General features: G+C 40.4%; 2 protein-coding genes across 3 annotated transcripts in view; one reads left to right on the forward strand and one right to left on the reverse strand.

The window, feature by feature from the left end:
• The first annotated feature begins 4,181 nt into the window (after positions 1-4,181).
• Positions 4,182-49,545, forward strand: LOC137950544 (protein transport protein SEC23 C-like). Of its 2 annotated transcripts, none has more exons than XM_068797076.1 (13): positions 4,182-5,009; positions 5,689-5,862; positions 22,127-22,288; positions 23,053-23,195; positions 34,295-34,370; positions 34,459-34,634; positions 35,007-35,088; positions 47,142-47,219; positions 47,398-47,559; positions 47,676-47,939; positions 48,384-48,488; positions 48,635-48,810; positions 49,029-49,545. In XM_068797076.1, exons 1-12 carry the CDS (start codon positions 4,287-4,289, stop codon positions 48,776-48,778), a joined length of 2,289 nt encoding a protein of 762 aa, XP_068653177.1. In that variant the 5' UTR covers positions 4,182-4,286; the 3' UTR covers positions 48,779-48,810; positions 49,029-49,545. The 2 variants fall into 2 exon arrangements, with proteins under 2 accessions (XP_068653177.1, XP_068653178.1); XM_068797077.1 differs by having other exon boundaries at positions 48,635-48,781.
• Positions 49,546-72,065: 22,520 nt separating this feature from the next.
• LOC137949602 (probable inositol oxygenase) overlaps positions 72,066-72,089 on the reverse strand; it is a 2,990-nt gene continuing 2,966 nt past the window's right edge. Inside the window, exon 11 of the mRNA XM_068795695.1 lies at positions 72,066-72,089. This exon is cut by the window's right edge and continues 234 nt beyond it. The gene's annotated coding sequence lies outside the window, so the exon portion shown is untranslated.

Genomic DNA, 72,089 nt, shown 5'->3' on the forward strand with positions numbered 1-72,089 from the left:
ATTAATAACTTAATTTATTATATTCATTTCAATTATTTTTAATTTATAATTAATCGTGTGCACTATTAATTGGCTTACTTAATTATTGTATTAATGTACAATAAATCACAATCGTTAAATAATAAAATATCTAATTTAATTAATTAGTATATTAATATATTTTAATTATACATTAAATTACTTTTTCATGTAGTAATCATGTTTTTTTTACCTAATTTGGGGTTTAGGTATTATGTTTTATTTAAGTATATTATTAAAAGTTACTCATTCTCTTATTTTTTATATTTTCTCGTTTTGGGGCACTAACACTGAAAATTGTTTTCCAGTGTACATGAACTCATCCATACTAAGTTTAAAGTTGAAGTTCATATAGATTAATGAAATGAATTTGAAGCAGGAGATGAAGATGCAGTTCAAATTTTAAGTTTGTTGACTAATCTGGATCGTTCAAGGTGAATTAGAGAAAGCCCACATGACCAAGAGGGGTGGCATGATTGTAAATAAGGTGTCATCTTATAAGGATGACACAAGGGTATAATTAGTCAAGGTGAACATGTATGTCTTTTCTCGTGTAAAACTTGTAGTTCTAAGGGCATTGTAGGTATTATAAATTCTAAAAAACTATAAATAGAAACCCTAAGCTAGAGGTAGAGCATCATGCTTTCTCTTCTTCTCACAATTTGTGGAAGACTCTCTCCCTTAGCCTAAAGGTTTTCTGTCTTTTTTCCCTTCTCTGAGGGTGGGACTCGTACTCGTGCCAAATCCAGGTGGGGTTTCACTCACCTCATTTTTGCCCCATGGAGTGTAGGGTCAACCAATCCTTTCTTAAATCAGCTCAAAGCTTGCCCTCCCGTATTTTTCTAGGCTTGGAATGAAGCAATGTTTAATTTAATATTTTTCTATTCAAGGAGGATAAAAATAAATTTTTTATTAGTCAAAGGCAATAAGATATTATGAGACAAATAAACTAGAAAAATGCTAAGAGCACAAAGACGACACAGGTAAAATATTTTACCTTGATGTGTATGTTTATGTGGTAGATAGATAAAATTTTCAATTTTTTCGTGCCGAGGGAGATGTGAAAGGGTTGAGGCACCTTGTTCCTTCCTGGAATCCACTCCCACCAACAAAGAAGGCAAAGGGAGAATAGACCGAACAAAAGCCTTTATAGAATGCATCAGGATGAGCTTTTTCTTCTACAACCCTTAAAGCTAGAACACAAACAAAGCAAGAATTGTTGCTCAACTACTCGATTCTAGGGGAATGAAAAGAAGGTTGAGTTTTTCACTGAATTGAAACCTCAATATCTAAGTTGGGAAAGCTTTATAGTTAAGTTCAAAAGAGTACCACTTAGACGACGGGCTAAAAAGAAAGATTTTTCTTATATTTGAAAGCCCTAAGAATTGCATGTTATGGTTACTAGCTCAAGTGCTAGTAAAACTCAAGAGATTGTGCTTTTTGCTTTATTAGCCAAAGATATAAGCCAAGGTCCATATCTAAGAGAAGAAAATCTCCATCATCTAAAGGACTTTCTAAGTTGTTTACTTTGAATTAGTGATTTTATTAATTATGTTAAAGATCTTGCTTTTTTTCAAGGCTTTTATAAGGCCTTAAAAAAGGTGTTAAGATCTTCTAACATCAATTATCGATTCTATCTTGAGGAAGTCTCCCTCATTGTTATATTCTAGGGGGTTCACTTCATTCCAGAAAACAAGACTTGTATTTTCCAAGAAGAGACTAAAACTTAGCAATTATGTGAAATATCTAATCAGAAGATTACTAATCTTTGTTTTAATAGATTAAGAGCTGAAAGGAAAGTAATCATATAGTTTCATTATCATAACCGTTGCACTTGGTAGAGACTATGTGGTGCTTCTATAGTTTGCAAGTTACATGGGGTCTTAATTTGTCTTTGACTATGAAGGGTATTCATATAATTCTTGATATTGATTTGAGATTAATAAATTGTGATCGTGAGGAATAGAATCCTCATGCCACCTAGATTAGGGTTTTGCTCCTACACTCTCAACTTCTAACTTCTTCTTCTTTCTTCTATTTCTCATCACCTATTAAGATGTGTAAAATTTCATGGTAGAGGTGGCCTAATCAGATCGCTATCAGTTTCAACAAGCTAATATATGTTCCTATGAAGACTCGTTGTACTTGGAATAATAGTAAAGCTCTAACCTTCATGCATTTTTTCTGATCTCTTGTTTTGCTATAAAAGCACACCTACTTTAGGGTGAATGGTCTGAATTGAGGAAAAGTTTTATGATGTAATTTCTATAATTGAGGTAAAAAAGTCTTGAGGAAGAGATAATGTTAAATGGAATTGATCTCTGACAATTGCTTTAATAGTATTTTAATTAGAAGATAGTGTTCAAAGTTGGAGGTATTTGTTTGTGTTCACAATTGAACAAAGGCTATAAAGTTATAGTTTTTGCATAAGTTGTAGAGAGTAAAGTCTTGGAGGTTTGTTTAAAGTGTGCATGGAAGGTTTTTGAATGAATCTCTCCATTTTATGATTGTTTGAAATATGCATGAAATTAGGGTTCGTATTCTTTCTTGCACGGGTCGTTGAAGTCGAATTCCTTATAGGTGTGTTCGTTACTTCTACCACTTGCAGTGTTTGTGTGTTGAGGGATTATTATTATTATTATTTTTTAGGTAAAGATTCCCTCCCAAGTGTTATGGTTTTACTTGGACGCATTGGTACTTGTTAGGTACGATGAGGAATAAACCTAGAGCACAATGAATAGGTTTGCTAAACTTTATTGTTCAATTCAACTCTTTTTCCCTTAAATCCTTTGCTTGCATTTATGCTTTCAATTAATCTAATGTGCCCAAATGATTTCATAATTAATTCACAAGTACATGTAGTCAAAGTTAGCATGTGAGCAAATAATTACACTACATATACAGGATTTGTAATGGTTCCCAATCCTAACTCGGATTACTAGTCTACTCCAAAGGTGTTTTGCACCTTTGAGTTCTTCCATGTTAAGGTAGCCAAGCGGTACTTATGGCAAATTGGCTCTATAACCAATTAGATTGCTATCCACATAGGGACTTATTGACCACAACAACCAACTAACACAAGCTTACCTTCACATAGATTTACAATATCAAACTAAGTTTTCTAACATAGACCCGCAATGAGATTTTTAGTGATTAACATGGATTTAGAACAATAGCTCACTATGCATATCATGCATAGACACAAAAATGAGATTTTTAACATCACCTACCTGCGCAAGGACTTACAGCTAAACAATAACAACAACAACAACAACAAAGCTTCATTGCCTTTTTTCTTCTAGAATACAATAACCAGCAAAGTAGCAACTTAAATCCACAAAAGATTTTATAGTAGGTAATCCTTGGCCACACAAGCTTCTCTCAAACAAATTGAGATGAGAGTAACCTAGCCTCGACAAGGCTTGACTCAACTTGCAAAGTTTACTTGCTCACACTTTAACCCAATATAAATGTCTTCCAATAGGCAAATTTCACAGTTCAAGCACAATGAATAGATACAACAATCATAAGTACCGATTCTATGTAATAGCAACTCAATGACCCTTGTATGTTATAAATATGTATAATGTATAATATATTATTTATGTAAAAATTAAATAAAATCATTTAAAAATATCATTTAATTTTAATTATAGACTAATTCTTAACCTAAACTACCTTTGACGAAATTTTTTATATTATCGTTCTTGTGGAGAAGTTACTCACCCTAGGCTTTGAAAAATTGACTAATTAACAAATGGATCAACTTGCAATGATCCCAATTATGGATAGATCGAGATAGAACAAACTCGAACCACGACTAGCCTAAAATCGGACCCATGGATATGAGTCATGTGTCCATGGAGTAGAATACTATATTATACATTTATAGATTGGAAATAGGGGTATTTTTATCCTAAAGAATATGAATTTTAAATATAAAATTTTAATATATGAATTATAATTTACCATCATTATAAATTTTCATTATTTATTTAATTTGACTAGTGATTGAAGGAACATTGACATCCGAAATATATTAACGTATCGTATACGACTTTAGGGTCCCGATACGATGCGCGACACCTATAGCAAAGTAGCAGGAGAGTGTGATTGTAATAGGTATATGTAAATGGAGTCAACACTGACCCGAAGAAGGAGAAGCAGACCGTTCCATCTCCTCCTCTTCGAGAGAGAGCTAAGAGAAAAAGAACTTTGAACACGCAGTTTTCATCAATTCGATTTAGCAAAAACGAATAGTAAGAGGAATGGCGGAATTCTTGGACCTGGAAAGCCAGGATGGCGTTCGGATGCCATGGAACGTCTTCCCGGGCACGAAGAAGGAATCCTCGGATTGCGTCATCCCGCCAGCCGCTCTCTACACTCCCCTCAAGCCCTTCCCCAATATGCCCGTCCTCCCTTACTCTCCTCTCCGCTGCCGCACCTGCCGATCAGTGCTCAATCCATTCTCAATTGTTGATTTCACTAACAAGATCTGGATCTGCCCCTTCTGTTTCCAACGCAACCATTTCCCTCCACACTACGCCTCTATGACCGAGGAAAATCTCCCCGGAGAGCTTTTCCCACAGTACACTACCGTCGAGTACGAATCCTCTGCAGAGAAGAGCTCGGTGCCCCCGGTTTTTCTTTTTGTCATTGACACATGCATAATTGAGGAGGAATTGGGTTACTTGAAGTCGGCCTTGTCACAGGCGATCGATTTGCTACCTGCCAGGTCGCTCGTGGGGCTGATCACCTTTGGTACATATGTTCAAGTGCACGAGTTGGGCTTTGGCCAGATCCCCAAGTCTTACGTGTTTAAGGGGTCCAAAGAGGTTTCCAAAGACCAGATTTTGGAGCAAATGAATTTCTTTGTTAAGAAGCCGAGGCCGCCAGTTGGTGTGATTGCTGGTGCCCGAGATGGGCTTTCGGCTGAGAGTATCTCCAGGTTTCTTCTACCTGCTTCCGAGTGTGGATTCGTATTGAACTCTGTAAGTTTTTAACTCAAATAAAATATTTCTTTCCACGCGCCATAGGGAAATTCACAAAATATGCTCATGAGAAGATTTAAAGTGCTGTGGGAACGAACGCATTTGTTACTCAGACAATTGTTCACTCAATTAGAATTTTATCACTAACAGTGAAGATCACTGAACATCTCCTTGAGGGAAGCTTTACATCATCTTGTTTGTAACTCAAGTGTAAGAATGGTTTTTCCTTCCCGGGTTCTCCTGTGAAGATGTTTAACCTTTTCTCAAAGCAACTTATCTATAATGGACATTCAAATATTGTAACGTAGTTCTTGATTCTTGAAAATGTTACCGATACCGAGTGAGAAACCCGAGAAGCTGTTGGTTCTGTACTGATGATGGCGATTTACCTGTTGCCGTAGTATTTTATACCGTTTTTCCTTTTATATACCTGGTAACCTTGAAATATTTAGCTGTAATGTATGGCACTGTTTTCTTTCTTGTACCACTAACTTTTTAGTAATATCATGTATCAGTTACTACGAGCTTTGGTAACTTAAAGCATTATTATTTTTTCTTGCACTAGATCACTTATCCAGCTAATTTGAGAAGAATAACTTCCTATAGTACGGCTATTTGTGCAATCTAACCTTATTTGAACTTCCTCTAGAATTTACTTTGACTTATGCACCTAACTTAGGTCCTTGAGGAGCTTCAGAAAGATCCATGGGCTGTCCCAGCTGACCAGAGAGCTACAAGATGCACCAGTACTGCACTTAGTATTGCTGCTTGTTTATTAGGTGCTTGTGTTCCTGGTTCTGGAGCAAGAATCATGGCCTTCCTTGGTGGGCCATCAACTGAAGGGCCTGGCACGGTAAGTTTCTTTATGTGTTATTAAGGTGTAACTCTTACTCTCTTATGTTTGAAACTGAAATAAAGTTTGGTTGTTCAGTTGGCTTCTTATGGCATAAAATGTGACGATTTTATCAACTCTACTGTATTTTTTTGCCAGTTCTTATGTTTAGCTGCCAATTCTATCTGCCATGCTCAGCTTCTTAGCTTCGATCATTCATGAAATATTTTTAATTGTACTTTTAAAAAAAAAATTCATTATGTTGTCTCTAATCATATTTGGAAGAATGCAACTTGAGATATTTTATACCATAAGAGTGACTAAATGATCTGTCTTAGCTTGTAATGCAATGGAACTAATTTAGATATGCGGAAGTGGGACAAAAAGACCTATGTTTTTGCTTTAGCTGGTTGCTTTGCTGAAGTAGGCAAAAGAAAAAAATAATATGATATGGTGGATAGGTCTTTGGCTCATCACCCACAAGGGGGTTTTCTTACACGAGGTCTCGGTTTGAGTCCATTAGGGTAAGGGCTTCAGCATTAAAAGAAAAAGGAAAATAAAACAATATGAATTCCAGAATAATTAACTTACTGTATATATTTTTTGAGAATATGGAGAATTCCATTAGAAGCAAAAGTGGTAAGAGTTACCAGGGAGAAAGAAAGCCGTGATGCAAATCACATGCACAAGTACAAAAATCCATGTGCAAGAACCAAAGAATAAAAGAATATACAATTAATGTACTTCAACAAGAAATGAATCCCATTCCTGAATAGCATCCAAAGAAACCCCATGACGAGCAATAGAATCAGCAATGGAGTTGGTGTTGCAAGTTGTTTGAATCCAGCTCTCTTTAGAGGAAAAGGAGAGCTCTTCAATGTCTTAAAAAATGTGCAAGAAATGCCATAAGGGGTCTCTTTCTAGAAGAAAACCAAGATATGACGTATGAAGAATCTCCCTCTATAACCAAGGGGGACGGGTGTCGCTGTTTATAAAGGCGAATACCACAATGAAGGACACAAAGTTTTGACTTAGTGAAATCACATTGGCCAAAGGGAGCAGAATACACTAGTAACAGTACCTAAATAATCTTGGATTATACTTTCTCCTCTTGCAAGCTCGGATTGACCATGGAACTACCATCGAAGTTTATTTTAAACCAACCTTCAGGAAGAGGTTCCAACTGCACTAAATGAGGAATCTCTCGCTCTGTATAAGTGGTCACATCTCACCAATGCATCTTCAAGATAGAACCCGACAAAATCTGAGGATCAGAAAACTTACTAATTTTTTTTGAAAGTGGTGCGTTTCTATTAAGAAGCAAAAGAAAAAACAAAAATTAAGGGAGCAACCCAGTTACAATAAGATATTGTGAGGAATCTCCATTTTTAGCAAGATTATTAGCTGCGAAATTGGCTGACTTAGGAACAGGGGTCCAAAGACAAGAAATCCTGGAAGAGATGTCTTTAATGTCGCGAAAAGTAGCCCAATGACGCCAAGTAGGCTTAAGGAAAGGTGAATAGCACCAACGGATGACTACACTAGAATCGCCTTCAATGATGAGTAGGCCAGCAAGGTGGTCATGGTAGATAACCAAGCCCCTTAGGAGGGCCATAAGCTCAGAAGAAGTGGAGTCTGAAATACCCATGGGCTCAGAATATGATATGAGTGTGTCACCGTCAATTTTTTTGAAAAGCCCACCGAAGCCCGCAAGACTAGGGTTATCCAAAGCACTGCCGTCAAAGTTGAGCTTCAAAAAACTAGATGGTGGGGGGACCCACTCTTGCATAGAAGTGCAACGACGGGGGCCAGACATCTGGGAAATTACTCACCAGTTGAGGCAAAGAACAGGGGGACCCAGATTGGTGAACTCCTTGCGGGAGTGAAGCCAAGTAAAAATCTGGTTGGTTATGCTGCTGGAAATGACATCCAGACCAGAGAAACTGTAGTTAAAGCGCTGGTTGTTCCTCTCTGTCCAAATGCCCCTAGGAATAAAGGCTACGCAAGCAGATGAGATGATCTTCCCATCTTAGTGAGCGACGACCCCAACAAGAGGCAGCAATTAGAGTGCAAATCACAAGGCAGACACAATTGCAAGCCAATCATGAAGAGGTGGTGAGTCCAGATTTCCCAAGCTAAGGGACAAAGGAGGAGGATGTGGGACACATTCTCATTATCAACGGTCAGAATACTGTTGCAGAGTGTGCTCCAGATGAAGAATTGGATATTTGGGGGTGCACAGAGGCGCCAAGCAAGCGGGATGAGGCTCAAGGTTCGCCGTCCAACTAGAAATATGCCGGTAAGCAGAGGAGACGGAGAAAAACCCACTAACATCCGGCCGCTAGACCAGCCTGTCGTTCATGTCGCATTTAATGGTGACATGACTGAGATCATCAAGAAGACCGTTGATAATATTGGCTTCTAGATCGTTGAGACCACGACGAGGAAAGGGATTCCAGCAACTGCTACCTTTCCAGGAGTTGGCCACCGTGATGAGGGGATGCCGACAGAGGCCAAAGATAGAGGGGTAGGACTCTGCAAGAGGCATCTGACCCATCCAACGATCATTCCAAAAACAAGTGTGCTGCCCATTCCCCACAAAGAGGCTTACTGTAGTCTTGAATGCCAGGTGAAGAGAATAAAGGCTGCGCCAGATGGGAGATAAGCGATGACAGGGCCCACTAGAGGTTCACCAGGAGGAGATGAAGCGAATCTTGGCCGCTATCATGCCTTGCCAAATGGAATTTGGAGAGGTGTTGAACTTCCAAAGCCATTTGTGGAGAAGAGCAGAATTCATATCTTTAATAGGTCTAATGCCAAGACCTCCCATGTTCTTTGGTTTGTAGATGTCCGCCCAACGCACAAGGATGAGTATAAGGAAAAGCTTTGTTAAAAACCTCACTGATAGACCAAATTAAAAGTCCTATTGTTTCCCTCTTTCCAATGACAGCCGCAAAAGAAGATTGCTATAAAATCTGACCTTGCTTTGTTTTAAAATTTGAAACATGTTAGCATCATTTAAAAAAAAAAAAAATTGAAGCAAGAAGTTCAAAAAATTCTAGGAATTTTTTTTTTTTTTTTAAATAGTGCTGAATTATATTAACGAGCTACAAAAAGCTGAATTACATAGTAGGGGGACCGTCCCAAACAATGAGAGATTGCAAGGAGGTCCCAAGCTTGGCTAATCTATTGATTGAGGAGTTGGCCAATCTAAGAACATGATGCCATGTACAAGAAATGGTAAATACAATGTTTGAGATAGAGGAGAGGGTGGGCCAATGACGCCAAGAAGATGAAGCAGAGCTCGAGCACCAACTGATAACAACTTTGGATTACCCTTCAATGAGCAGCGTTCCATGCAACCGATCCTTGAAAATTTTAACACCATGATGCAAAGTAGTCACCTCAGTGGTGTTGGAATCCGTGATACCAACCGGTCCAGCATAGGATAGGATGAATTCGCCTCTGTGGTTTCTGAAAACACCCCCCGTCGTCGAAGTTTAGCTTAATGCAATCACTGGGAGGAGCCATGCCGCCATGGTAGGTGGTTTTTGGGGTCCTTACATATGGGCCAGAAGAAGCCAGTTCCATCGAAGGGAAATACCCGCTTGGGGGGTAAATTCCTTCCCGGTGTGCAGCCAACTAGAGATAAGACCCACAGTAGAAGAGATGGTGCTCAGATTGCTAAGCTTGAAGTTGAAACGACGATTGTTGCGCTCCAGCCAAAGACACCAAGGAACTTGAGCTAGGCAAGCGGAGAGAAGCAATTTGCCAATTGTAGGCAAACGAGTCCCAGATACTATCTGAATGGTGCCAAAGAGGTCCCTGTGGAGGCCCAATTGGGTAAATTTTCTGAACAGTCTGAATTGACTCCTCGCAAGTGTCGCCTAGAGGGCAGGTACTATCGGAAGTGGTGAATCTGCGCTTGTGAAGGTTATCAACAATGAGGATTTATTCTCGAATGGTAGTCCATAAGAAGAACTTAATTTTTTTGGGGGCATAGAGTTTCCATGCCGCATAGGTTTTGTGCTCCAGAGAGTTGGGATCCTCTCCACTAATGTGTCAATAAGCGGAGGCAACCGAGAAGATACTATTAACATTAGGCTCCCAAATCAACTTATCATGAATCTGATCATGCAGGATAATGCTGTTGAGGTTGGATAAGAGCGAGCAAAAGGGCTTCGACTTCCTCGTCATTCGAACCCCGACGGAAGGGAAGATTCCAAGACTAATTGCTCCATGCATCAGCCACCGAGCAGGACAACCTTGAGGAAATCCTAGAGAACCCAGAAAACTCCTTAATGAGAGGACATGGATTGCACTACTCATTATTCCAGAAAAAGGAGAGTTCTCCCATTCCCGGCATAGAAGGACGTCGCGGCCTTGAAGGTGGGGAGTAGCTTGTATATAGATTTTCATATCAGGGATAAACAACGGGTATGATCAACCGACTTAGCAAATGAACTAGATCTTTTGTCAAAACTTAAAAGATGAAAAGAAGAAAAAGGGACATATTTTTGAGATTTGGGAGGAGTTGTTGATGGGAGATGGAGAGGAAGGATCGCATGCGGGCATTTCGGCAGGAGCGCGAGGGGGCGCACTCGGTGCCTGCGACTGGGTCCCCCCAAGCAGCCCCACTCGGGTAAAAGAGCTCTGGTCGAAAACACCTCCCGAACCCCCCAACCTCTAGACGGCGACGTGGAGGAGGCTGCTGACCTACGAACTCACCAACGGTGCATGGACAGTGGAAAAACGGCGGTGATGGAGGAAGACCGGACCTGAAGCACGGCAAAAGGAAGATCATCGGCGAGAAAGGAGACCCTGAAAGCCTGGAAATCTCAGTGGACGAGCGGAGAATCGGAGAATCGGAGATCTCGTTGAAGCTTAAGAAAGGGAGAAAGAAACGGTAATAAGATTAACTATTCGAAATGGAAGGAAAAACTCGTTCATATCGATTCATCTACATTCTATTTCGGATTTTGCACGAAGCCTCGAAGATGGAGATACGGGGAGTGAGCCGAGACTTCGTGAAATCAGAATCGATGAGGTCTCTTTCTCCCTCTCTGTGTTTCGCAAGAGGGGGATTAGAGAGCTTAAGATCATCCAGCGGAGGGAGGTTACTATCATGGCATGAGTATACCTTCCGGAAATTTTCGGATCCTCTCATTGCTGGAAAGAAATGAGAAGCTCGATTCTGGCCATAGGGGAGAAATTCGCAGTGCTGCCTCCGGTGAGAAACAAAACAAGTAAGATCCCTCCTAGGAAAGACCTCCGTAATTTCCCTCTCCTTTCAGCTCTCAATCAGGAAAACCCAGGCCCGAATACACTTAAACCACCCATCACTTTCCTCCCACCTCCCCAGGAAACTCCTTATCTCACGGCCCAAAACCCCTCCATAAAATTACCCCTAGAAAACTTTGACATCGGCAAAATGGAGCTTCGAAACGACGTAATTGTTGAGGCAAAATCTGATTACTGAAGCAACACTAACCTCGCGCAATGGTTCCATGACTCCCTCCAGCTTGAAACCAAAATTGCTTGGATGGAGCCCCGGAAATGGTTAGCTACTCTCGAATTGATGGAGGCGGTAGCTGCTGTTCTAGATAAGGGGAAATGGCTGAAGGAGGATGGCATTTCGGTGTCGGCGTGGGAGGAATCTCCGATATGCCAACCTCTCGGCCAGTGGGTTTCGATCCGAGGTCTACCCATCGAACTATGGACGGAAGACGTGCTAAGTCGAATTTTTAGCTCATTCGGAAAGCTGATACATTGGTTTGAGACCACATCGGCGAAACTGAAGCTCGATGTTGTAAAGGCTTTCATTGAAACAAATTCGCGCTGGATCGATACAATGTTTACAAAACTTATTTTCGGCGAGAAGTTTGTTTGGATTGAGATTTCTTTCGGGGAAATTTGTGTTTTGAGGTCGCCGGAAAGTCACCGGACGGGAAGAAGAAGCTTGACCCCTGAGTCCCCCCCAGGCTCATCGTCTTGACGAGTCAACACAGTAGAGACTCAACATGATCCATCCTCTTCAGGTGAGTCCATGTCTCAACTGATTCCAGATTCAAATCCAAACTCGGGGATGATTTCTTCGGCTAGCTCCTCGAGCTCCTTTGTCAGAAGGGAGCAAATCAATCCCAGACTCCCAAAAGAAAAAAAAAGGAAGATATGCGTCAGAATCCCCTGATTTTCTTTTTGTCCCACCACCCAACATTTCTCGGTTATTGATCCCAACCATTCAAAATTCAAATTTAAATCTCCAAGTGCGTTCCCTGAGAAATGTTCCCCTGACCGTCCCAGATTCCCAAAAGGAAAAAGGAAGATATGCGTCAGAATCCCCTGATTTTCTTTCTGTCCCGCCACCCAACATTTCTCTGTTATTGATCCCAACCATTCAAAATTCAAATTTAAATCCCCAGTTGCATTCCCCGAGAGATGTTCCCTTGACCGCCTTGTTTAATGAGCCCACTTTATCTGAACCAACTTTTAATGTTGGGCTCCAAAAACGAGAGTGCGTTAGAGTACTTACCTCCTTTCCCGAACTCCAACAAAGAGTCTTTTCGTACTACATCCCCAAATGGTCAAATTTCGTCAGCCCTTTCAACTCCTCTGTCAATACTGTCCACCTCATCTCTCTCCCCCATATCCACCTCGTTTTTCTCTTCTTTTCCGAGCCTAGTCAGCTTCCTTTCCAATCCTCTCTTCCAAAAAAGGCCTTCCATGAGACAAGTTAAACACATGAAAGCTGTATTGAACATCTTTGGATTGATCACTGGTCAAAAGATTAGTTGGGAGAAAACTTCAATTTTTGGATTTAACATTGAACCCTCCATTCTCAATTCAATGGCGAATTATCTGGGTTGTAAGTTTGCATCTTTTCCAAGCACATATTTGGGTTTGCCTTTGACTCCACTATTGCCTACAAAGAACTCCTGGTTCCCGGTTGTTGAGCGGCTCGAGAAGCATCTCGCTTCATGGAAAGGGAATATTTTATCCAAAGCTGGTAAGTTGGTTCTCATCAAATCTTGCCTACACGATATTCCTTCCTATTTTTTTATCCTTGTATCATTGTCCTGCATCTATTCGGGATAGAATAGAGTTTTTAAAAAGAAGATTCTTATGGGATGGGCCAAATGGGGAAAAAAAGTTTAATCTTGTGAAATGGGAAGATGTTTGTAAGCCAATTATAATGGGGGGCTCGGGATTCGGGACATTGCTACCACAAACAAGGCATTGCTCATGAAGTGGATCTGGAAATACAACATGCAACCCAATCTACTGTGGCGTAGAATGGTTAAAATGAAGTCCGGAACAATTCATGGCTGGTGAATGGACGGGGGGGAGGTTTTATAAGTTATCTCCTGTTTGGAAGAAAATTGCCAAATTTTTACCATCTTTCAAGTCTGTCGTCAAATGCTACATCGGGTGCGGAAAAGAAACTCTATTCTGGACGGATTGGTGGATAGGCCCAAGCTGTTTGAAGGATAGTCATCAACGTCTTTATCAATTATCAAAATCTTAGTTGAAGGAGATTCTCAAGTCATTATCAACTGGTGCACAAAGCCATCCAAACCTCCTTGGTGCCATTGGGAGTTATTTGAGGAAATCTGTAAGTTAATTTCTGTTTTACATTGTACTTGGAAACATGTTCCAAGATCAGCTAATCACTTAGCCGATGCTCAAGCTAAAAAAGGCGTTTCCCTCCAACACCTTGTTGTGGAGGAAATGTCTCTTTAGCTTTTAGGGTTGTAATCCTTTTTCTTCAGTAATACATTCACACTTCTAAAAAAAAGGCCTTCCATACTTGACACCTCGAAACACAAAACTTCCATGCTGACTTTATTTGACGGCCAAACACTGGACAACCTCGAGCAGCCAAATAGTCAGAAAGAGACTTTCAACTTTAACCTCGAACCAAGTCCCTCACCTACTCCCCCACCTCAAAGGTCACATCTCGGGACATGTCTCTTCGGTCTCTGTAGCTACAGAGGCCTCTCTCGTGGAAAGCACTCTACCCATCACAAACTCTATCCCTCTCAAGCAGAAAAATCAACCCCCTCCCACAGAAACCAACCTCCTCCTCACTAATGTTGAGCAAGATTCCTCTCTTTTGAGAGCCGAAATTTCGCCGACCCTTGCCTCACCCTCCCAGACTCATATGGCGCTCGGACAAGCTGAAGAAATTCACATCCCCCAAACCCAGCGTCTCCCCCAGTTTTGGTGACATATCAAAGAAGAAGTAGATGCATAAAAGTTGATGTTCCCAAGGATAATTCTCTTTGTATCCCTGAGAAAAAACATCTTGCCCAATCTTCTTCAGTTCCTAATGATAGATCAGATCGGATCAGGGAGGAACTCCAAGTACAACGTCAAAGATATGGCGATGAGACATGGAATCAGATGATGCAGTTGGCTCGACTTATGGGCGCCGTCTACAAAGGTTAGTTGCTTGGTGATAACTTAGCGTTGGAGTCAAAAACCGAGGTATCGAATGAATTTGATATCCTGAAATGTCAGAGGGATTGGTGTTTTCCGGAAGCGTAGCATGATATCCAGTTTTATCTCCCAGTTCAAACCTTCAATGATCATCTTCCAAGAAACAAAATGTCAAGAGATGACAAATGTCATTGCCAAGGAGCTCTGGCTGTGCTCCTCTATTAAGTGGGTGGCGGTAAACGCGATTTGTCACTCTAGAGGGATTTTTGTAGCTTGGGACTCGACGAAATTCGACTCTCTCAATGTCATTGAGGGTTGTTTCTCCTTGGGTATTCAATTTAAAGATCTCATCTCCGGTAGAATCTGGTGTGTAGGGGGTGTGTATGGTCTGACCGGATACAGGGATCGGAGCCTTTTTTGGGATGAGCTTAGTGCACTTCAGCAGACTTGAACCCTCCCATGGATATTTGTGGGAGATTTCAATGCAATCAGATACTGTCATGAGAAAAAGCCTCCAACTACCAGAATCTCTGCCTCAATGCGTGGCTTCTCGGATTTCATAGGCAGAGGTGGTTTGGAAGAGATTCCGCTCTGTGGTAAGAACTACACTTGGACAAATGGCCAGTAGCAACCTATCTTATCTTAACTAGACCATATCTTGATGTGTCACGATTGGATGCAGCTATTTGAGAATGTTTCTAGGCGAGTTCTCAATAAGGCAGGATCCGACCATTGGCCTATCATATTGACCACAATTTTTGAAAAATGGGGACCCTCTCCTTTTCGCTTTGAAAACTATTGGTTGCTGGAGGATAACTTTGAAAATCTTGTTGAGGGTTGGTGGGCTGAAGGATCTAGTCCTGGTAGAAGGGAGTGGGCCTTTCCCCTAAGGCTGAAATTCATAAAAAGGAAAATAAAAGAGTGGGCTTCCAGCTGTCAAGCTTCCTTGGGTAACGAGAAGGCCTCCCTTCTCTCTCAGATCGCGGCTTTGGACCTGGTGGAGGAGCAAAGGTACCTAACTTATGTTGAGTTTTCTACTAGAGTTTCTCTCAATGCTAAGCTCAATACCATTTTACATCAAGAAAGGATCCGTTGGAAACAAAGAGCCAGATTCAAATGGCTGAAGGAGGGAGATGCAAACACAAAATTTTTCCATGCTGTTGCTTTGGCAAAGAGGAGATCCAACCGAATTACCGCATTATGCATCAATAATGTGGTAACGTCGTGTAGGGTCTCGATTACTAATGAGCTGGTTAAGTTTTTTACTGATCTATATTTAGAGGAGTGCCCCAATCAGCCAAAGTTTCAACACCTACACTTCTCTAGACTCACACCAGCAGCCGCCTCACTGATTGAGTCCCCCTTCTCCTATGAAGAAATTGAATGAGCTGTTCTGGGCATGGAAAGTGATAGGGCCCCTGGCCCTGATGGTTTCAATGGAGACTTTCTAAAGAGATTCTGGCCTCGGCTCAAGGAAGATATCATTGCAATGGTCCATGGTTTTTTCAGAAATGGCATCACCTTCCACAACATCGGTGCCTCTTTTATCACTTTGGTCCCAAAGAAAGCTAATGTTGAAAAGCCAGAGGATTTTCGCCTAATCAGCCTTGTGACTAGTGCATATAAAATTATTGCAAGAATCTTGGCTCGGCATTTAAAAGTGCTGCTTCCTATCGTCATCCACATAGAACAAGGTGCTTTCCTTAAGGGGAGGGAAATCTTAGACTCTACAATGGCAGCCCATGAGCTCATGGATCACTTTCGTCATAACCAGGACCCGAGGATCGCCCTTAAGCTTGATTTGGAAAAAGCTTTTGACAGAGTCAATTGGATCTTGCTTGATGAGATAATGGAGAAAATGGGTTTCGGGGAAAAATGGAGGTTTTGGATCAGAAGCTATGTGGTATCGGCTTCATACTCCCTCATCCTCAATGGTTCAATCTGTGGCTACTTCAAAGGTACCAGGGGGATCAGACAAGGTGACTCTCTCTCTCCTCTCTTATTCAATATAGTAGCAGAATTCCTCTCGGCTATGATTTACTCGGCTATTAATCTTGGATGACTTCCCCCTACTAGTCCCCAGCAAGCTTTCAACATTCCTATTCTACAGTATGCGGATGACACCATATTATTTGGAATCGGAACTATAGAGGAAGCCAAAAAGATCAAAGCAGTTTTGGGCCTTTTTGAAATAGCATCTGGGTAGAAAATCAACTGGAGGAAAACCTCCCTCATCGGCTTCAACGTTGGCCCAGAGCTTCTAGCAGATATTGCAAATTTATTTGGATGCTCAATTCTCCTAGCTACATACCTTGGCCTTCCCCTCTTCAATGGGCGTATATCCCAGAGTCTATGGAACCCGGTGGTTGAAAAAATGGAATCCCGTTTAGCAACTTGGAAAGGGCGTCTTCTCAGTAAAGCTGGTAGGCTCATTCTTTTTAAATCAGTTATTGTAGGAATCCCAAACTTTGCTTTGTCCTTTATGCCTTGCCCCTCATCGGTGTGTAAAGCCATGGATAAGATGAAAAGAAGGTTTTTGTGGAGGGGATCAAGTAACACCTTTAAATATCACTTGGTCAGATGGGATGAAGTTTGTCTTCCAAAGTGATTGGGCGGTTTGGGGATTTGGAAAACAAAAGAAATGAAACAAGCCTTGCTCTTGAAATGGTTATGGAAACTCAACACTAATTCTTCTAATCTCTAGAAGGACATGGTCCGAGCCAAGTTGGGTTGGAGCTCCCAATGGTGGATGTCTGGTGGAAATCGGAGAGGACTGTACTCAATATGGAGATCATTATTCACATTACTCCCGAAATTCTTCTCAGCAATAAGATTCCATGTCGGAAACGGTCGGTCGCTTAAATTTTGGGATGATTTATGGACGGGGCAAGAGCCATTGCGGAGCTCCTTCAGGAATCTTTTCCTCCTTTCTGCACAAAGGGAGATGTCAGTTGCTGATGCGTTTGAGGGGGGAAGGGGGAGTCTGAACCTACACCCGCGAAGGGGTCTGTTGGACTCAGAAGCTTTGGAAGCAATTTGTTTACTGGACTCTCTGTCAGAATGAGACCTTCTGACGAGGACAAGCTTATCTGGTGGCCTCACAAAAGTGGAAAATTTTTAGTCTCATCTGCATATAGTTTTATTAATGACCGGGATTCGATGCTAAGGGAGCATGAAATTCACTTTATATGGTGTCTCTGTGCACCCCCAAAGATAAAATTCTTCATGTGGAGTGCTTGCCAAAGTAAGATCCTCATGAGTGATACGCTTAGTAGAAGGGGCCACCTAGCTATTGACCCTCTCTGTCTTCTATGCAACATAGAAGCGGAAACTGTCAGTCATGTTCTCCTACACTACCCCTTTGCATGGTATGTGTGGACCTCTGTTCTAGGCAAAATGGGGCTGCAATTCTGCATATTAACTGATTTGATCTCTTTCAGTAAGTCGATAGTTGGATTACCCCTCCCAGGTCTTGGAAAAATGATGTTATTTGCCTGTGCCAGTTTCGTACCATGGGGGCTATGGAATGAACGCAACCGAAGGAGGTTCGAGGCTAAAAGTGAATTGGATGTAAGAGTAGCGGAAAGGGTGTCATGGCAAATATCTTCTTGGCTCATAACTAAGAAGGTTTTTTCCTCCGTCAAAGGAACCTCTATTCGAGATAATTGGAATATAGTGGCTAGGATACACTTTGAGATCAAGGCTCCAGTAATGCAGGAATGGCCCCCCCTAGAATCTGGCTACCTCAAGCTGAACTTTGATGGCTCGTCTTTTGGCAACCCGGGGATTACTGGTTTTGGGGGAATTATTTCGGATTCATCTGGTAATCAATGTTTTTCTTATGCTGGCCCGTTAGGCATTTCTGACTCTACAACGGCTGAGCTTCATGGCCTTCTCAATGGGTTCCGCATTTTTAGAGACAATTGCAGTGGTCTAATTCACATTGAAGGAGACTCAAAGGTGATCATTGGATGGTGTGAACGTGCTTCCCCCCCTCTGTGGCGCCATTGGGATATCTTTCGGGAAATTTTAGATATTACCTCACTTTACACTTGTATTTGGTCTCACATTCTGAGATCCGAAAATTCGGCTGTAGATGTGCTAGCTAGCCAAGGAGGGAGCGTCCTTGCAATCTTTGGAAGTGAGGGAGCTGCTCCCTCTTCCTTTGTAATTTTGTTTATATATAAATACATCTTTATCAAAAAAAAAAAAAGACTTAGCAAATGAACCATTACACAACTTACAACTTAAAAGTAGAAATCATGTTATCCCTCCTCACTAACTGATCTATCATCGAAGTGCTACCCTTAGAGCCACACCATAGAAAACAAAGAACCATGGGGGGGGGGGGGGGGGGGTGGTGCTGAATCCTAGTAAGAAGAGACTGAAGAGCTACCCGAGGAACTGCTCTTCCAATTTAACTCATCAGCCCCAACCCCACTAATATAATGATTTTCTAGAATGGACTAAGGAATATGCTTCATAGCCTTGAGAAGAGTGGTGGGAGGGGCTGAATCCTAGTAAGAAGAGACTGAAGAGCTACCCGAGGAACTGCTCTTCCAATTTAACTCATCAGCCCCAACCCCACTAATATAATGATTTTCTAGAATGGACTAAAGGTGACCAACCTCTTCCACTTCATCGTCCCTTAGCCTTTTGCAAAATCCTAAAACTAAAATGTGAAATGATGAAGTAAAGAGGATTGAGAGAAGAAAGAAGAAGAGAAAAAGGAAAAGTGGCTGCTGAAAAGAGAGCAAAGGGAGATCTCTTGTTAGAGATCGAACTCAATTTCTAACCCTTCTTATTAACTTAAGTGAAATTGAGTACAATGATGTAAATACTCTCCAAACACTTATCCACTTATAACTTCTAATTAACACCTCCAAATTACATGAAAATTAAACCATAGAGACATCTAAACATGGCTGAGTAAGATTGTACCCTCAATAGAAAATACAGACCATGTAAAATGACTAAACTGCGCATTGTATTGTTTTCTAACATAAAATTTATTGGAGCAGACCTGTGACACAAGAGCATCATAAAATATTGAAAAGAAGAGAGTTGAGAGTGAGAGGAGATAGAGGAGAAGAGTGTAAGATTTGGATTAGGGGAAAAGCTTGAGCCCCTAATCCCTCTTATTCACTTAAGCGAGTTGAGAGTGAAAAGACGTCTCTACTCCTCATACAAGTATGCCTTATATCTCCATATATACAAGTTCAAAAATCATGAAATTTTTACCATAGACACTTATACACTTCCTGAAAGTATTAATACTCTCCTTAATACAACCAGGCTGTGACATGACTAAACTACCCTTCTTCAGTATATTTGACGAGTATCACAATTCTAGTAAGACTAAAAAGGGATGTTAAAGCCTCATGAAGACTTCGATCACCTGTCCACTCATCCAACCAAAAACGAAATGCTGATCCGTCTCGAACATGGAACCTATATCCTGGAATCAAGCAAGACTTTATACGAAGGATACTCTTCCACAAACTGAGTGCCCTAGAGGGAATATAATGAGGATGCAAAATTGAATCTACATAACTGTATTTGGCATTAAGAAATTATCTCTATAAGGTGTTCTTTTCCGCTCCACTTCACCATAGCCACTTAAGAAGTAATGCTTTATTCATAAGGGGATAGATCTGTTGCCTAACCAACTTGGGAAGACAAACCTCCTCCAATTTGACTAAGTGGGACCTGAAATTTTAGCAGAACCCTGCCATAAAAATCTATGCATTATTAGTTCAATGCAAGAAGAAATTGAAGCAGGACATGAAAGGAAGGAAATATAGTACATAGCAATACCTACCAGTGTGGAAGCTAGCAAAGTCCTCCTACTTACAAGGGTTAATAACTTACCTTTCCTTGGCCTCAATTCTAAGCTCTCCAAAACAGGAATCTATAGGTCTCTGTGGGGTCTACCGAAAAAAGGGGCAGACCAAGATATTTAGTAGGTAAAGTACCCACTTTGCATCCAATGACTTGGGTGAAGGTTGCCTTCGAATCTGGTGGAAGATTAACACCAATCAGAGCCAACTTGGACCAGTTTAATTTCTGACCTAAATGTAGCTCATAAATAGATAAGAGAACCTTAACGGATAATATCTGATTCAGGACACAGATAAAGAAACAAAGTGTGTCATCTGCAAATTGCAACAGAGGTGTTGGATAATGGACCAAAGAAGAAGGATAAGATTGTAGCCAACCTAGACTCCTAGCTGTTTGAAAGATAAAACTAAGATCTTCTTCTGCTATAAGGACACCCTTGCCTTATCCCTCTTGTACTCTTAAAATAGCCTTTAGGAGCTCCATTAACCAAAACTGAAAAATAAGTGGAAGATAAGAAACTGCAAATCCAAAACTGCCACTTTGAACCAAAGTCTTGCCAATGATATAGTCTAAGAGGTCCCAATTAACTCTATCAATTTTTTTTTCCATGTCTAATTTTATCAAAACTCCTTACTACCTGAAAGAAAGAATTTTTTTTTGAATGGAAATGAAAATGAAAATGTTAGGATTAGCAATAAATGTATTGCTGGACATTTGTGATTAGCATTAACAGATGAAAAAAATGAGAGAGAACACTTTGAGATGACCCAGGCATGTTGGATTGATATCCAATAGATACCAGGATAATGTTGATACATTTTTTCTTCTTTTGCTTTTCTTTTCGTTTCTTTTTTTCTTCTGAGAATGTCAATCTTGGTTGATGGACTTGTAGTAAGTATTGGAAGGCTTTGCGCATGTCCTATGGTGTATATGGCTAGAGCGAAACAATTGGAGATCCAATTCCAAGGCTAGCAACCCGGATAATATAGCTTCTCAGGCAGTGGGCCTTATCTTGAGTTGGCTACATTCTAGGAAGGAGTTTGCTTCTCTATTGGGCGTCTCCCTTCGAGAAAATCGGGGGTTTGATAGCACACATGGCGGGCCCTCGTAGGAATCCTGTTATGGCCACCTGGGATCCTCCCCCTTACGACTGCATCAAACTCAATTTTGATGGCAGTGATTTAGGCTGTCCTGGGCCGGCTGGAGCTGGTGGTGTTTTCAAAGATAGCAGTGGAGACACTATTTTATGCTATGCAGGGCCGGTGGGTATCGCTGATTCAAATACTGCTGAAGTGACTGCTCTTCTGTTCGGCCTCCAAATCTTTAAAGAGTGGCTCCATGGCAAGTTGATTATTGAAGGCGATTCAAAGATTGTCATCAGCTGGTGTTCAAAAGAAAGCTCCCCTCCTTGGCGCCACTAGCCAATCATTGATTGTATTGCTGACATTGTATCATCCATTTATTGTAATTGGAACTTCGTTCCTAGATCAGCCAATTCTTTGGCTAATAAATTGGCAAAATTCGGAACCTCCCAGCAATCTCTCATTGTTTGGGAAGGCTTCCCCTCGTGTAATTAGCTCGTTTGAGCTCTCATAATAAAATTCAGCATCATTTAAAAATAAAAAGCAAGTATTGGAAGGCCAAAATTGACAATAGCAGAAGTTGTGAGGAATTTGAATGAGGATGCTGTAGCAACCACGATGAAGGGGGTTTACCTAAAAATGAAATTAGCAAATGATAAATCAGAATGAAGGAAAGGAATTTGTGTAACAACTATAACATGGTTGGGACAAAGCTTTTGATGTTGATGAGGAGAGGTTTTTTTACCAAGTTTGACATTCTTCCTGTTTAAATATTCATACAGCTTATCTAGTTGCTAATTTAATGTATTTCCTCTTTTCTGAGGGCAGTAACTGTTGTGATCTTTAACTCTGTATCTTCTAGATACTTTGTGATCGGTTACAAATATTTCTAACTTGTACTTTTGAAACTGAAATGTCTGCAGATTGTGTCGAAGAATTTGTCAGACCCAATTCGGTCTCACAAGGACCTCGACAAAGATTCTGCTCCTCATTATCATAAAGCTGTTAAGTTCTACGAAGGTCTCTCCAAGCAGCTTGTGAATCAGGGGCATGTTCTTGATTTGTTTGCATGTGCTCTTGACCAGGTTCCTCTCAATTAAAATTTTATTTTTATTTATCTTAGCCTGTGTCATTTGTAAAGGTGAAGCTTTGTTTAGTTGTCCTTTTAAATGGATGTTCAGTGCTTTTTTGTTCATTACTTTTTGGATTGCTTGTTTCTGAATATTCCTCAAAATTTTCCAGTTTAAGACTGCTATATCTAAAGCTTCGTTTTTCCCTCTCATTAGTTGTCACTCTCCAACTTTTTGATCATTGACATTCACCATCTTTATGTTGGCGGTATTTGTTAGGTTCTTAGTAAAATCTGGTATACTTATTAACTTTCTTTCTCGTGGCTCTAAATTTTATTTCTCAATTGCATTTTGTGTATGTTTATTCTGAAATGTTATGGATCTGAAGTTTGTTTTTCTTTTTCTTTTTTGCACATGGCAATTGCACATTATAAATATATTTTTGGGAGTTCCAAAAACATCTTCTGGCTTGTTTTTCTGAGGTCGTACTTTTCCATTTTAAAGGTCCAGCAATTTCAAAATTTTGAGCTAGAACTTTCTAAATTAGTCACACTTATAGAATGAGCCGATAGACATTTTTTATTTGAACTATGTTATCAACTCTCACATTTGTACATGTTGGTATTATTTGTAGTTTTTTTTTAAAGGAACCAGTATTCTTATTGGTTTTCTTGCTCATGGATCTAAAGTTCAGTTTTCAATTGCTTATTTTACCTGCATTCTAAAATAAGACAAATTGAGGTTAACCTTTTGCTGGATGTGGAAATTGTATATTATAGGTTGGTGTTGGTGAACTTAAAGTTGCGGTTGAAAGAAGTGGGGGCCTGGTTGTGCTGGCAGAAAGTTTTGGTCACTCAGTTTTCAAAGATTCATTTAAACATGTTTTCCAATCCAGTGACTATGACCTTGGGTTATCCTTCAAGTAAGGTTTTGTTGACTTCAAGCTAGTCAAGATTATGTTTTATGGCTTATCACAAAGTGATTCAAAATGTCATTCAAATCACTTTTCTTTTTCTTTCTTTCTGATTGTAGAGCTAGTTTGTAACTCTCACCTTTCTCAAAAATGAAACCCACCTTTCTCAAAATAAAAAATAAAAAAAAATAAAAAATAAAAAATGTAGAGCTAGTTTGAATCTACCTTTAGTAGAAGTGTTGTATTAATTGCAAAGTGTAAAATGGAGAGAAGGGAAAGCAAGGCACCTTGCAAAGGATGTAATACATTGTTTAATTTCTACATCTTAGTTGACTTAGGTGGTGGACAAAACTTTCACTATTTTGAGGTTCCATATGGGTGCTTCACATCTTAGGCTGTTTCTGATGTGGGGTATTGTTCAGTGAATAGTACCACATGGAGTTGGGTAAAGGCTTCTTAATTTTGGGTTGAATCAGGCTCAATTCAACATGGTGTAGAGCAAATCCAAGCTCAGTTCTGTTTTTGTTACGTGGTCTCTGCTTATGTTTTGTGGGCCAATGCCTGTGTTCTTTGTGACCAGTGCATTTTCTCTTAATGTCTTGGGATTGTTTATTTAGGCCTTGATATGGGAGAGTGTGGGGTAAATACCCAATTAACATTTAAAAAAAAATCCCAGTTAAGTCTGCTTGGTTAGGAGGATGCTGATTTAATTGTTGCCTATTGTTTTTTTTTTTTTTTAGAGAAAGATGATTTTATTAAACAAACAAACAAAGCAACAACAGCTAAGGGAGCGAACCCCTAACAACAAGGGATTAGAGGGAGACTCCTTGCTTAGCTAGAGCATCACTATAGAATTAGCTGATCTCGGAAGGTATTGTTCTTGGCTTGTGAAGTGAACAAAATTGACTTTCTTCAAACAAACAAAAAAATATCTCCTAGCTTTCTGAGTCAATGATCAATTTGGTAGTGTGATCTCTAAGAGAATAAATGATGGTAAATATGTTGTAATGTAACCAAGTATGTTCATCCTTTTGAGGTGTAAGAAAAACTCGTATGCTCATTAAAGATAATTGTGGACCATAGTCTTTTGCCTCAAAGGTAATAACATATGTAGCTTCTCTCTTTATTCAAACCATTTCTATTTTCATCTGAGTCCTCGTTAATATGTTGCCTAGCTTGGGGACATTGGGCTGTATGATGACCTGTCTTTCCACACTTCAGACATGCACCAATGGATTATTTTAGAATGCTCCAGAGGCTGGAGTTGAAAAGAATGAGGTGGGTTTTGAGGAGGAGAATGATGGATGAGTCGTATGGAGTCGTGGATCATGAGGTATGAGTGAGTTAGATGGCTGAAAGGAAGAATGGTAATTTGGCGGATTAAAAGTAGGAAGTCTTTTCATCTTTCTTCAGCATATTGAGCCTTGGTGAAGACTTCTAAGACAAAATTTAGGGTGAGGATACATAATATACTATAGTTAGATGGTTTCAACCCACTCACATATCATGAATTGAATTGAGCTTGAGTTTCTCTGAACTGATTTCTTTTGAGAAAGTTTTTTTTTTTTTTTTTAAATGATGCTGAATTTTATTAAGAGAGCTCAAACGAGCAGATTACACGAGGGGAAGCCTTACCAAACAATGAGAGATTGTTGGGAGGTTCCGAATTTTGCCAATTTATCAGCCAAAGAATTGGTTGATCTAGGAACGAGGTTCCAATTAAAATGAATGGATGACACAATGTCAGCAATACAATCAGTGATTGGCTAGTGGCGCCAAGGAGGGGAGCTTTCTTTTGAACACTAGCTGATGACAGTCTTTGAATTGCCTTCAATAATCAGCTTGCCATGGAGCCGCTCTTTAAGGTTTGGAGGCCGAATAGAAGAGCACTCATTTCAGCAATATTTGAATTAGCAATACCCACCGGCCCTGCATAGGATAGAATAGGGTCTCCAGTGCTATCTCTGAAAACACCACCAACTCCTGTCGCCTAGGATAGCCTAACGCACTACCATCAAAATTGAGTTTGATGCAGTCGTAAGGGGGAGGATCCTAGGTGGCCATAACCTGATTCCTACGGGGGCCTACCATGTGCGCTATCAAACCCCAATTTTCTCGAAGGGAGACGCCCGATAGAGAAGCAAACTCCTTCCTAGAATGTGGCCAGCTCGAGATAAGGCCCACTGCTTGAGAAGCTACATTATCCGGGTTGCTAGACTTGGAGTTGAATCTCCGGTTGTTTCGCTCTAGCCATATACACCATGGGACATGCGCAAGGCATGCCAAGAGAATTATCTTGCCCAGCTTAGGAAGGTGTATCCCCATAACATCTCAAAGGTGCCAAAAAGGTCCCGATGTAGCCCCATTTGAAGACCAAATCTTCTGAAATATCTTCATCCAAACTTGCCATGAAAAGTCGCAATGTAAGAGAACATGCTGGACTGTCTCATCACACACACCACAAAGGGGGCAAGTGCGATCGGGGCCGGTGTAACCTCTTTTATGGAGGTTGTCAGAGGTGAGGATTTGTTCCCTGATGGCCGTCCACACGATGAATTTGATTTTATTAGGCGTTGAGAGCTTTCATGCCAAGTTTGCTTTGTGCTCATGCATGTTATAATCTTGTGTTCTAATGTGAGAGTAGGCAGATGTAACTGTGAATTGGCCATTAATGCTGGGCTTCCATGTCAATTTATCAATTGCATGCTCACAAATAGTAGTGCTGCTGAGTTTGGAGAGGAGAGAGCAAAAAGCAGTAGTTTCCTCATCATTTAATCCTCGACGAAACGTAAGATTCCATGAGCGATCTCTCCAAGAATCAGCCACTGAGCAAGAGAGGTCCCTCGCCACTCTAGAGAACCCCGAGAAATCCTCGGAGAGGAGGTGGGGGCCACACCATTCATCCGACCAAAAGAGGAGGGTCCTTCCATTGCTTGTGTGAAAGGAAGTTGCATCTCTGAATATTGGGAGGAGCTTTTGAATTGATTTCCATATTGGGGATAGGAGCCGAGTAGCTCCATCCTCCCTCCACCAGGCACCCGAAGGTTGAAGATAGAACCTGACCATATCACCCCATAGGCTGTTATGCTTTATGTTGAAGTTCTAGATCCATTTGAGCAAAAGGGCATTGTTCATCTCCTTCGTAGGCCGAATGCCTAAACCACCCCAATTTCGGGGCATGCAAATATCCTTCCAACTCACCAAATGGTATCTGAAGGTGTCCTCTGATCCTCTCCAGAGAAAACGTCGACGGATGTCGTCAATCCTGTTGCAAACTGAGGCCGGACAGTGCATGAATGATAATAAATAGTTTGGCAGCCCTACCAAACAAGACTTGAGGAGAGTGAGTTGCCCAGCCATAGATAAAAGCTTGCCCCTCCAAGTAGCTAGTCTCTTCTCAAATTTCTCAATAAGGGGGGACCAAAGCGTCGTTGAAGGCCGAGAGTCAAAGAGTGGTAGTCCAAGATATGTAGTTGGCAAATTTCCCACTGAGCACCCCAAATAGTCAGCCATTCCTTGAAGTATAGGTGAGTCAATATGATAGCCTAGGAGAGTGGTTTTCTTCCAATTAATGTTCTGACTAGAAGCCAGTTCAAATAGTCCCAATACAACACGCAGTTTTTGAACCTGATCCATAGTACCAACCCCAAAGCAAATTGTATCATCTGCAAATTGAAGGATCGACACATCAAAGGCTGCACAGTCCGTCGTTTGGAGGAGCCAACCCAGGTTTTTGGCCAAATAGATCAAAGATGATAGGTATTCCACTACCACATTGAAGAGCATAGGGGAAAGGGGGTCTCGCTACCTTATTCCCCTAGAACCCTTAAAATAACTGCAAGCCGTTTCGTTTGAGAAGAACGGAGTAGCTTGCAGAGGAGATGCAACTTTGAATCCAGAAGCGCCATTTTCCCCTGAATCCCATCTTCCCCAGGAGAGTGTCCAAAAGCTTCCAATTAACTTGGTCAAAGGCTTTCTCAAAATCAAGCTTTAGGATGAATCTGGGAAGCTTTAAAATGGTGGATGAGCTCGTGACATGCCATGGCCGAGTCTAATATATTTCTTCCTTTGATAAAAGCACTCTGGCCATGATGGATGGCAATAGGAAGAACCGCCCTGAGGCGATTGGCGAGGAGGCGTGCAAGCACCTTGTAAGCACTGGTGGTGAGGCTGATCGATCGAAAGTCAGAAGGCATTTCTGCCCCTTCTTTTTTAGGGATGAGAGCAATAAATGAAGCTCCGATGCTCCTATATTTGATGCCATGCTGATAGAACGAGTGGACCATACAGGCAATATCGTCTTTGATGAAGGGCCAGCATCAGCGATAGAATTCCCCATTGAAACCATCCAGACCTGGAGCACGATCCAAGGGAAGACCCAAAGCTGCTTTTTCAATTTCCTTACTGGAGAAAGGGAGCTCGATGAGACTAGCAGCGGCCGAAGGAATATCCTGGAGATGAAACCCTTTTGAAGAAAGGGCGAATTAGCTGGCCATCAAAGTATAATTTTGCAAAAAAGTTCACCAGTGAGTTTGAAATAAGGGATCGATCCGAGGTACTCACACTATTGACGCTGAGTGCGGTAATGCGGTTAGCTCTTCTCTGAGCAGAGGCGACTGCATGGAAGAATTTAGTATTGGCATCCCCCTCAACGAGCCATTTAAATCTTGCATCTTGCTTCCAGTACACGAGCTCACTATGAGCGAAGGACTGCATTTGCCCTTGAAGGGCGTATCTCTGAGTTACTTCTGAGGAAGAGAGGCTTCTAGATTCCTCTTCAGAGTCGAGAGTGGAAATCTGAGAAAGGACGGCGGTTCTCTCGGCCGAGGAAGAGGCCCATGATCGCAACAACGGCTTTAGCATCTTGAGTTTGGCTGGGAAATTCCACCCTGTCGGGCCCATCACGACCATCCTCTCCCAGAAGGACTGAATAGAGTCAAAAGAGGGGTCTGCCACCCAAGCATTGTTGAACCTGAAAGAGGGGAGGGGGGGGGGGGGGGGGGGGGGGGGGGGTGCAACTACCAAAGCGGGTATCTACCATAATCGGCTAATGGTCGGAAACAATCCTATTGAGAACTTTGCCTGTGGCATTGCTGTATAACTGAAGCTAGTCGTTATTGGCTAAGAAGCGGTCAAGCTTGGAGAGGATAGGGGGTTGTCTGCCATTTGACCAAGTGAAGGTCTTCCCAGATAGGGTAATCTCATCAAGATCCCATTGCCAATAAAGTCTGCAAATAGCCTCATGGAGGTAGTGATTCTCCGGGAGGGTGAGGATTTCTCGTGGCAGAAGCGGGTTACATTGGAATCTCCCGCCAGCATCAAAGGAATGGGTGGACCACCTCTGACAAGTCCTCACAAGGTCATCCCAAAAGAGATGTCTCTCATGGTGTCTAGTAGGACCATACACACCCACAAGGCACCAAATGTTCCCCAATCCTTTGTCTCTCAATTTGATTCCGAGGGAGTAAGTGCCACAACAGCGATTGATCACCTCAATGGTATTAGTGTCCCACACAATCAGAATGCCGCTAACCGATCCAATCGCATCCACAGAGATCCATTCAGGCTCCTTTTGAGGCCACGACTCACGAATATATCCAAGGGGCAGAGAAGCCGCCTTGGTTTCTTTAAGAATAGCAACATTTGCCTTGGTAGAGGCAAGGAGGTCCCGAATTGCGGCACGGCGATGCACGGATCCAATTCCTCAAACATTCCAAGAGATAATGATCATTGATCACTAGTCTTCTTCTTGGACTTCTCAGACAGTGGTTATCTTCCCTGAGGGGCTCCGTGCAGACGACGCCCAAATCACCTTGGCAAGTTCCACTATCTGTGCCCAGGTTTTTGGGTCGAATTTTTGTTGATCTATCTGAAGAGCAGCCACATACTTCTGAGCTTTTTCCCCCGTCTCTGGAAGGATGAAGTCCCCTATCTCTGGATTGCAGGGGTATCTGGAAGTAGCACTGGGATCATCCTGGAGAAGTTGTCTCAGCTAACCTCTATTCCGGCGCTGGTAGGTGGCAAGGGGAGGAGGAGGAATTTTGGGGTGGGAATATCTCGGAGGTGGTAGAGGGGGAGAGTTCATTATTCGAGTGAAGTGGGAAGGTGAATGACAGCTGTATGTATGTTGTGGCTTCTTCTCTTAGCTGTAGAACTACTAAAGCAAGTTGTTGATCAGGTGGAACCTCCTTGAATTGGAAAATTTGCTCAATAGTAACCTAATCAAGGTAATCTTTAGCATTATGACTCCCATTAAATTCAGGTACCTCGATTTTGTTTTTGCACTTCCAACGACTACTGTATCTTGGTGGAGGATTATCTTGGAGGTGCCTTGGGTGTGGATTTTGTGATCTTACTATAGAGGTGCATCCATGGTGTGGAGTTTCCGTGAAATTGTCTCCTTCATATTCTCCAAGTCCCACATTACTAACTCCTATATTAGCAGCGGCACGTGTAAGTGGTTTGTGACAATTGCTTCATGAGCTGCTCAAAATTTGATTGTGATGTTAGCCTTATATTGAGAATTATATATAAGAAAAAGATATGTAAGTCTATTTTCTTACCTATTCAACCAATTCTCAATCTGAATTTTTTAGATGGAGATATCGATCTCAGAAGAGTCAATGGTCATGCTGTCCAAAGAAGAAAGAGTACTCAGTTCGGTCAGATTATAGTGTCCAAAATCTATCAGATTATTTGTCTCAAAAGAAGTATATTTTATGAAGAGATGTTGTACTTGGATGAAAGGTTTTTAAGTCTAGTTTCAGCAGGAGAAAATTTCATGTCAATCTTATCTGTATTTAAGGAGATATTCGCATTGGATGAATCAAAGGTTATACTGATATCCAGTTGCATGCGAAGATCCGAATTTAAGCTGAATTTTTTGAGTTCCTGTTATTGATCAGTAATATCAAGAAAGTATCGCATGATCTACCCTTGGAAAGTTTTTGTTTGTTAACTAACAACATATGCGGAATTGTCCTCTTGGGTACTCATGCGGAAGGAATTTTATAACTTACAAGGATCAAATTTGCGTGGAAATTGGCGTGTTATTGCGGAAATATCTTTTCCGTCACGACCTCCTACTATGAAAATTTGGTCTCCACCACCTGTGGGACACTTCAAATTAAACTTTGACGGAAGTGCGTTTGGCTGCCTTGCGTCTGATGGATTTGGCGGAATGATTCATGACGAAAGTGGGAATCTTCTTTTATCATATGCTGGACCGATTGGAATATCAGATTCAACCAGTACTGAGTTACATGGGCTGTATATTGGGTTAAAACTCTTCAAGCAAAAGATGGAGGGCCTTCTCTGCGTTGAAGGCGATTCAAAGGTTGTTATCAATTGGTGTATGAAGCCTTCAAAACCTCCTTGGCGGCATTTGGAGTTATATGAGGATATATGTACTTAAATTTTCCAAATGCATTGTAAGTGGAATTATATTCCTAGATTTGCTAATCATTTGGCAGATAAACAAGCTAAACAGGGCGTTTCCCTCCAACAACTTGTTGTGGAGGAAGGCCACCTTAGCTAGGTAATGTATTTTCTTCTTCTTGCAATATATATTCACACCCTATTTTCAAAAATAAACTAACAACATCTTGAAACCTTCATAGAAGAGGCTTCACCGCCCTCGATCTTTCTTGTCCCTTTTGCGGTGAGTGCGAAGAGACAATCCAGCATGTCCTCTTACATTGTGGATTTTCGTGCAAGTTTGGATGAAAGTTTTTAAGAAAATTGGGCTCCAAGTGGGGCTACTTCAGGGCCTCTTTGGCACCTTTGAGATGGTTCAAGGGATTCTCCTTCCTCGGCTGGGCAAGTTAAAACTTTCGACCTGTCTTGCACATGTTCCATGGTGCATTTGGCTCAAGCAGAACAACTGGAACTCCAAAGCTAGCACCCCAGATAACACGGCTTCTCATGCCGTTATCCTCATCTCGAGCTGGCTTCATAGTATTGCCGACATTGTATCTTCTACTCATTGTAATTGGAATTTCATTCCTAGATCAGCCAACTCTTTGGCTGATAAATTGGCAAAATTCGGAAGTTCCCAGCAATCTCTCATTGTTTGGGAAAACTTCCTTTTTTTTGTAAATTGCTCTTTTAAGCTTTTGTCTTAATAAAAATCAGCATCATTTTAAAAAAAAAAAACATCTAGAAAGAATTTTTAGAAGATCATCTTATTTTTCAGAAACTTTCCTTGATTTATTTGTCAAAGATTGCCTTGCCTAAAGATTTCAAGAAAAAAAGCCAAGGAATGGTGTCTTCTTTTTAGAAAAATTTTCTAGCCACGAATTTTGTGAGATTTTGTTGGTATTTTGAAAGATTATAGAGAATTTGATTTGGTATCCTTGCCTAAAAAATTAAGGCAAGAAAAGATTGAAATATTTGGCTTGGCTTGAGTCACATGGTTTACAATAATTGAGCTAGTGAAGTTGCTGATACTAGTCTTCTTTTAATTGGTCATACAAGAGGTGAATTAGCACTTGAGCTTGCAAAATATATGTTGACTTCAAGCTGGGATCATTGACATTATCTCCCAACTTGAGGGGGAGAATAGGAGAAGTATGAAGGATGAGCACATTGGAGATTGTTTGATTTATTGATTATCAAATAGCATTTGGTTCAACTTATTATTGGCAGTCTATTACTGTCTTGACTCATTCACTCACTGTCAAAGCTACTATCTGCTATCTACTATCGGCTTGACTTCAGCTTGATTATTACCCTAGATTATTACCTTGGATTATCCTTAACTTATTACTTGGTACATAGCTTCCTTATTCAAGGAAGGACTTATTGCAAATTATCTTATGTGTCCTTATTGTTTTTAAGGACTTTTACTACCTACTGATTACCGCTGCTATATAATTGCCTATTTGGTACGTGTTATTTGGGCCTAGGCCCATTTAGCTATTGTGTCTCTCTGATTGAGACATTATTATTGAAGGACTTCTTAGTTGCTGATTGTTGTCAGCATTGGTTATTCCGATGAAGAAGAAAGTACATGGTGGCCCCAAAATATTATTTCCAGGTGATTACCCTTTACCCCCCCATATTTGGCATTTTTACTCCTACCATTTGAAAGTTGGTGCCCTTGTGGAGGGACATTGTGATGGAGGAGTTTATTACTACACTTTTGAGCAATGCCTATAGACCCACTACCTATAGATGATAGGAGTGTGCCCAACATCCAGCGTGTGTTAAGTCTATTATTCACCCAAGAAGTGTTTTGTTGAGCTACCCGGAGAAAAAGGGTAGACTTTGTGCCTCATAATAGGGCTACTTTTCCACCTGTGAAATTGAGCATAAAGTATTATTGACTATGACCATTTAATTGGAGTATGGAGCGATGTCTTATGGTTATGAGTGATTTTACTCTCTCTTATATTAAGCCAGTTGGGTCTCTTGGTAAAGAATAAAGAGACCACCAACTTGAGGGAGAGTTGGAAGATATGGTAGACTACCATTTTATACCGGAAGATCCTATACATCATTTGCATAATCTAGGCGTTTATGATGTTCTTTCACCCCTAGTTTGATGGGGGAGTGTTGGAAGATGTGCCCAACCCCACACGACCAAGGAAAGCTCACATGTCCAAGTGTGTGGAAGATGGGTTGAAGCCCACATACCAAGGAGAAGGCCCACATGCCCACACAATGGTGGCATGATTGTAAATAAAGAGTCATCTCATAAAGATGACACTGATGTAATTAGTTTATGATATATGTCTCTCATTTACTCTTACTAGGGTGAAGGGTATTCTTGTAATATTAGTACTTTTGATATCTATAAATACAACTTAAGGGGGAGGGTTTGGAGAAGTCCATTACCCTAATCTTCCTCCTCTTTTCTCCAAATTCGTCACTCTTCTCCTCCTAAAACTTTCTCTCCACAACTCTTATTCTTCTTCTCACCCCATAATCCTCTTCAACCATGATTATACATCATGGAATCCTAAGTTTCAACACCCTATTTATACACTTAAACAACCATGTATTTGCCAAAAGAAGTTACATCACCAAAACAGAACTTTGCTAGGACTGAACCTCCCAATTACGATTGGATTGTTACTTATTAAATTAAAAATCACTTGATAGAAAAAAGATTCAACAACTAACATAGATAGAAATTAGCAAAAACAGACTTACTCACTTTTTAACTTCTAAACTGACTACTGATAAAGGAAAGTACTAACCAAACACTTTTCCAATTTGGACTATAGACAAACTAAGAAACTGTTAAAAATGGAAATATGTTGAATTTCCCCATATAGAAAGTACCCAAATAGGATACTTTCCTAAAATAATAACTTTTCAAAAATAGAAACAGCTGTATTTCAGTCCCCTCCTTTTCTTCTTCCTTACTTCGTTATCTCTTCAATTTTTCTGCATGACTGTCTTCTTCCACTAATGAGCATGTACTACTACATCCTCCAGGTAATGTCATTTGCATATCTTTGCCCCTTTTGAGCATTGTGACTCTACCGAGCTGTCTTCCATGCTCTTTTTTGTGGTTTTAGAATCTTTTAGTAGTCATTTTATAGTCGTTTAGAGGTGGAGGGTGGTTCAATTGTGATTATTAGTTAGTGCGACTCTGATGGGCATCCACCTCGGTGCTTATTACATTTCTTTGATAACATTCGTGGCATTGCTAATTGTTATCAGATCTCTTGTCTACATCCCCTAGGAGTGCCAAGTTCTGTGGCAGACTAGTTGCCCCATGCTGGTGTTACTCAAGTTGTGATTTGGCTGTGGGAGATTGGTTTCCTTTAGTTGATCCCACATGTTATATTTTATTTTATTTTTGAAGGTAGCTTGGCTAGTCTATTTTTGTATATTCTTCTCCTGCTTTAATGAAGTTCTCACTGTTTTCAACAATTTTTTTTCTCTTTTCCATACAAAGAAGAAAAAACCAGTGGTCTTTTTTATTATTTGATATATCTTGTGCTTATGTTTTCCTCAAGTTGAAGTAACTTTCTTCCACAGTTAGTTGTCCTGATGTTGGTCTGGGTTTAAGAAATTGCATGGCTTTATATATGCATGTGAGAAGTGACGTCTAGAGTGTTTTACTTCATCTAAATCTAATTGATCTTGTTTTGCAGTGGTATATTCGAAATTAACTGCTCAAAGGACATGAAAGTTCAGGGTGTTATTGGGCCGTGTGCATCTCTTGAAAAGGTAAACTGCGCTAGTATTTTCTGACGGATTTCGATTCATAATTAGATGTTTATACTAATGCTGGACTCTTGGTTTTTGGTCTGCACAGAAAGGTCCTTTGTGTTCTGAAATAGTAGTAGGCCAGGGTGCAACAAGTGCCTGGAAGATGTGTGGCCTGGATAATTCAACAACTTTATGTTTGGTATTTGAGATTGCCAAAAAGGAGACACCTGATGCTGTTGGTCAACCCACCACGAATCAATTTTACTTCCAGTTTTTGACTTAGTATGGTTTCTGACCTTTTACTGTTCAATTGCAATGATGTCTGCCTGGGGTGATAGACTGATGCCTCAGATGCAAGCTGTCATCTGATTACTTTTTTTTTTTTCTTTCTGAAAATGGTGATCTCCATTAATCAACAAAAAGAGTACAAAGAAGAGGGGAGAGGTGAGCCCCTCGGACTCCAATGGAGAGAGAATCTGCAACTGATAAACATGATGTTTATTACATCTGACTTTGCTAAGACATCAGCAACAGAATAAGCTAATCATAAAACATGACGCCATGAAACATAAAGAGCTAAGCACAAGTGCATTATCACATCATAATAAGTGCATGAAGTGCATTATCTGATTACTTGATGCTGTTGTGATGCAGTTATCAGCAAAATAATGGTCAAATGAGGCTTCGTTGTACTACACTCTCCAGAAGATGGGTGGCAGGCCCAGGCAGTTTGCAGGCAAGATTCTTATTTCTCTTTTCAGTCTGTTGTGTCAGCAGTTGGAGCAATCACACATTATTAATGGTTGGCTACAAGGGGTGTTTTCGCCTCAAGCTTCATTTGGAGGGTGTCTTGGAAGGCAGTGGATAACCAGTGCTCAGAAAAAAAAAAAAAAAAAAAACCACAAGATAAAACCATACCTTTCTACAATTTTTTTTTTAATTTTTTTTGAAATAGTGTTGAGTTATATTAAAAGGCTCAAAAGAGCAAAATTACATGGAGGGGGAACCATCCCAAACAATGAGAGATTGAAGGGATGTTCCAATTTTAGCTAATCTATCAGTCGAGGAATTGGTTGATCTAGGAATATGATTCCATGTACATGAAATAGTAAATACAATGTCCGATATAGAAGAAATGGTGTGCCAATGACTCCAAGAGGGGGGAGGCCGTGCTAGAGCACCAACTAATAACAACTCTAGACTCCCCTTTAATAAGCAGCTTTCCATGAAGACGATCCTTGAAAATTTTTAACCCATCGAGAAGGGCAGTCACTTCAGCGGTGTTGGTGTCAGCTATACCAACCGGCCCCGCATAGGAAAAAAGGGTCTCTCCTTTGTGGTTTTTGAAGACTCCACTTGCATCCGCTGGCCCCGGGCTGCCCGAAGCTCTCTCGTCAAAATTCAACTTGATGTAGTCGCTAGGAGGAGGCTCCCATTCTTGCATAGAAGACACCTTTTGGAGACCCGCCATATGAGCTAGGATGCTCCAATTCCAATGAAGGGATATGCCTGCCTGGGGGGCAAATTCCTTGTGTGCAGCCAGCCAGAGATTATACCCACGACGCAAGAGAATGCTTTCTAGGTTGCTGAATTTGAGGTTGAATTGCCGGTTGTTTCTCTCTAGCCATAGACACCACGGGATATGGGCAAGGTAAGCAGAGAGAAGTAATTTGCTGATTCTAGGCAGTCGAGTCCCCAAAACCATCTATAAAGTGCAGAAAAGGTCCTGATGAAGGCCCAATTGTAGGCCAATTTTCTAAAAGATCTCCATGCAAACTCTCCAAGAATAGCAATAATGGAGGAGAACATGCTGAGCGGATTCCTCATAAACGCCGCAAAGAGGGCATTTGCTATTAGGGGCGGTAAAGTCCCGCTTGTAAAGGTTGTCTGTAGTGAGGATTTGTTCCCTAATGGCTTTCCATATGAATTTTTTTATCTTATTTGGCGTGGAGAGTTTCCCGGCAAGATTGGCCTTGTGTTCAGGCATGCTGGGGTCATCCTCCCTGATGTGGGAATAAGCTGAGGCAACTGACAAAATACCGTTGATGCTAGGCTTCCAGATCAACTTATCATACACCCGGTCCCAAATGATGACACTGCTGAGGTTGGATAGAGGTGAGCAGAAGGTTGCGGCTTCTTCATCATTCAAACCCCGACGGAAGAGAAGGCTCCAAGACTGATTATTCCACGAATCAGCCATCGAGCATGACAAATCCATAGCAATCCTAGATAGCACCGGGTAATCCTCAATAAGGAGGCGGGGGCCACACCACTCATCAGCCCAAAAGAGGAATTCTCCCATTCCCTGGATAGAAAGAAGTCGCGGCCTTGAAGGTGAGGGACAACTTGTAAAAGAATTTCTATATTGGGGACAAAGGGCGGGGATTGCCTCCCTCTCTCCACCAACGACCTGAGAGCTGGAGAGAGAATCTCACCATCTCTCTCCACAAGCGTTGTGCTTGGAATCGAGATTCCATATCCACTTCAGGAGGAGGGTTTGCCCCGCCAAATGGCAAGCTTTCCAATGCTGCCAAAAGGGGTCGAAGAGATTGAGCACCGGCCAATAATGACCTTGGGGATGGCTTCAATCATAAGTCAGCCACAAATGTGATCTCGGAACACAATAAGCCCATGAGGAAGAGCATGAAGCTCGACTAAGTTGGAATCCGAGATCTCCAAGGGGCTAGAGTAGGAAGCAAGAACAACTCCTTCACTATTCCTGATTGTCCCCCCTAAAACCTGTTTTTCCTGAACTGCCAAAGGCATTCCTATCAAAGTTAAGCTTCAAAGTACCAGCTGGAGGAGGAATCCAGTCTATAGTGGAAGGAGGCTTTGGTGGGGTAAACATTTGAGCAATGGTGCCCCAATTTTCTCTAAGAGGGAGGGATGCCCCGAACATGCTCAAATTTCTTTCTAGTATGAATCCAAGCAGAGGTCAGGCCAGCAATTCGAAAGCTAACCCCATCAATAGTAGAGTGTCTGTTGTTGAACCGGTGGTTGTTCTTCTCAATCCTTACCCAATCCAGGAATTTGACAACCTTTCACCATCTGGCTAGCAATTGAGAGGTCACGAGGGATGCAAAATTGGATCAGAATTTTTAAAAAAAATGGTCCAAACCTTCCAAGCGAACTGGCAGTGTAGTGGTCACTGATTCTACTGAGTCTTAGATGTGTGCCCTTCTTCTAGGCTTGTTATCTGCTTTCTCATTGGGGTAGTCTCAGGCCACATCTCTGTCTACTGGTGCCACCATTGATTCTTTAATGAGATGAAAATTGGTTTGTAGGTTACATCACATGGATTCTTAACTCTACCATAAATAATCATTTAGAAGACTCTTGTGACATTGGGGGACTCACCAACAGCAGCTTCTTGTTGGTGATTTGCTTCCACCCCACATTACCTAGGAGTGGGCTTGGTTGCATTTATCTGTTCCTTTTCTTTTTCCATGTTTGCTGTATCTTATTCATTTTTCTTTTACTGTTGTTCCAACTCGTGTGCCCCTTAAGTTTCTTCTCCTTGATATAAGCCTCTTCCTACTTGCTTTTTAGAAAAAAGCTAGAAGTGGAGCCTCTAATGGAATAGGTTCATGCCAAGTGAGTTCATTATGTGGTTTTGCATTTTATGGAGATAGTTAATTAATTAATATTTTTGCGCGTTTCTTATAGTTCAAACTGTTTGTGTAGTTGCCTCTGTTCTGTTTGGCCTGAAGGGGACGCATTCTGGTTTCTAGCAAGAGGTTGCAATAGCTAATGTTTTATTGCAATAACTCACAAATTAGGTTCACTTCAAGTGAATGCCTCAAAAAAAAAGGTTCACTTCAAGTGAAGATTAGAGAAAAGTTTGATGATTTTAGCAATAGCTAAAGTCTCAGTCTGTCATGCAAAAAATATAAAAAATAAAAAAATAAAAAAATAAAGAAAAATAAAAAATGATCATGATTCCGTCAGGGGCTCAGAAAAAATATGTCCACTGAAGCCCACTAATATATTTCTCTTTTTCAGTTGGAAATTTATTTGATACTTTTTATTATTGTTGATGTGATTTTGTTCAAGCAAGAAAGAGACAAAAAAAGGGAGGCAACCTGGATCCTATTATAGCCAACCGAACAAAGGGGAAAATCTCAGCAAATTGAAACATGCACTAATAAAATACAAAGGAGAGGTCATGCTAATCTACTCTGTCATGCTTAAATGTCAGCAGCTTACTTAGGAAGTGTGAAGCATGGATCCAGCTGATGGAAAAGATTGAGCAGTGTTTTCAATCTCCACATAGAAGTGAAGCACTTTTTAATGTGGGTCTTCGCCATGTTTACACCTATCATTTATCACCCTGCAATTGCTTTCTGCTAATAATGGTTTGCTGAGATTGCCTTTATTGGGGCTTTAGGCCGTTAGCTAGACTGTAGGACCAGCTTCAGTGGGTTCAGAAATAGTGACTGAGAATGATCTACCTTTCATTATACTTCACAAGTCCCCTGGAATGTGCCTGGCATGTAGTACGGTGAGAACTAACCATTAAAATTTATGTTGTCACAAGGAGGAGGCTGATCAGAATCAATTGAAAGAGAGGAAATTATGAAATCCTTCTCAGAAAGGGTGAGGTGGATTATTTCTTAAATGACACTGCTGAAGTATCAGAGTTTGTTTGAGGATGTTTTAAGATTCCTCTAATTCTGGAGGGACCAGGATTAGTGGCAAGGGTGATCTTCCAAAGAGAAGAAGCCGCAGATAAGTAGAGGAATCAACTTGTTAAAAGAGGTAGTGAAGCTTAAATGACCAAAAAGGAGACAATTTTAGAACCTTAACCATGAAAAGCAAATGAGGTTGTGCCAGCAAATAATCCACTGTCTTGATTTTCCATTACTTCAAGTCTCTCCATCTCTTTTCTGGACATCCTGATTTGGAAGCCTGCTTCGGATGGAAAATTCTCCACCAACTCATGCTAGTCCAGCATTACTTCTAGGAGGATTTTTCCGAGTCCCTTCGCAAATGCTTGACACCTCTCGGAAGCTCTCAAGATCAAGTCCATTTGGAATGCCCTCCACGAAAAAATTTTCACAAGGGAGATCCTTTGTGTGCCATGGAAAGACCATTGACCATCTCATCCTGCACTACCACTTTTTATGATGCTTATGGAGTTACTTCTTCAACCTCTTCGACCTCGAGGTTCGCTTTTCTAGGTCCCTTCTAGAGCTCTTAGCTCTTTGTGAAGGGGCCATGCTTCCCACCTTGGGAAAAGCAATGCTTAAAGTCTGCCTAGCATTCATCCCTTGGTCCATTTGGAAGCAGAGAAATCAAAAATGATTTCAAGGCTCTCCTTCCTCCTGGAAGATAGTAGCAACGAAGACCTCCTTCATTGTTTCTTGGCTGGGCACACAGAAGACGTTCAAAGAAATCAGCTGTCTCCCTAAGGAACAATTGGCTTCAAGTCTCCGGCCTTTCCCTCCCAAAACCAGTCCCAATGATCCCTTAGGCTCCTCCAAATTTTTGGGCATCATCAAGCTAAATTTTGATGGAGGTTCTAGGGGCAACCCTGGTCCTGCGGGAAGTGGGAACACTCTTGCCACCTTTTCCAGACCCATAGGTATTTCAAACTCCAGGGGGCAGTGCTCCTAGCCCTCCGACAAGGTATCCAAAATTTTCAGGTAAAATTCAATGGTCAACTTCATGTGGAAGGCGATTCCAGCAATGTGATAAGCTAGTGCTCTCAGGAGATGGATCCTCCATGGTAGCTTTGGTCTTGTTTTTATCATCCAGGAGTTAGCAAAAAAATATTGTTTATAAATGGAGTCTAAGTGCACAGATCAGTATATTGCATTGCTGATTCTCTTGCAAAGGGGTCTCTCTTCAATCTCTTATTGTAAGAGACCCCCCTTGATGTATCTTCCTTGTTTTGTCCTTGTGGCTTAATGAAAATTACATCTTTTCTCAAAATAAAAAAGGCTCTTATATCTTTTATGTCATTGATATGCAGTTAAATTTTCTTTTTAATACTCTCTAATAGAAGATAACTTTGGAAATTGAGAAGCTTCCAAATTCAGGAAGCCGTAGGATGCTTGCTAGGCCTAGGCACAACTAGAGCTTTGTAAAATGAGGATAACCTGTATTTTCCATTGAGGGTGCACTTCTTCTTCACCATGACCACAGGGGAATGGAGCTCGGTGAGCAAATGGTTGATTCGATAACTTCCTTGTTATTTGTATTTTTATATAGGTGAAGCTTCCACTATGAGCTGGATGAGGAAGAGATTTACTCCTACTTACTATAAGTATCCGGGTCATTGGCCAGCCTAAATAATTTATGAAGGAACTTCTCTGCAATTAGTGCTTTCTCCAACCAGTAACTTTCCAAACTATAACCCTAGAATCCATGTTGACTCAAAAACAAACTCCACAGAGAACTGATGTCTTTGACTTCCAAATGACATTCCTTAGTGAAATCGAGAGAATCAGCTTTCCTTTGCATTCTGATTCTTATAATCATCTTCTCCTTAAGCAGCTACTTCCCAAAAGAAGGTCCGTTTTCACAAAATGTCCAAGCTCACGAACTTGATTCATTTCATGTCACTCCTTATCTCAAGGAAGTCAAACCTTTTCCCCCTTGATCAAATATTTTTTAAACTTGTTGGAATTGGGAAGAGCCTCCATAATAGATCCTTGAGGATTCTTAGATTTAGAAGATTGCGAAGGGTGAAGGACAGATGGAACTGAGAAAAGAAGAAGCAGGTTGAAAAGTGATTGTCAGTGCAGTGCTGTTAGGGGTCTTAGTCCTCTCATAATCCCTTCTATAACACAACTTAAGTAAAATATGTAGAAAAAAACAATTATGCTCCCGTACCCTTACTCAAGAAATAAAACAAAATTAAAGACTCTACTCACTTCCCAACTTCAGACATAAAGTAAACTATGAGGGAGAGTTTTTTTTTTGTTTGCGAAAAGTGATAATTTATTGAAAGCAACCAAAGAGGGATTGGAGGGAGGCTCCTCTCTTAGCAAGGCCATCAGCTAAGGAATTAGCTGAGTGGGGAATATGGGACCAGCTACAAGTAAGGCTAGAGGCGAGATTAGAAATGTGATGATAAACAGGCGAGGGATGTATAGCTATGAAGGAGCACCATTGGATAACAACTTGGGAATCTCCTTCAACAATGAGCGGACCGTGAAGACAACCTTGAAATATGGCAAGTCTATGGTAGAGGGCGAGGAGCTCAGCAACGGTGGAGTCAGAATTTCCCATAGGAGCAGCATACGAAATCAGGATGGTGCCAGCAGGATCACAGAAAGCACCATCAAAACTGGCAAGCCCAGGGTTCCCCCTAGTGTTCCCGTCAAAATTTAATTTGATAAATGATGGCTCCCAGCCATGTGGGTGATGCAGTGCCAATTGGTCCTCAAAGTGATGGTAGTGAAGTTGCTGAAATCCTTCTGGGAGTGCAACCAGGAGGAGATATGGCCCATCGTCAAGTTGAAAACTTCCTCAATGGTTCTGAACTTCTGATTAAAGCGACGGTTGTTTCTCTCTTGCCAAATCATCCAAGGAATATGTCTCATGCAAGCAGAGACCAAAGCTTTCCCTAGCTTGGGGAGGAGGGGATCCAAGAGGACTTGATAGACTCCAGATGGTCGTTCGGGCATAAACAAAGCAAGCCAATGTGCTGCAGAACTCTGGTCTAGAAACACCAAAAGAAGAGGCAGTGGAGAAGAAGGTGCTGCACAGACTTGTCGCACTAGGTACAGAGGGGGCAAAGTCGGCAGGGTGCAGAGTTTCCATTTCTTCGAAGATTGTTGGCTGTCAGGATGTGATTGTGGAGGGCACACCATAGGAAAAATTGGACTTTTGGTGGGGCAAAGATCTTCCAAGCGATGGTACTGCCATGAATTGGACTATTGCCGAGCGTCCCAGTGATGAGCAAGTAGGGGGCAAAGTCTCGATGGCATTGGGCATCCAAAGGATCTTGTCTAGTTGGGTAGGTCGGATGTCAATGTTGTGGAGATCAGAGAGAAGCTGAGTAGCCATCACTGATTCCGAGTCTGATAGGCTATGTCTGAAGTGAAAATCCCAACACCCTAGGGGTGCAAAACTCAGCAATCGTCGCCTGTTTCGCGTTACAGACGGGAACCAAGGAACCCAAAGAGCTGCACATATTCTTCCCATTGCACTAGTAGTCAAACTAGAAGCTAATCGTCTCCCCATTCCCCGTGAAGAAGCTGATGCCAGTATAGAAAGTGCTAAGCCAAGGAAGATAGGATCGCCATAGGGGGGAGATGCCGACGCTCACCCCCGTTGGTCCACCATCTACCAGTCAATCTCAGATTCATAGCAACCATCGTTCTCCAAATTGCTGGTATTGGAAATAATCAAAATGCCCTTGGAACTATGTTTTCTAACATTCCCCTCAAGACATCTCCTAGTTTCTTTGCCAATCTTATGTATGGTATAACAATCTTCCCACTTATGACTGCATCATGAATAAAGTGATAATCTACTTCAATATGTTTAGTATGCTCATGGAGCACAAGGTTACTTGTGTTAAATATGGCTGCTTGGTTATCACAACCCATAATCATAGGATCCTTGATTTCAATTCCAGCACAGACTTCAACCACATAAGTTCACAACTCTATGTTCCATACTTTTGTACTAGGCCTCTGCACCATATCTAGTAATCACTATCTGCTTCTTAATCTTCCAAGTCACCAAAATTTCCCCAACTACTGTACAAAAACTAGTGGTTGATCTTCTGTCCATCTTTAACCCTCATAATCAGAATCAGAATAACTTTTGATCTTTTGATATCCATGAGCTTTGTACGTCATACCCTTACCTAGGCCACCTTTCAAGTACTTCAAAAACCTTTGTGCTGCCTCTAGATGTTCCTTTTTAGGTGTTCCCATAAACTGACTAATTACACTTACAACATATGAAATGTCAGGCCTTGTAACTATAGTATAAAGAAGCTTTCCTTACCAATCTTTTGTATGGAATTTTATCTCTCAAAATCAGACTCTGATCATCATGAAGTGCCACATTTGGATCCATTGGAGTGTTTGCTAGTTTAGCTCCTGCCATTCTATAATCTTGTAATAACATATGAGTAATAACAACCATAGAGAAAGAGCAACTCCAACCTTCTTGCAACCTCGATTCCTAGTATGTCAAATCTCCTAAATCCTTAGTCCGAGGCTGCCCCTTGAGCTGACCTTTAACTTCTTCAATATCTTTGAAATTACTACTAGAAATAACTACATCAATCTCATATACAATTAAAACCACAATTCCTGATTATTGAATGGTCATAGTTTCTACATGAGAACCCAAATGAGACAACCGCATTGTTGCATTTCTCAAACCACATTCTTGATACTTTAGACCATAGATACTTTTCTACAATCTACACACCTTTTTAGTATCTCCCTAAGCAGGATGACACTCCATATATACTTCCTCATTTAAATCATCATACAAAAAGGTATTTTTTTTTATGTCAAACTGAAACACTACTAACCTTTATTAACAACCACAAAGATAAGAATAAGAACAAGTCCACACCATAAGTCTTTGTGTATCCTATGGCCACCAGCCTTACCTCGTACTTTTCCACTCTTCCATTAAAATTGTACTTATTGGTGTAGAACCATCGAATCCCTGCTGCCCCTTCGAGTGGATTGCATAGAGGTCATGATCCCTTGGTATTAGAGCCTACATTTCTTCATCCATAGCCTTTTTCCTATGTTAACAGCCAAGGCTTCCTTCACCTATTGAATAATGACAATAAAGATACATATCGAGACATAGGACTTTTTGTACATCATTGAATACCTTTGCAAAGGATAATGGGCAAGTCAAGATTAGTGATAACAAAACCTTAATCGTAGATGAAGAAGATGATGATAATGATGATGATGATGGGGATGAGTGAGCAGGCTCTTGTGAGATAAACTGATTTGTTGGGCTTCTATCATTTCAGACGGATTAGTCTAATGTGTTGATGTGGTGGTTAGTTCATCTTAACTTACTAGAACTGGAAGTGGCAAATAAGTTGATGACTCTTGAGGAGAAATAGACTAATCGGACAATGGAAAGAATGGAGTTTATAATCGGTTGAAATATATGTTATCCTTGTGTAGGATCGTAACACTTATATCCCTTTCATTGACACAAATAACCCCAAAATACGTATTCAATAAACCTTTGAGGCAATTTATTATGGGAAGCACCTAGAACATGAACAAAGCATAAATACCCAAAAAGGAGTGGGCATAGCTCAAACTATTGACAATCAGGCTTTAAGACATGAATTGGGATTTCTCCACCCAAAAACGAGGAGGGCATACAATAAAAAAAAAAAAGCATGCAGTTAAATTGCATCTCCCAAAAAACTTTTAGAAATATGCATCTAGAACAACAAGGTTTTTTCCTTTCTATAAATATTTTTTGTTGTGGGTATTAACACAAGTAGTTTGGCATGGACTGCACCTTCACCATAGACATAAGATGTAGACCCATTCGCTAATACACTAGACTTGAACCCGGATAAAAAAATCAACTGGAGAAAGAACTGCTATTTTGGGGCTACACATGAATGCAGATCTGCTTCAGAGCGTGGCTGATTCCTTTCATCGCACTGTCATGAACCCTCCCTTCTACCTATCTCGAGCTTCCTCTCATGGATTGCAAAGCAAGGATAGGTCTCTGGGTCCCTATTATTGAGAGGCTTAAGCGGCATCTCTCTATCTGGAAGGGCAAACTTCTTTCTAAAGCGGGAAGACTTATACTACTTAATTCTTACATTGTCGGGATCCCAAATTACTTCCTCTCCTTTTTGCTTTTCTCCGCTTTCATCAGTCGCTGAATCAACTCAATCAAGCGGCGCTTCTTATGGAGAGGTGCCAGCAGTGACTTCAAGTATCAACTGGTTAATTGGGATGATGTTTGTATGCCTAAATTTTTGGGTGGTCTCGGAATCAAATGCTCTCTTGCGTAAGTGGTTTTGGAAACTCAACTCCACTTTTGAGGCTTTTTGGAAATCGATGGTGATTGCCAAACTTCGGAAATATGGGGCAAGTTGGATTACTAAGGGCAGTCGTCACCACCTCTCTTCTATTTGGAGGTCTGTCTTCCACCTTTTCTTGGTATTCCTCTTTGCTACTCGGTTCTTTGTTGGCGATGGCTCTAGTCTGAGCTTTTGGGTGGATTGGTGGAACGGGGATGGCCCCCTTATGAATTCCTTCCAATCCCTCCTACAACTAACAACTTACCGAGACTTATCTATGGCTGATGCTTGGACGAACAGCTCTTGGAATCTTCATCTGAGGCGTGGCCTCACGGACATGGAAGTTCTCACTGTTTGCAATCTAATTGATGGCCTAAGCTCTATACCTGAACTAGCCAGAGTGGCTATAGGAACAAAAGTCATAACCGTAGATGTTGAGGAAGAGGCAGCTAACAATTGAGCCATATGCTAGACTAGTTGTTTTTGTTGCTATAGTAGTTAGTGCATTTCATCAGATGACCCAAGTATAATATTGCTTATCACCTCAGTAGGAGTTTCATTGCTCTCATTAAGGGTCGAGTTTGCTCACATTGGTTTACCAAACTTGATCAAACACTTGTTTGAAAAATGATTTGATCTGCTACAATGATTACGTTTCCTCGACGAGGGCTATCTCTACCTTTTCCTCTAATTATACTATTATGCACTCTAGAAGATTCTGTGAAACTAGAGGTATTAACTGTAGAGGCATCCATCACCTTAGCTCCTTTAGCACCTCTGGGTGGTACAACAATAGTTTCTGCACACATGATTTTGTTGAATCTAGTAGAGAAGGTAGGCACGTCTTCTGAAGCTAGTAATTGTGCCTTTATTAAATTCAAAACCCAGGTCATCAAGGAATATAGCAACCAACAATTGGTTTTGTTGCTTTCTTAATTCCCTTTCATCAGTTGTGAACGTATGACGTACATTTTATCTCTTGCCACACCCCTAGAAACTTATTGTAATATTCTATAATAGGTTGGTTACCTTTCTTGAGACTAAAAAAAATTGTATATAACTTGTACACTTGAGATAGGTTGCTCCCTTGTGCATACAAGGATTCCAGGGACATCCACATCTCTTTTGAAATCTCACAATTCATAATTTGAATCCTTAATTTGGAATCAACATTGTTCACTATCCATGCCATAATTTGATAGTCTTCTACCTCCCAAATCATTCATTGGCACAAGGGGGTCATCTCTGATATATTTTGACTTTTGCTTGGCCTTTAAATATATCCGTATAGATTTAGACCAGCTAAGATAATTCTACCCATTCAAGTTTTCCGAAATGATTACAATGGTATCTTTCTATCAGAAGTTTCTACTTTCCTTGATGGAGTATATACCTCACGAGAGTCAGTCATAAGTACCACAAAATAGTCACAACTAGGCAATTACAACTTCAGGCAACAAGATAGGTGCTCAAGGTAAGTGGGTCCCACTTCACAAAAATTAGATTTTTATGCAACCTGCGCTTAAACCCAAATTGATAAAACTTCCTCCAATAGAGAGTGATTTTACACTCAGAAATGCCAGAATCAGCAATAAATAGGGCAGATATCACCTTTCAAGAGGATGGCATATTCGAGGAGTCCACTATTGGGCTGCACACCAGGCAAAGGGGAATTTTCCTCAAATAATAAGTTCTTCAAGGACTTTATCATATAAAAGAAAATATTTGTTTTATTTCAAACTTTTTGAATGATGGCTTTATTTCATTTGTTTCTCATGGCTACCTTAATTATGCAGGAATTGGTTGCAGGTTTTGATCAAGAAGCAGCAGCAGTGGTTATGGCACGCTTAGTTTCTTTTAAAATGGAGACAGAGGTAAACACCTTGTTATTCTAAAACTGGCTTTGAAAATACAGTCATGTTTATGGTTTAGCTTGTGCCTGTTATGGATGGTTGTAATGGTTAGTTATTGTGGCACTTCAACTGGTTTGGCTATTGCTAAGAAATGATATTATGGGTGAAAAGGTTACTTAAAGACATGGTTGTAATGCAGGCTGAGTTTGATCCCATCAGATGGCTTGATAGGTCTCTTATACGCTTGTGTTCTCGATTTGGAGAGTACCAGAAGGATAGTCCCTCATCTTTCAGCTTATCACCTCGTTTTTCAATTTTTCCACAGTTCATGTTTCATTTACGCCGATCTCAGTTTGTGCAGGTATTATCTGCATTCTTTGTGGGACTTTCATGATCCAGAGTAAAATATATCTGTTCGACTTCAAGTTTAAGCATGGATTTCTTATAGTGCTTTTTATTACACTGTTCATTATGCAGGTTTTCAACAACAGCCCAGATGAAACTGCATACTTTAGAATGATCCTGAATAGAGAGAATGTAGCTAATTCAGTTGTGATGATTCAACCTTCATTGATATCATATTCTTTCCATTCAGCTCCAGAACCTGTACTCCTGGACGTAGCTGCCATTGCTGCAGATAGGATTCTTCTTCTGGACTCCTACTTTACAGTTGTTGTATTTCATGGAGCAACAATTGCTCAGTGGCGAAATGCTGGTTATCAAAATCAAGCGGAGCATGAGGTGAAAATACTGATTATAAATTGTGTGCTGTTAATAGTTTTTGGTTTAATAAATTAATTAAGAAACCTGATTATATTGAAAAAGCTGGTATCGTCAATATGAACCTTCCGAATTTGTGTTTTAAAACACCATGCCCTCATGAAAGGCATATTACATTGACCAATAAAGATTGATCCTAGTTCATCTGGCACTGCAAGACTGTTGACCTGTATAATTGCATTAGGTGTGAGGATGTGCACACTTGAAGTCAATAAAACATCATATTTTGAGCGGATGCTTTACCAAGGCTTTTGGTTTTTATACAGCTTTATGTTGAGGTTTACTGTTATTTATTGTGTTGAACAAGAAAATCTTTAACAGCCAAAGGCAGCGGCTGGTGTTGGCATGTGCATTTTAAGTAAACGTTTCTTTGTTGAACTTCTAAAACAGGCTTGGTTTTTGCAGGCTTTTGCACAGCTACTGCAGGCTCCTCGAGAAGATGCTGATGCAATAATCAAGGAGCGGTTTCCTGTTCCTCGATTAGTCATTTGTGACCAACATGGTTCACAGGTTTTCATTTTTGTCCTTGTAGTGTTTAAATTTTTTAAAATCCATATGTATTGAATCCCAGAATCCAAAATGTTATTTTCATTTGTATGCCGCTTCCCAATGTTTGAAAGGAGTTGACTTGATTAAGCATGTAATATTTGTTGCAGGCACGGTTTCTGTTGGCAAAATTGAATCCATCTGCAACCTACAACTCTGATTCTCTTGCAGTGCCAGGAGGAGATATCATATTCACAGATGATGTGAGCTTCCAGGTTTTCTTGGATCATCTGCAGAGGCTGGCAGTTCAATAACTGGTACGAACTGCACCAATCTGTACAGTAAGGTAAATTGCATTTGTAACTCCATGCTCAATCATTGCATCACATTGACATTATATTAGACTGGTTTTCTTATTGTGTGGTCTGATGTCAATTGGTACTTCAATTTTTCAACTATGGGAAACTTTGATTCATATTCAGCATCCAAAGAGTTGTGAACTATGACTCTTCATGCCCTAAAAGTTGTGAACTAATAAAATTGTTATGAACTGATGACTGCTAGGTGATATACTTCCAGCCAGTATGGTTTGCATTATCAGCTCCAACAGAGACGCTGTGGCCATTTGGTATCAGATCTGATGTGCTTTCTTGGGATAACATTGTGGAGGTGAGGTGGAAACTTGTGAACGCTGTATTCATTATTCACCAACAGGATTAACATTCCAACGGATTATGATGGCCCCGGGAGAATGTTATTCGTCACATGTTAACGTTGAGCATTTTAATTTTGTGTAATCACCTGCATTGCTTAACATGTGGCATTTTGGTAACTTTGACTATGCTGAATGCCAGAACAATCAGGCAATTTTAGCTTATAATATCTGAGATATCATTTCAATTAAGAAGCTAAGAAAATTTCTCGGTTTCTGTCATCGGAGAAAGTACAGAGTTGCTATCCATCAGTATCCTAGCTATATTGTTGCCTAGTTGCAGATGTAAGAATGTTTTGGTGAATTGTGGTAAGTGGGTTCCTTTGTATTAGGTCATTTGGAATATGAAAAACCAGTGAGAAACCATTATATCTTGGCCTACCATCTGACTGTATGTTGATAAATTTTAAGTTTCATACATGGTACTGGCTGGAGTTTACTTTTATAAAACTAGATCAGTACATGACTTGGAACAAATATCATGAATGAGATAAAGTTTTGCTAGAACAACACCAGAAGATTATAATCTGTGCGGCTGAACTTGATAATAATATCAACATTATCTGCAGGTATGCGTCCTCACTTCTGAAATGTGAACTGAAAAAAAAAACAAAGAAAAAAGAGCAGGGGAGTATTGTTCCTTGTTACTTCCATTGAAGCATATATTGTATCAATTGCTAGCACCATCTTCATCCCTTAAACAAAAAAATTTGAACCATTTACTGATCCCAATCCACTTGAAATACTACTAGTGTCACGTGGTTAGATTTGGGCTAGGTCCGTCTAGCCAAGCGGAATATCTACCCCGTGCGGCCTAGCTCTTCCGAAGAACTAGTCAGCCTCCTTGAGCCTCGGATCCTCCAACCAATACTTCACACAAGAAGTTACAAGCCAAAATGGGACAATGAAAGCACCAAAGTATAGAAGAGAAAAGCCTACTTTGTATTGAGAATACAAGATTACAAAGGGTGGCCAAACACTCTTGAAGGCCAAGGCTAAAAACTCTCTCTATACACCAAAAGAGTAAAGAAGGCTAAGGATTTTTCGACCTCTTTACAATGGGAGAGGCCTCTCTATTTATAGTCTCTCCCTAGGCCTTTTGAAATCTCTAAAAACGCTCAAAAATCCGTCAGATCCCAAAAATTCGGTTTCTGGCGTCAAGGGGCGCCCTGGTCAGGCTGGCGGCCGCCAGACCAGGGCGCCTGGCGACCAGGTCGCCAGGAAACCCCATTTCGCGCGGGGCGCCTGGCGCCTGGCGGAAACCCCATTTCGCCCGCGGGCGCCTGGCGCCTGGCGCCCAGGAAACCCCATTTCGCGCGGGGCGCCTGGCGGAAACCCCATTTCGCCCGCGGGCGCCTGGCGCCTGGCGCGGGCGCCTGGCGCCTGGCGTCCTGAGGAAACCCCATTTCGCCCTGCCTGGAGTCCTGGTTGGGCGCCAGCAACCCCATTTCGCCCCGCCAGGATTCCTGGTTGCGCCCAACCCCATTTCGCCCCGCCAGAAGTGTCTGCTGGCGTGCTGCCTTGTGTCTGAGCTGGCTGTTGGGGTTGTTGTGCACCTTGTTGCTTGGCCATCCGTTTGGCAAGCTCAAGTGTGTCTTCTTTTGCTGAAGTTGATGCTGGGCCAGCCATATGTGTGCGCCCCTCTGGGCCGTGCCATTGCACTTGGCCTTGGCCATTGCTTCTATTGCTGTGCACTGGACTTGCACAGTCTTCCACCTTGGTGTTTGGCCACACCATGGCTTCATCCTCCGTCTCATACTCCCACCGCCATAAGGCAGACGCCCTCGTCTGCAACCCCTGGCGATAGACGGCTACCTCCTTTTCGAACTGCCATAACTCGGCAGCGTCTTGCCATGTTGCCTCGCTTTCCGGTTGACCTTGCCACTTGACCAAGTATTGCGTCCTCCGGGGCTTGCCCCTTTGGCGCTCCTCTCGGTCTGCAATAATATACTCTACCCTATTGTCAAAGGTAGTAGATATATCCATGGGAGCTCTTGGGTCAACTACTCTGTCCGGGTCCGGATCTTCAAAATAGGGTTTAAGGTTCGATATATGAAAAACATTGTGGAACTTAAACCTTTTGGGCAGCTGCAATTTGTAGGCGAGGTTGCCCACACGTTCAATGATAGGAAATGGTCTTTCATATTTCTTTTAAAGACCTTTGTTCCTGCTTCTAAGGTGACGAAATTGCTCAGGTCTGAGTTTGAGAAGGACCTGGTCACCAATATTGAAAGAAGACTCCCTCCTTTTCAAATCAGCATGTTTCTTCATCTTTTTGGCTGCCTTATGCAAGAAGACCCGTGCCAACTCCGTTTTCTCTTTCCACCTCTTCGCCAGCTGATGAGCTGCTGGACTTTTCCGTGAAGTGTCTGGAAAGAGACCCGTGGGAGCCAAAGGTTGTCGTCCTGTCGCCAACTCGAAAGGACTATGCCCGGTTGATTCCGATTTCTGCAAATTGTATGAAAACTGGGCCACGTCTAACAAGTCTGGCCAGTTTTTCTGATTTGCTGCAACAAAGTGGCGTAAGTACTGTTCTAACAAAGCATTTACCCGCTCAGTTTGGCCGTCACTTTGAGGATGAAAACTAGTGGAAAAACTTAGAGATGTTCCCATTAGTTTGAATAACTCGGTCCAGAATTTTCCTGTGAATCTGGGGTCACGATCACTGATGATCGTTGTGGGCAATCCCCAATGCTTCACCACATGTGCCATGAATGCTCTAGCTGCTCCGTTTGCTGTACAATCACTCGGCACTGCTACGAATGTTCCATACTTCGTAAATCTGTCTACCACCACCATGATAGACGCCAGCCCATCTTTCTTACGTAATCCAGAGATGAAGTCCATCGAAATAGACTCCCACGGCCGCTTTGGAATAGGTAAGGGCTGTAGCAAACCCCTAGGCTTGCGTTGTTCGATCTTATCTTGTTGACAGATAAGACACGTGCGCACAAATTCCTCCACATCATTCTCCATGTCTGGCCAATAATACTGGCCAGACAACAAGGCCAATGTCCTTCTTTGACCTGGATGTCCTGCCCACAAGGTATCATGGCATTCCCTCAAGAGGTCACGCCTTAGGTTATCGAACTTAGGCACATAAAGTCGATTACCTTTGGTCTTGAGCAATCCGTCGTCAAGCCAGAATCTTCTCGTCTCTCCCAAGGCAGCAGCTTGTACAATGCTGTAAGCTTGGGTATCTTGGCGAATTCCAATGCGAATCTTGTCTAGCAACTCCGTACCAACGTGTGTAATTGCTGCTAAGGCTTGTAGTCGCAAAGTTCCATTTTTTGTTTTTGCGCCAAGATGGTCCTCCATGCGCGCGCGCTTGCCTTGCGCAAAGCGCCTATCTCCTGCGCCTACGCTTGCGTCGCGCGCCTCTTCGTGTATTGATGCTACCGCACCGCGCGTGGTGCGCGTGAAGCAAGTGCCGTCTGCTGCGGTCTGCGGGGATTCAGCCGCATGCGTCTTCTCCTTTGCCGCATGCGTGTAAGGTGCTGGTCCTTCTTGTGCCATGTGCGCCAAGCTCTGGCTGGTCTCTTCCTCGTAAGAGATAGGTGTATCCACCTTCCTGCTCAATGCGTCCGCAGCACCATTTGACTTCCCCGCCTTGTACATCATCTCAAAATCAAACTCGGCCAAGAAATCTTGCCACCGGGCCTGTTTTGGACTAAGCTTTTTCTGTGTAAGAAAGTAACTAGAAGCAACATTGTCAGTTTTTACAATAAATTTGGAGCCTAAGAGATAGTGCCTCCAAAGACGTAAACAATGCAATACCGCCGTCATTTCTCTTTCTTGTACAGTGTACCGTTGCTCAGTTTCATTGAGCTTCCTACTCTCATAAGCGACTGGGTGTCCTTCTTGTTCAAGCACACCCCCAATGGCATAATTTGAGGCATCGGTATGTACCTCAAATGGCTTGCTGAAATCAGCAAGGTGAAGCATCGGTTCAACCATCATGGTATCCTTCAGCCGCTGGAATGCTCCTTGGCATGAGTCCGTCCATTGCCATTTTTGGTCCTTCTTTAGGAGATCGGTCAAGGGGGCTGCTATAGCTGAGAAACCCTTGATAAACCTCCTATAATAGTTTGCCAAGCCAAGAAAACTTCTAAGCTCACGCACCTTGGTAGGGATTGACCAATCACGCACAGCCTCCACCTTCTTGCTGTCCATCCATATCCGTCCTTCCCCTATCCAATGTCCAAGAAAGGACACCTCTTGCAACCCAAATGAGCACTTCTCCTTCTTGACATATAGCTGATTGTGTCTCAATTTCTTGAACACTTTTCGAAGATGTTCTTTGTGCTCTTCCATACTCTTGCTATACACCACAATATCATCCAAATACACAACGACAAATTTGTCTAAGTACTCGGAAAATACCTCATTCATGAGAGTGCAGAAAGTTGCTGGTGCATTGGTTAGGCCAAAGGGCATAACCATGAACTCGTAAGCCCCATATCTCGTTACACAAGTAGTCTTCCCCTCGTCTCCTTCCGCAATTCGAACTTGGTAGTAACCACTTCTCAAATCCAGCTTGGAGAAAACTCTAGCCTCCTTCAATTGATCAAAGAGATCAGCAATAAGAGGAATAGGGTACTTGTTTTTTATGGTTACCTTGTTGAGCGCCCTATAGTCGATGCATAGTCTCATACTTCCATCTTTCTTTGTCTGAAATAGTATAGGGGCCCCATAAGGTGCTTTGCTTGGCTTTATGAACCCAGAATCCAGCAGCTCACTGAGTTGTCTCCGTAATTCATCCAACTCTTTGGGCGCCATACGATATGGTGCTTGTGCTGGCTTCCTTGCTCCGGGCTCAAGCTCTATGCGATGGTCTACCCCTCTTCTAGGTGGTAACCTTGCTGGAAGTTGCTCCGGCATGACATCTCCATACTCATGCAAAACGGTTTGTATCTCCTTAGGGGTAGGCAATGCCTCATTCTGCTCCATAGCACAAAGAGAAGCAATGTAAGTAGAACAGCCCTGCTTAAGACCTTTCTTAAGCTGGAGGGCTGATAGCATTAAATCCTTGTTTGTTACATCTTTGGTCTCCACTTCAGAAATTGTACAAGGACTTTGCTCGTCCATAATTCCCACTACCCCCACATGTGGCATAATAAATGCCTTACAAACCTTGAAGAACTCCATTCCCAAAATTACCTTGAAATCGTCCATGCTAACAATGGTAAAGTTCTGAAATCCAACCCACTTGCCTATCACCACCGGTACATTCCTGGCAACGCCTTGGACTTCACGAGCAGCAGAATTTACCGCCTTCATCTTGCTTCCATCTTTCTCTCCTCGTATTTTTAGGCGCCTAGCCTCCTCCTCCGAAAGGAAGTTGTGGGTAGCACCCGTGTCCACCATTGCCTTAACAGTGTGTCCAGCAAGTGTGAGAGAAATAAAAAGAAGTTCTCTTGAGGGTCTTACCGGAAGTGGAGCAGCCTTCTCCTCCTTGGAACGGACAGCAGCATTGAGAAGGGTTAGAGAACCCATCCTAGGCTCAATTCCTCCATTGTCCATTTCTGTTTGAGCAGCGTTGAGGAGTCTCTTTTTAGGACAATCCCTCGCATAGTACTCTCCCTCACAAATGAAACAATTTACCTTCTTCCTCTGTTTGTCCCCTCTCTTCTTTTCTTCCGGCCTAGCCTTGGTATCCTTTACCCATGGCTTCTTCTCCCCTTTCTCCTTCTTCTTAAAAGTTGTTTTACCATTATTTTCCTTGGACACCTTGTTAACCGAATCATTCCTCCTCTCGTATTCGGTTAACTTTTCAGCCGTAGATAACGCTGAAACTAGTGTCTTTACCTCCCTCCTTCTCAATTCTTGCTCAGCCCATGGACGAAGGCCAGCAAGAAAGGAGAAGAGACGGTCCTCATCCGTCATGTTGGAGATACAAAGCATAAGAGAAGTGAAGGATTGTACATACTCTTTAATTGTACCTTTTTGCGTCAATGCACGTAGTTCCTTCTTTGCTTGGTACTCGACATCCTCCGGAAAGAACTGCCTCCGCAACTCCCTCTTGAAATCCTCCCAAGTGTGGACGGGGTCCTCTCCCTCTTGCTCATCTCCCATGCGTCTTCTCCACCAAAGAATCGCATCATCGGATAGGAACATGGCAGCCGTACTAACCTTAGCTTGCTCATCGGTGAGCTTACTTGCATGGAAGTATTGCTCCACTTGCCATAGAAAATTATCTATGACCTTCGCGTCTCTCCCTCCATTGAAAGACTTCGGTTCAGGCACCTTTATCTTCGCTTGTGTGTGAACAGCCCCTCCATTTGCTAAGGCTCGTTCGCACAAAGTGAGTCTTGCCCCAAGCTCTCCCGAGAGATCTTTGACATCCTTCCCCAATCGTTCCATTTCCATCCTCATGACAGCCATGGCCGAATGGACGTCCTCTTCAAATCCTCTCAACCAATTCGGAGTTGGCTGATGCTCCTCAATAGTCTTTTGAACGAATTCCTCCCAATTCGTACAAAGGTTCTCAACACTGTCCAACCGATGTTCAAGAGTAGAAAAACGAAAGTTAACATCACTTACTTGATCTTTGCCTCTTGAAGCATCTTCTCCACTTGTGGAAGCCATTGATTGCAACGTACGCTCTGATACCAGTTGTCACGTGGTTAGATTTGGGCTAGGTCCGTCTAGCCAAGCGGAATATCTACCCCGTGCGGCCTAGCTCTTCCGAAGAACTAGTCAGCCTCCTTGAGCCTCGGATCCTCCAACCAATACTTCACACAAGAAGTTACAAGCCAAAATGGGACAATGAAAGCACCAAAGTATAGAAGAGAAAAGCCTACTTTGTATTGAGAATACAAGATTACAAAGGGTGGCCAAACACTCTTGAAGGCCAAGGCTAAAAACTCTCTCTATACACCAAAAGAGTAAAGAAGGCTAAGGATTTTTCGACCTCTTTACAATGGGAGAGGCCTCTCTATTTATAGTCTCTCCCTAGGCCTTTTGAAATCTCTAAAAACGCTCAAAAATCCGTCAGATCCCAAAAATTCGGTTTCTGGCGTCAAGGGGCGCCCTGGTCAGGCTGGCGGCCGCCAGACCAGGGCGCCTGGCGACCTGGTCGCCAGGAAACCCCATTTCGCGCGGGGCGCCTGGCGCCTGGCGGAAACCCCATTTCGCCCGCGGGCGCCTGGCGCCTGGCGGAAACCCCATTTCGCCCGCGGGCGCCTGCGCCTGGAGTCCTGTGCGCGCGGGCGCCTGGCGCCTGGCGTCCTGAGGAAACCCCATTTCGCCCTGCCTGGAGTCCTGGTTGGGCGCCAGCAACCCCATTTCGCCCCGCCAGGATTCCTGGTTGCGCCCAACCCCATTTCGCCCCGCCAGAAGTGTCTGCTGGCGTGCTGCCTTGTGTCTGAGCTGGCTGTTGGGGTTGTTGTGCACCTTGTTGCTTGGCCATCCGTTTGGCAAGCTCAAGTGTGTCTTCTTTTGCTGAAGTTGATGTTGGGCCAGCCATATGTGTGCGCCCCTCTGGGCCGTGCCATTGCACTTGGCCTTGGCCATTGCTTCTATTGCTGTGCACTGGACTTGCACAGTCTTCCACCTTGGTGTTTGGCCACACCATGGCTTCATCCTCCGTCTCAACTAGGGTGGATCCAATGTAAATTACCCCTGACGTGATCATCTAACTATACTCCTACTTTCTGCATTTGGCTGCCAAGAATATCTAAGGTCCCCTTCCGAGTGGCCTTGATGATTTCTTCATTGAATTTACTAGAGCATCCTTGTAGTCAGGGTGATTCCTTACAGGGCAGACAATAAAATAAGAGAAGAAGATCCCAAATGGCATGATCCCTTCTGGTGCCATTTCCCTTTGTTAAAGTTTGAAATTTTGTTTAAGGAAATGGAAACTACTTCATTGTCACCATAGACCAGGCAATTTACAAGATGAAGACAAACAGGGATAAAAATCCAATCAAGTACATAGCAAAATTGGTTGGCAAGGGATTTGAACAAAAGAAGGAAGTTGACTTCCAAGAGATCTTTTCACCTTTGGTGAAGATGCCATCAATTAAGTTGGTCCTAAGTCTAGCTGCTAATCTAGAAGAGGTCCAATAGATAGATGTTAAAAAAGTGTTGTTACATCGTGATGTAGACAAGGAAATTTATATGGAACAACCAAAAAGGTTCAAAGTAACAGGGCAAGAACAACCAAAAGGGTTCAAGGGAAAGGAAGAAGTGCGGGTATGGGTCAATTTTCTACTTTTGGAATTTTTCCAAGCTCAAGTATATTATTGAAAATCCAAACACACATTCGATTGATATGGAGTTGAGAGAGAGAAATAGGATTGGATTTCCAACCTTGGGTGTTTTTAGGTTGGGATGAGTGTTTAGAAAAGCTAATCTCATGTATTCTAATTTTTATTAACATTACTACTAATTATTACCTTTTTTCTAAGAAAATATCATCTTAATATTATATTAGCCTTATTATAAAATTTCATTAAAAATAATTGAACTTATTATTCATTTTTATTACTATTTATTATTTTATTTATTTTTATTTTTATTTACATTCTATTAATATTACTAGTAATTTAATAAAAAAGATACACTAAATATTCAGTGATTTCTACTAAATATACACCAATTTTGATTTTATTTTCTATCTCCAATTTAATAGTGTGCATTTATCACTGCTATGTATAAATAAAAATTACTATATAACTTTCATTTTTTTCTAATGAACTATTTTTTTTATTTTATAATGTTATCAAGAAATTAATAATTTATACTTTATCTATTTTGTATTTAAATTTTTTACATTCTTGTTTATGTGATTTATTGTAAAGTAAATGTGTATTCTCTTTTGTATTAGCTATGTACTCTATTTAACTTTAATTGCTCTTATTAATTATATTTTTAACTCCTGTTTTATATTAATCTAGTTCCTATTTTATGTTTACCTTACTACATTTTAATTTTTATTTAAGTTTTTTATTATTTTTATTTTATGTTTTTAAATATTCTGAGTAGTTTATAACTTCTATTTTATATCTACCTTATTACATAAATTCCTTCTTTAGTATGCATTTAATTTAAATGTGATTTTTTGTTTATTATAGTTTATATTATTTCATGCATTCTCTTTCATCTTTTACATGTAACCTTATAATTGATTTTTTTTCTTAATTTATTTATTTTTAATTTATGTTGTTCCCTTTTTACTTATTTTTATTTTTAACTAATTTTTTTCATTTTTTATTTTTATTTTATGCATTAATTTATTTATTATTTGTATTTATTTTCTTTTTCCTTTTTTATTTTTTATTCAAAATTGGGTTTCCTTTTCCTCCTAATTGGACAAGGCAAGGATGGGGTCGGTGGAGAAGGAATTAGGGTGGGGTTGGAGTTGGCCTTAATTTAATTTTTTTTCCTTCTTCTTAGGGTTAGGTTTTTTAGGGATAACAAAGTAAGGGCCAATTTTCTACTTTTAAATTTTTTGTAAGGTCGATTTTAGAAGTTAGGGGTCTTTGAAAACCTAAACATACTTCCAGTAAGCCTAATTACTAATATTAAATTTTTTTATTGAGAAGAAAAACACATCTAACACACAGTACTTTTCGGCCTCCGGATGTTGTGCGGCCTCTCGACGACGAACAACGGCCTTCCAGGGTTTAGCCATCTTCTGCAAACCACATCGTCGATGGAATATTAACCTTGCTCGATTTCCACAATGTAGGAGAAAATTTTGTGCCTTTATTTCTCTGACGCACACAGATGCCAAGGCACCTCATTCGACGTCCGCGCCGAAGGTGAGTTACTTCAAATCACCTTAGGTGGACCTGCTATCAAAGCCTAATTACATGTAGGCTGAGAAAAAAAATCCGCCGCTACGATAACTTTCAACAAGGATATTGCAAGCATGATATCCAACCTTGTTGTATCTTCACCATTCAAATCAACTTGGGTTGGTTCTCGTACCACAACTCCTCTCTAAGGAGAATTATAGCACATGGAGTCCGTGACTATGGCTCTCACTGTAAAAAACAAATATGGCTTTGTCGATGGATCACTAAAGCGACCGATTAAGGATGTCGACGATGAATTGCAACAGTGGATTCGTTGTAACAACCTTGTCAAAACCTGGTTATTGAAGTCGATCTCCAAAGATATTGCGCCAAACGTGTTCTATTGTGATAGAGTACAAGCATTTTATAATGAACTGTATGAACGTTTTTCTTAGGTAAACTACTATCAATTATTTCACAATGAGAATGAAATACATGATTTTGTCCAACATAATATGTTTATTAGCTCCTATTTCACCAAGCTCAAAGAATTGTGGGATGAGGGAGATACTCTTTGCCCTATCTCACATTATCGTTGTGGAATTATCCTATCGAGAAACACAGAAAATCATCAAGTTTCTCATGAGATTAAGTGAATGAACAATGGACCCTTTGCCTATGATTGGCAAGGTTTATTCCCTCGTGCTCAAGCATGAACAATAGAAAGATGTATCTGATAAATGGAACATAGTTCTACCTGAGGCAGCAGCTTTTGCAGTCAGGAATTCAAGCAAGAAATGTGGTACTTCCACCTGTACAAAATGTAACAAAAACGGTCACAATACTGCAAATTGTCGGGCATATTTGAATTGCACTTATTGTGGATGGAAGGGTCACACAATTGATTGTTGTCGAAAACTCAAGAATGCAGAATCAACTAAGCACACAGAGAAGAAGAGCAATGCTAACAAATCCTTCCCTTTTACTTAAGAGCAATGCTAACAAATCCTGCACATGCTCAGTAATAACAAGTCCTCTATGGCAAATCATGTGGGTACCTCCTTAACCCATACAGACCTTTCAGGTAAAGGCCACTATATTCCTCTCAAAATAACATGCCACATGGATCCTCGATAGTGGTGCATCACATTATTTTTTTATCTTGAATTACTTACATCTTGGAAAGTTGTTACAAAGAAAATCGTGGAATTACCGGATGGTTCTCATGCCAATGTTGTCCATATTGGTCAAGTGGTTTTCTCTTCTAGTTTGGTTCTTCATAATGTTTTTTGTGTCCCAACTTTCCAATTAAACCTCATTTCCATAGGCAAGCTTATTTCTCATTCTCTTTGCATCATTGTGTTCCTTACCCATTTTTGTGCCATACAGACCCACGCTTGGGGAAGATGATTGGGATGGGAACTGAAAGGAAGGGTCTCTACTACCTTGATCACCCACAAAAATCTTCTTGCTATTTTGTCTATTCTCCATCTAGTATTTGGCATCAACGTTTAGGACATCATTCAAATAAAGTATATGTTCATTTCTTTTTTAAAACTCTTGTAGTTCAAACAATTGTATAATTTGTCCATTAGCTAAACTGACTAAATTGCCATTTTCTTTGAGCACAATATATAGCAAATCACCTTTTGAAGTATTGCATGTTGATATATGAGAGGGAGAGGGGGGGGGGGGGGGGAGGTGATTACCGACATGCAATATTTTATGGGCGGCCCAATCAATATTTTCTCACCATAGTTGATGACTTTACTCATGCACATGGATTTATTTTATGTTTCACAAATCTGAAACTCAGACTCACTGATTAATTTCATTAGTATGGTAGAAACCCAATTTTCCTCCAAGGTGAAAGTTGTGCATAGTGATAATGACTCTGAATTTACACTTGCATATTTTTAAGTCTATTCTCTTACATATTCAACCAATTTTTAATCGGAATTATCTACAAATAGAAATCGATATTTGAAGCAGCAAAGTTCAAATTGAAAAAAAAGGTTTGAGCAGTAGCAGAAAGCTTCAACTTTCGAAGTATTTTATGCTATCAAAAAATAAACTTTATATGGAGAATTATATATCAAAAGAAATATATGTAAGTCTATTTGCTTACCTATTTAACCAATTCTCAGTATGATTTTTTTATAATGAGATATTGATCTTGGAAGAGTCAATGGTTATTTTGGAAAAAAAAGGAGAAACAGTACTTAATTCGGCCAGATGACAGAAACCAAAATCTATCAAATTATTTATCTTCTGATAATTATATTTTATGAAGATAAGTTATAGTTGGATGAAATGTATTTAAGTCTAGTTTCAGAAGGAGAAAATTTCACGTCAATCTGATCTATATTTAAAGATATATTCGCATTGGAAGAATCAAAGGGCGTGATGGTATTCTATTGTATTGAAAAATCCGCATTTATGCCCATAGTTTTGTGTCACTTTTTGAGTTGATATATCAAGAAAATATCTCACTTCTTCCTGGTTTGAGGGCTTATTTATACGTCTCTGTTGTTTGAGTTTATTACTACATCTATGATATTTGGTTCAAGCTGGGATCACTGTCATTACATCCCAACTTGAGGGGGAGAAGTAGAAGAAGTACATGAAAGAGGTATTTTATTCCATATGTTGTGGATAAGTTTATGTGACAAAAATATTCAAGAAAGAGGGAGCACAAAAGATGAAGCTTGTGCATCTAAGAAGAAATTTTTATATCGTATTGTTTCATGGGCCCTTCTACAAGGTTTATTATTTTGGTTCGTGTTATATGAGTTGGAAGATGGTCGTGTTATATTCAACTGCAGTTATTATGTCTCTTTGGGGACATTATTATTGAAGAAGAGGTGGCCTCAATAAATTTTCTCATACTATAATTTATTTGACTCTCAAAAAAATATCACGGTCGGGACACCATGAGAGTCGGTGCCCGGATTGGGACACCATGTTAAATTTAACTCTAAAAAATATCACAGTTAGGATACCATGAGAGTCGGTGTCCGGATTGGGATACCATTATAAATAAACCCACTATCCCCTTGTAATGGCTTTTATTACCTCTACCACTTGAGAGTCGTTATCCTGTGGAGGGACACGGTGGTGGACACTTCAGAGCAATGCCGATAGACACACTATCTACAGAAGACAGAGTGTGCCCTACATCCAACATTAAGACTGGAGTATGGAGAAATGTCTTACCGGTTAGCAGTGATTTTTACTCTCACGTATATTATGCCAGTAGGGCCTCAAGGAAGGACGCAACAACTTGAGGGGGAATGTTGGAAGATGAAGGCATATTGGAAGATGTGTTATTTTATACAAAAAGATTATATACATTATTTGTAGCAAGTTGGGAGTTTATGTTGTTCTCTCTAGGCCCAAGCCCACAAGACCAAGGAAGGCACACATATCTAAGAGTATTATAAGATGGGCCACACGACCAAGGAAGGCCCACAAGATGGGCCCAAACATTTAAGAAGTAGGACCCACCATGATTACCACAAGTTGGCATCCTTATCACATAAGTTGGAAGATCAATAAGAACTCACAAAAGCATCTTTATCTTATGGTCACGTCCTAGAAGAGTTCTAGTTTGAGTTATGTTTGTCTTTTATCTATATTGAGTTATTTAATTATGCTAGGACTTATCTTTAAGTGTTAGAGTTTGGGTGTAATTGGGACAAAAGTAGTTTTATTGTAATTAGATTCTACTACCTTCCTCTATTATAAATAGAGGTTCATGTACTCTGATTATAATAAGTTAATGAAGTCAATGAAGTATTTCCTTTTTCGACAAATTCAACATCCACCAAACAAGTTGTGGTCACACCCTGCAACAAAATAGGTTAACGAAACGCAAACATTGACACCTGCTAAACATGGCCCGAGCCATGTTTTATCAAGGCCATCTTCCTAAAAGATTTTGGGGGGATGCCATTCTGACTATTGCTTATCTCATAAATTGGATACCTACCCCAGTTTTGCAAGGTAAAATACCTTACTCATATTTATTTAATATTGTACCCACCTACTCACATTTAAGAGTATTTGGATGTTTATGTTTTGACTCCACTCATGCTTACAATCCATCCAAATTTGATATATATGTCATCCGTTGCATTTTTTTGGGTATTCTTACGGACAAAAAGGATATAGAGTATATGATCTTGAACTAAATAGAGTGTTTGTCTCTCGAGATGTTACTTTCTTTGAACAAAAATTCCCTCTTAAACATATATCCGCTACAAATAAGATTCTCATGATTCCTCCTCCCATAACCTTTGTCTTTTATGATGATCCTATCCCAAACACCCCTACACAGTTAGAAAATCATGAAATTACAAATGTTGATACTACTTCTTCGTCCCCGCATACCTTCACCCAATCCCATGCCCCCCCTCCCACTCGTCGCCTCTCTACTAGACCAATTAAGCGACCCATCTTCCTTCAGAATTTTCATGTGGAAGTGACCCTACCGTCATGACCTGAACAGTCATTTGCCTCCATCATGGTCACCACATCAGGTACACCTTATGTGCTCTTTCAAGTTCTTTTTTATGCCCGGTTATCTACCATTCATAAATTTTTTACTAATTCATTAACTATTACCAAAGAACCAACTAGTTTCTTACAGACCATGAAGGATCCTAAATGGCGCTAAGCCATGCATTATGAAGTTCAAGCACTACAAGCCAACCACACGTGGACACTCATCTATCTTTAAATAGCAAGAAACCCATTGGATGTAAATGGGTATACAAAGTAAAGCTCAAATATGATGGCACTATCGAGTGTTACAAAGCTCGCTTAGTCGCCAAAGGATACAACCAGGTTGAAGAACTCGATTATCAAGAGACGTTCGCCCCCATTGCCAAGATGGTTATTGTACGTGTTCTACTGAGTGTTTCCGCTATTCAAGGATGACATCTTCACAAACTCGATGTTAACAATCCATTCTTACATGGTGATCTTGATGAAGATGTATACATGTCCCTACCTCCCGGTTTTGGACAAAAGGGGGAGACTCGCATGTGCAAACTCAACAAGTCCCTATATGGATTGAAACAGACTTCGAGACAACGATTTTTGAAGTTTTCCACAGCCCTCAAGACTGTTGGGTTTCATTAGTCAAAGGTAAATTATTCTTTATTAACCCAATCCCACAAAGGCAGTTTTACAACAAAACTTATGTATGTTGATGATGTGGTTTTGGCAGGTAACAATCTGTAACAAATTGAAGATGTGAAATTGTTAATTTCAAGACTCCATGGATTTAGGTCATGGAGAAAAAGAGAGGACTCATTGAGAGAAAACAAGAGGAAAAAGAGGTTATGGACTTATATCCTAACCCTTACCCTGAAGCTCAATTTATAGATTAATCAAACTACAGTATTAAAATTATGCCCTTGGAACTTAACCTAATTACATCCATCATGATTATCCAAATCTACATAAATCAAGGGAAGATAAATCAATTACATTAATCTAGGAATATTTGCTAAATCTTCCAACTCATGTGATAAGGATTCCAACTCGTGTGATGACTCATCATGCCACCTCACATGATCATGGTGGGTCCATATCTTGTGGGCTTGGGCCCATCTTCCAACACTCTTGGATATGTGGGTCTTCCTTAGTCATGTGGGCTTGGGACCATCTTCCAACACTCCCCCTCAAGTTGAGGATGAGAGAACATCATGAACTCCTAGCTTGCGAAAATGGTGTATAGAATCTTCTCATATAAACTGGCAATCCTCCATATCTTCCAACACTCCCCCTCATGCTGGTGATCTCTTCCATTAGGCCTAGCTAGCTAAGATAAGTGAGAGTAAAATAACTCCAAATCGTATGGCATTGCTCCATACTCTAGTCATAACCTATCCTGGATGTAGGGCACACTCCTCTCTTCTGCAGGTAGTAGGTACCCAATGCTCATAAGTGTAATAAAACTCTTCCACCATCTCGTCTAAACCCTAGACACCGACTCTCAAGTGGTTGGAGTAATAAATGCCAATTAAGGGGGAGTAACGGGTAATTACCCAAAAGATAATATTCTGGGGCCACCTTGGCTTTCGTCATCCATCTGAATAGCCAATGCTGATAAAAATCTATAATTGAGAAGTCCATCTTCAATAATAATGTCACATCCAAGAGATACAATAGCAACAGCTAAAATGGGCCTGGGCCCAATAACACATACCAAATAATAAAAATTCTTGTACAATGACCCATGAAATAATCCGATGCAAGTATCTGCACCAAATAATATGTTGACCAAGGAATATGTTACGAATATCTCAAAATAATAATCCAGCCAGAGAAGAATCAAGTTGCACAAAATCACATAGTAGACCAATATAGCCGAGTCGCGAAAGAAATATGTATAGAACTCGGGATCCGGACTAGTATAACCGATGTAGAAAACAAGTGGTCTGAGTCAAGTTGATCCAGACCGAGTTGACCCAGAGCTGGTTGAACGAGTTGACTCGACATAACATAGGCTGAGCTCAAGTCGGCATCATCGCTGGGTTAACTCGGCTCGGTGCTGGTTGGGTTAGAATAGGCGTGGCCCAATGCTGGATCAAATTTTCAATTTTCTTAACTTAGGAAAATTTTAATTAATCTGTCGTCATCTTCCTCACGATACCGAACAGAGCAGCAGTTCAAAACTTTTTTCCGGATTTTGGACTCTCTAAAAGGAAACGAAAACTGGAAAGTCGTGATCCAACAGCTTCATTCCAGAAACAAGTGGAGAGTAAGAAGGCCATAAAAGATTTTTTGAGAACTTTTCGAATGAAAATCAATCCAGTAGAGAGTTTTCAAAATGGCAGCGACTGTAGGAAATTTGAAATCTGTGAAACTTTTTGAAAAACAATAATGCAGAACAGAGGAGTTTTCGAAAAGAAACGCAATGGATCTGGTGCAAGGAGAGGAGCCAGCATGGAGCAGCACAGAAGATCAATCCCAGTATCTGAAAACTTCTCATGCCAGTGAAGGACAGTGAGATTGACGTTGTGTTTCTGTGATTTAGGCTGATCAATACCGTCGAAGAAAATCAACGAGAGATCAACGTAATAACTTATGAGGATTAATATGGAATGATAGAACACTTATCGAGTAGAGACTTCCGCTTGATGACAATGGTGCCAAAGATATATTTCCAAAGGAGAGCGTCTTCAGAAGGCAGCAGTAGTAAAGGATGTAAGACGGTTCACAATCCGTCACCTAGACGGTTACCGATCCGTCACTTAAGCGACCCATCCGTCTGACAGTTTTTCACTAATGGTGGTCGCCGGTTACGACCTTCAGTTTTCCGTCGTTTGGTGGTCTCCTTTGATGGAGAGGAACCTATAATTGGGGTCTGATCTAGCAGAGGCATGTTTGACTGTTGCCATCGACGAGCCTCTATGATAGACGAGACGTTCTGTTCGCCGGAGATGATAGCCGAGAAGCTCTGTTTGCCGGAAGTTGACGCCATGTAAGGATGTACGATTTTGGTTTGAATTTCATATATATGGTTTCGAAATTCTAGTTAAAGTATTCCTACAAAGGAAACTTTCCTACATCAACAACAATGCTAGATAATAGGTTGGGTTCGTGATTAACTTGGAATGAATCTGACATCCAGACTGGATGAAAGAACACTAAAAGAGCATCAAAGATAATCATGATAAATATATTGTATCAATGTATAATTCAATCAATCAACAACGATGCCAACCAGTAGAGCAATCAACGTGGTGCAGCGGGGTGATCATGCGACAACAGAATCACCGGACTGAGTCAGACAATATGGATCAATATGGGTGTCAAATATAGAAAACTTCCTGGAAGACTTCCGTAGAATACGAGCCAAATCTTTCAAATACTTTGTTGCTTATATAAGATAGACTGGGATTGTATGAAGAAACAGTAGCAACGTGCTTTCTGGGGAAGATCCAGTTGCACCCAGTGATCAAATTCTCGACAGCAGCGAGAACAGCTTGCAATGAAGTGATTCCCGTCATTCAGGCCGGTCATTATTCTCTTTTGCTGTTGTGCCAAAGAAGTAGAGAATCAGTAGCTTTTCTCTGGGGTTATTTCTCTGCTATCCCCCACTAGACTAGAAGTTTGCATGCCTATTAATTTGTGCTCATTGTGGTTGCTGATAAACACCAGCCAGCAAGCCCACCATTTCAATAGCTCCTGCCATAGTATGTGATTTGGCAGGTAGATCTGTTTTCAGGGTCTCAACGTATACAATACACGATCGTAGCCCAATAGAGATAATAGGTAATGGTAGAATAATTCTGGGCAGCAGTAGAAAGTGACGAACAAAATAAAAAATGAAGTTCCAGTAACTAAGAAAAATTAACCATTAATATGAGAAATAAAAAATAAAAAATAGGTTTTTGGAATCCTGAAAAACCATACCTAAGAGTCCTGAAAATCAATGCTCTGATACTATATTGATTTTCAGGACTCCATGGATTTAGGGTCATGCAGAAAAAAAAAAAAAAAAAGAGGGACTCATTGAGAGAAAACAAGAGGAAGAAAAAGTTATGGACTTATACCCTAACCCTTCCCCTGAAACTCAATTTATAGATTAATCAAACTATAGTATTACAATTATGCCCCGAAAACTTAACCAATTATATCAAGCAAGATTATCCAACATAAATCAAGGGAAGATCAATCAATTACATTAATCTAGGAAGATTTGTGAAATCTTCCAATTCATGTGATAAGGATTCCAGCTCGTGTGATGACTCATCATGTTATCTCATGTGATCATGGTGGGTCCCACCCGCCCGTGTGATCATGGTAGGTCCATATCTTATGGGTTTGGGCCCATCTTCCAATAGAAACAATTGTTATCCAAACAGATTAAACTTAAGGATCTTGGTTAACTCAAATACTTCTTGGGCATTGAAGTAGCAAAGTCTTCCAAGAGGATTTCTCTCTCCCAAAGGAAATATGCCATGAAGATATTAGAAGATGTTAGATTTCTAGGAGCGAAACCTACAAGGTTCCTAATGTAACAAAACTTGACTATTACACAATCCGATGGCAAACTCCTTAATGATCCTTCATCATACAGGCGTCTTGTGGGAAGATTGATCTACTTAACCGTTACTAGACCAGATCTAGTTTACGTCGTCCATGTTCTAAACCAAATTATGGAAAAACCACATACACCACATCTGGAGGCTGCACATAGAATCCTTTGATACCTAAAACAAACTCCAGGACAGTGTATTCTATTACCCTCCACAAGCACACTTTAATTAAATGCATTATGTAATGCAAATTGTGCTCGTTGTAGGGATACAAATAGGTCAGTAACAGTTAGACAATCACCCACTTCTGGGAAAACAAAAAAGCAAACAACGGTGGCTCAATCAACTGGCGAGGCAGAGTATCGTTCTATGGCTACTACATGTTGTGAAATTACCTAGTTGAAGAACATTTTGAAGGATTTGGAAATCAGACATACTCAGCCAATCATGTTGTATTGTGACAACCAAGCTACTCTACACATCGCCTCAAATCCGGTTTTTCATGAGTGAACCAAGCACATCGAAATTGATTGTCACTTAGTTCGTGAAAAGATTCAAGCAAGGATCATTACGACAGCCCATATACGAATATACGACCAAACTGCTGACTTATTCACTAAGGCGTTGAGTTCGTTCCAATTTGAAACATTACTCGACAAGTTGGGTATTATTAACATACACTCTAACTTGAGGGGGAGTGTTGAAGATAGCATTAAATCTTGGAAGATCGATCAAAGATCAATTGAAGATAAACATCCATCGAAGATTAGTTGAAGATAAACATCAATGTTGATTTTATTTGATTTCCATATGTGTATAAATATGTAATCATTATACATAATAATATCATCATAAAATATGAATTTTATCAAATGGGTCCACTATAGTTACCATTACCCTTCTTTTTTTTTTTTGCTAGATATATTTTTTACCATATTTCTTGGCCAATGTATCCTTGTGCCAACAACCATTGTTAGCATGATCTATTTTACCTCAATGTGAGCAAGTAACCAACTTGTTTCTAGTGGTGCTACCCATATTCTCGTGGCTCCTGGAGCCTTTAGGAGAAACTCTTGTGCCTTAGGGTACACTTGCACCATTTCTTGAGGTGCTTGCATTTTCAAAACCAACTTCTTTTTCCTTTTGAGTCTATATAGATGCAATCCTTTTACTTTTAGAGCTAATAACTGATTATACATTATACATAGAGGATGTAGGAATATATTCAACATCAATGACATAAATGACATAAGACGAGCTAGGTTTGACAAAATAATAGTTCAAATTTCCTAAGCTTACAATTTTGTCATATCCCAGGCTACTCATATCTTGAGCTACCTTATGAGATTAGAACAATGTCTATAATTTTCCTTGATTCAAAGAAAACATTTCATAGTCTCTCTTTAAATAATCTCTCTTTTTCAAGAGAGACATATTTGGCTTTCAATGCTCAATGCTCGTCATGACTAATGCAACTATCATGTGATTCTCTAACTTCTACATGCACCTCATTACACAGTCCATTTTTTATGCACTTTAGCCAATTCCTCATGCTCATCAATGAAGGTTTTTATGTTATGGTCCTGGGGTTAAGTACTTATGCCTTCCGCTCCTAACAGGTCGGTCTTTTGGATAGTATTGACTAGGTGTTTAACATTTGGTATCAGAGCGGGCTCCCACATCGTAAGTTCGAATCCCCGAGAGGAGTCCCGGCACGGGCGATCGTGAATCCCGGACGCGGGTGCCGTAAGGGATTATGGGATCCTGACCCGGCCCCTGTCGGTAAGTATTAAGCCGTCGTGGACGTCGGCTCGCGAAAGTGGGGTGTGATGTTATGGTCCTGGGGTTAAGTACCTATGCCTTCCGCTCGTAACTGGCCAGTCTTTTGGGTAGTATTGGCTAGGTGCTTAACACTTTAACCTCAAGACCACCTCATTGTGGATGACATTCAATACCACATTGTCAGTCTTTTTAATTGAGTAATTTCAAGAAGATACTCATACTTCACAATGATTTTATTCTCATCAAGATCATATGATTGTGTTTAGAACATACTTCTTTTCACTGCCCATGAGTGTCATGTTTGTCACTTCCTCCCCAAGGCTTCTTCTTCACTTGCCAAGAAAGAGCAACTTTATCCCAAGTTTCTAATCTTGATGCTTTCTTTTTCATTTATTCCTTTGTTTTATTTTTCCTCTTTATTGAGTGGACAATCAACAAGGAAGTAGTCCTTTCTTCCACACTTGAAATATTTCCCATATTTATTTTTTTGTTTGATTAATAACTAATAGTATTGAGTGAAATCTTAAATTTATCATTTTAATTTTATGTGAATATCTAAATTAGATATTTACAGTACCATTTCCTAATAAATATTAAAATTTATCACTTCTAATTATATTTCGAATTTTATTAATAATATCTCTATACCATTGCCATAAAGTAACTTAGTGGGATAGTAATTTAGAATGGCTAATTTATTTGAATAATATTATAGAACTTGGTATTCATTTAGTATTTCTTAATGTAGTATCAGTATAATATTTTACTATTTAATAAGTTAATATTAGTTAATAAAAAACATAATATTAGTGTATAACACATTATAATATTTATTATTCATCATTCATATTAATAAAAAATATAGGGATATGAATAAATTGAACACTAAACAAGGAATTTAATATCATAGTGGGTTATAGGGTCTAAATAGGCAAGAACTACATAATTGTGTCATTTTGAATAATAAAAATAAAAATAACAAAATAAATAACTAAAAAAATGAAGAGTTGCATTTGGATGAAAATTGGAGTCAAATAATTGAAACTATTATATGGTCCATGACATAGATATCCATATCATGATCAACCTTCAAAGAGAAAACGAACATAAGAAAGGATTCCTGTAAACTTATGACTCGAAGAAAGACAAGTTTTTCCTATGCGATTAGAGAGTCAACGGTATTACTATTACCTTCATCTTGTCCTTCATATCCCATTATCAATAGCAATGAATATTGTCTAGTATTTAATATTTCTATATTAAACTAGTAATATCAATTTGATATTTTTTTGATTACTTAAAAATATAATATTTTTTTAATTTTAGTATTTTCTATTTAGAACAAATTAACTTGACTTACTTTATCATAATATCACTAATATTAAAAAAAAAAGTAAAAACCCATAACAAAAATACATAAAAAATCATGTTTAATAGTATTATTTTAATATTAAAATATTTTATAAAATACTAAGTTATAATGTAGTGAAGTAAACATAATAAGAGATAAAATTAAAAAAAAATTAAAAACTTATATATGACAAAAGGAAAATAAATGATTTTTCAGAAGATTAGATTACCTGACCCAGGTTCAACTGAAGCTTCATTTAACTCATATTTTTTAGGGTGAAACTCCTCTCAAATCTGGAAGTTTCAATTGAGTCTCATCAAGATATCTTACTATGGTGTACATATGGAGCTGAGCTATTGAGGTCCAAAAAATATCATTATTTTGCATCATCATTTGTTTAAAATAAAACACAAAAAAAGGACTCTCAAACAAACATTATAATTGGTTCGTCTCTCGATGACTCATTCTCCTCAAAGTTGCGACCCTCGGTGATGAAACCTATAAAAAAATAAGCAAAAATGAGGCAACACCCACCCCCCTAAAAAATTTAGCTCGACATTTGATCTCGTTTGGAAGATGTAAGTGAAAAAACTCTTGAGGGTCAAAATTTACGTATTCGATTGTATGGGTAACCTATAATCAAAGTCAAAATATTTTTAAAAAATTAATTTAATTTTTAAATATTTATTCGATTACATGGCAGGAAGATGTGGCATCCTACATGGAGGATGACGTGGTGGGTGACATGTTGTTAGATTCTTCAGGTGTTGTTGTGGCATGATGATGTGGCATCACATAAGTGGTCAAAGTTTACATGTCACATTTGACTGTACACATGTATAGTTGACTAGTCAAAGTTGGGTATTTATGATATTAAGTTGAAAAGTTGGTTATTTATGTTATTATTTAAAAAAAATTGAATAGTACAAATAAATTCCCAAAAAGAAATTGGTGATACATGGAAGCACAAGCACTTACTTC

Source organism: Aristolochia californica, unplaced genomic scaffold, assembly GCF_029961685.1.
Source record: "Aristolochia californica isolate CCGP_79_NKW_82.1479 unplaced genomic scaffold, dmAriCali1.0.hap1 SCAF_14, whole genome shotgun sequence".
NCBI classification, from domain to species: domain Eukaryota; kingdom Viridiplantae; phylum Streptophyta; class Magnoliopsida; order Piperales; family Aristolochiaceae; genus Aristolochia; species Aristolochia californica.

What these genes read in the sequence shown, in the direction of transcription:
- LOC137950544 (XM_068797076.1), top strand. Translation starts at nt 4,287, where the DNA reads ATGGCGGAATTCTTGGACCTGGAAAGCCAGGATGGCGTTCGGATGCCA. An exon ending in GCCGATCTCAGTTTGTGCAG is followed by an intron (nt 47,560 to 47,675) that starts GTATTATCTGCA and finishes TTCATTATGCAG; the next exon opens with GTTTTCAACAACAGCCCAGA. An exon ending in AAAATCAAGCGGAGCATGAG is followed by an intron (nt 47,940 to 48,383) that starts GTGAAAATACTG and finishes TGGTTTTTGCAG; the next exon opens with GCTTTTGCACAGCTACTGCA.